The sequence below is a fragment of the Cardiocondyla obscurior genome, linkage group LG14, assembly GCF_019399895.1.
Source record: "Cardiocondyla obscurior isolate alpha-2009 linkage group LG14, Cobs3.1, whole genome shotgun sequence".
NCBI lineage: Eukaryota > Metazoa > Arthropoda > Insecta > Hymenoptera > Formicidae > Cardiocondyla > Cardiocondyla obscurior.
In genome coordinates, this window is record NC_091877.1 from 4,678,173 (window position 1) to 4,750,261 (window position 72,089).

Sequence of the window (72,089 nt, forward strand, 5' to 3'; positions counted from 1 at the left end):
CACCGTTCTTCTTCCGTCACTTCTATACAGGTTAAATTTGCCGATGAAAGCAAATTTAACCTGTATAGAAGTGACGGAAGAAGAACGGTGTGGCGCAAGAAAAATGAACAATTCAATCCGAAAAATTTAAAACCAACTATCAAACACGGTGGCGGCAGTGTAATGGTTTGGGGCTGTATAACAAGTTCTGGCGTCGGTGAGCTTGTTTTTATCGGTGATATTTTAGATAAAAACATATATTTAAACATTTTAAAAAGTAATTTGTTAAAATCCGCAGAAAATTTAAATATTAGAAGGACTTTTAAGTTTTATCAAGATAACGACCCTAAACATAAATCAAGAATTGTACAAGAATATTTGTTATATAACTGTCCCAAAGTGTTACATCCGCCACCACAATGTCCGGACTTAAATTCAATTGAAAATTTATGGGAAGAATTCGATCGTAACATCCGTAGAACACCAATTTTAAATAAAAAAGAATTAAAAGAGCGATTAATAGAAAAATGGCGTACAATTAGCGTTAATTATTTACAAATAATAATTAAAAATATGCCCAAACGATTAAGAGAAGTGTTAAAACAAAAAGGCTATGCCACCAAATATTAATGTTAACTTTAGTTTATAAAAAAATATTTTTAAATTGTCCGAATACTTTAAGGTACCAAATAAACTTATTTTTATTTATATTATTATTAAACATTAAATACAAAAATTTATTAGACTAGAAATGTAAAACATTGAAGAGAAATATATAATGTTTTGTAAAAAAAATGATTCAGTCTATTTCTTTTGTACGTTATCCGGATACATCACTATATAGCAAAATTTTATTAGTGTCCGAATACTTTTGGGAGTAACTGTAGGTAGCTGGATTAATTTGCTGCACCTTAACGATCGTGAAAACCTCGGTGGTCCAATTCGGAGTGTATCCCTTTTCAAAAATCATTTTAAACTTGCTCACGCGTACTTTATCACCGACCCTGAATTTGGCCGGAGCGGCTATCTTTATAGCGCTGTACCCGGTGTCGAGGAGTTTTTTGGCGATATCAGGTGTCACGTCAACGGGCCGCATGCCGATCGTTCGATGCTTGCGCCTATTGTACTTGTCTACGAGACGCGGTAGCGCGTCGAACCACTCATAATTACCGTTGAGTGTAAACATCTTCCACATGGCGTTTTTGAGCGTGCGATTGAATCGTTCGACTATCGACGCCTTCATTACCGAGTATGTCGAGTAATGATTGACGCCGCGGTTTCGCGAAAAGTCGTTGCACGTCGGCGTTGTAAAACTTCTTTCCCATGTCGGTTTGCAGATTTTTCGGGCATCGCCCGCTCTTTCGCATCAACTCCGCTAAAGCGTCAACCGTCTCGCTGCCGCCTTTGTTCTTGAGCGGTATCGCCCACGCGTACTTGCCGAGTACGTCGATGACGGTAAGAATATAGCGGTAGCTTCGATTGAAACGCGCGTACGGTTGCATCTCGACGATATCAGCCTGCCACAGATCGTCATATCCCTTGACCACGACGCGTCTTTGCGGAAAGTTTCTTCTCGCCGGGGCGTGCAACTCGTTAACGAGTCGCCTCCTCTCGGGACCTGCGTCGCTCGACTTGCGCGATCTAGACATGATCGATTCTGTCGCTCGATTCCTCCCGGTCGATCAATTTATAATCAAACCCGCCTTGCGCAGTTCCTCGACGATCGACAGAATTTCGTTGTCGTGAGCGTTGTGACCGGCTCGACGCGAAGCATCCAGCAATCGAAGACGATCCACGAGCTCGTTAGGATCGTCCCAGTGCACGTAGTCGATCGTGTGATCGTTTAACGTCATGAGGCGAGGTAATCCTTTACCGGAGCTTTTTCTTCTCGATTTCCTGGCCGAATCGCCTGACAGCAGCGGTGCGATCACCTTCACGTACTTTGAGCCTCTGTTACCCATGACGCGACCGCTGTCGCTGAAATCTTTCTTATGCGCGTTCGTCGCTTCGAGTATGCTCTTGTAGTGACGTTTATCCGCCTCGGTGTAAGCGGTTTCATCGGGTACCTTCTTGAAAATCAACTCGTACAGACCTTCCGTACCGGAATATCTCTTACCAGCGACGATTATATCATCGTTTTTATGGTCGAATTCGACATGCTTGTTCCCGAGCATTACTTTGTTCGTGTCAAAGTATATACCGAAAACGTAATCGATATTTATTCTTCTGTCACCGCTCGCCGCTTCCAGATACATCGTTGCCATCGATACGCTGGGCCGCAGCGTCGATACGCCAGATCGCGGCGTCGATACGCCGAACCGCGGCGTCGATGTGCGGGGCCGTGGCGTCGACGGAAGTTCGACGTTTTCGGTCGTAACGTACGAATCGACGGTCGTATCACTCAATGACGGATTAGCTACGATCGTATCGCCTAACGTTGCCGACGACAACGAATCGTCAAACGTGACGTTTAAACGCCGTTCGGGTTTTGGTGTCGACCATAATCGTCGCTCCAGTTTCGGTGTCAAACGCTCCGATTTCGACTCCAACTTCGGTACCGCGATACCGGATTCCTCGACGGTCTCGACCATCCGCTTTAGAGGTTCGACGATGGGCTTGAGGCGCTTCTCCGACGCGATGTCGGCGTCGATCGTGTCGGTCTTTATAGCTCGATGCTTCCTGCGAATCGCCTCGCTCGTCTTCTCGATCTCCCGCGTAATCTTTTCATGCTCGCGCGCGTCATGGTTGTCGTTTCTCCCCGTCATATCGATCGTATCGCGCGATCCGTTCTCGACGAAGCGTCTTCGACGACTGATTGTCACGCGATATCATCAATCTGTTAAAAAATCAACTCGACGGTACCGCAAACACGTCGAATCCTCGCCTGTATCGCCCGTTGTCGAGCGGACTGTCCTTGTCGATTACCGCGAAACCGTGATCATGTTGCCAGCATTCGCGACACAACGCACTGAACTCGTCGTACGACATGTCGGTGTTGACGTGATCGTTGTACACGTGTTTCAGATTGGTTCCGTCCTGTTTGAACAGGATCAGCAGATTCGCGTTGTCGCGTATCAGATGCTTCGGTATCCTCGCGTACGACTGACACAGATAGAAGCAGTCTACGTTTGAGTGACGACCCATCGCGAAGTATTCTCTCACGGCGTCTTGCTTGTCGCACGCGATATCATCAAAGACGAAGATCGAATGCGGAAGCGCCTCGCTTGGCGGAACGACGTCGCTGTTGTTGGAGAACGTGAAATAGCCGATCTCGTCGATCGGCGTCAGCAGACTTTCCAAGTACTGATACTTGGGCTGCTGCAGCGACTTCGAGTACACGTACACGTTCTCGAAACGCAAACCGTGCGGACTCTCCAACAGACTAATCAGAACGTTCGTTTTGCCGCAGTTCGATGGGCCGCACACGATCGCGCGCACGGTGTTTGGCAGCATCTCACCATGTCTGCGTTTTTTCTCCCTCTCGAGACTGTCCATCAGTCGTAATCTGTCGTCGCAATTCGCGACGCGTATCGTCTGCGGTTGTCGCACGAAACGCATCTCGTACCCGCTGTACGGAGACGATCACTCGCGCGCCTATTTATAGTCGCGCGACCCCGCGAATAGCTCATTAATCGACATGTATCTCGCGCTGAAACATCCCTTTGACGTGTTGAATTTGACCGCGGAACAGTTGAGCATCGTACCAAAAGCCGTTTTGCTGCACGTCTGCGGCGATTACGTTCATCACGTGTGGGACAAACTTCCCGTGCACTTGACGGAAGATCCGGAGGTTCGAACCTACCGCAGGTGCCTCGAGCATTACAATCAACCCTGGCAAGAAACGCACATCGACGGACCTGCTCCGTTAATCCGAGAGTGCGGCGAGTGTCAACGTCGTCTACCGCTTCATCGGAAGTAAAGTGCTGCGGCAAAGGTTTGTTGAATCGCGCGATAAACGCCCTCCCCTTCGAACTGCACATCCCCGGTTATCAATTTTGCGGGCCGGGAACTCGACTGAAGGAACGCATAGCGAGAGGCGATCGAGGCGTTAATCCGTTGGACGAAGCGTGTCGCGAGCACGACTTGGCATACGCGCGAAGCAACGATCTCACAGATAGACACGCAGCGGACAAAGAACTCGCCAAGAGAGCGGGAAAACGCGTTATAGCGAAAGATTCAGGCTTACGCGAGAGAGCCGCCGCAGCAGCCGTGTGGGCTGCGATAAAAGCTAAAACGAAAATTGGGATGGGTATGTCGACTAGAAAGAACAGGTTGAGGACTGTGAGAAACAGAACGATTACGAAGAGGAAAAGAAGAAGTACGATTCGCAAAAAACGCATGCTTCCAACAGCAAAGCGCGGTGGCATGCAGCCAATCATTCCGATTCTCGGAGCAGTCGGATCACGGAGCCGCGAGTATAGCGAGAGCCGTAAACGAGAGAAAAGCTGCTCGCGCGGCAGCCGGTGGATCCGGCGTACATCTGGTCCCGTACAACGGTGGACGGGGTCTCTCTCTCAAGCCGTACAGGTACGGCAGAGGTACGACTGTTGCGAAGAGAGGAAGAAAAAAAAAAACGTCGAGCAGACGTTAAAAATGCCTTTGGGTGCGACTACAAACGTGCAGTTGAATCATCTGGCCAGACGTATGCGCGTTCCTTATTTCAGAGGCGTCTTTATGCGCGACACCCTACCTATAAGTGGTGCGCGTACAAACGAGAGCGGTATCGTCAACCTGGACAACGTGACGGGTCCGGGAACTCACTGGGTAGCGTACGCCAAAAAAGGAGATCGCGTCGCGTACTTTGACGGCTTCGGTAATCTCCGACCGCCCATAGAATTGGTGAGATATCTCGGAGTCGACGTCTCGTCAATAGAATACAATCGACGATGCTATCAAACGTATGATCAGAGTATCTGTGGACAGCTGTGTCTGCGATTTTTAAGTACGATCGACGCGATTACGTTTAAAAACTGACGTCGCGACATACTTCGCCTCAGTATCGCTTCGAACATGTCGATCACACTCACGTTAACCGGTAGGAGCAGCGTTTTCCATTCAAGCTACTCACCGGCGTTGGATTTTAGCGACGGTGATTACGAGCTCGGTCTCACGGACTTTGCGACTTACAACACCATACCGAACGTCGATTCTACAAACAATAAATTCTACTACGGCACGGACGGCAAGGAAATTACGATTCCCGAGGGATCGTATAAGATACAGGCAATAGACAAATTTTTGAAACATGCGATGCCGCGACAACGCGACACCGTCGATGGTAATCGTAATGAGAAGAGCGAGAAGAACGATGATTTCTCGATAACGATTCGCGCAAACTTCAACACTATGAGAAGCGAGATCAAATCAGCGTACACGGTAAACTTTTCGAAACCAAACTCGTTGGGACCGCTTCTCGGATTCTCGCCACACCGCGTACTGCAGCCGCGAAAATGGCACGAGTCCGACTTACCGATCAATATAATCAACCTGAATATTATCCGCATCGAATGTAACGTAACCGCGGGAGCGTACTGCAACGGCGAACGCGTGCACACGATTCACGAGTTTTCACCGAAAGTGCCACCAGGATATAAGATCACGGAAACGCCCACGCAAGTCATTTACCTGCCGATCATCGTGCGATACGTTACGGATCTCACGATACGCGTCACCAACCAGAACGGTCGACCGCTCGACTTTCGCGGAGAGGAGATCACCGTCAGATTGCACGTGCGACAACAACAACGACGACCACAACGATAACGTGGTATGTTAATACCGAACAAAACGAGTCGCGTTACAACGATCAGTTTCGGTGCTGGGACGATCCAACAGCCTGAACCGCAACAACAACATTTCGCTGTAAATAGCGTCGAAAGGATAGGAAGAAGAAAAAAAAGATTAACCGAAACAAACGTTGAATTTCTGAGATCGCTCGGATTCGCTGTGCGAAATAACTTTATCTGAACGATGTCCGACATTTTGAATATCCGAGACAAACCGATCTTCGACGATCGAATCGTCAAGATCGAGACTCACGCTTACAATCCGTTCGCCAATACGACGTTCGAACACAGCGATGAGATAAGAATACCGATACAACAGCAAGATCTGTACACGCTACCGCACGAAAGTTTTCTCTACGTCGAGGGAAAATTAACGAAGGGCAAGGTGGTTGCGGGAGCTGACGTGACTCTCGGAGACAACTGCATCGCCTTCATGTTCGACGAGATACGATACGAGCTCGACGGTGTGGAGATCGATCGTAACCGAAATGTCGGCATAACCAGCACGCTGAAAAATTACGCGACTGTTTCGTCCAACAGGAGCGTGATTCTGCGGAACGCGGGATGGCTCAGTCCCACGATCAATGCAAACGGTTACTTCAATTTCTGCGTACCGCTCAACATGCTGCTGGGATTTTGCGAGGACTATAGACGCGTCGTGATCAACGCTCGTCACGAATTGATTCTCATACGAGCGCGCAACGACAACAATTGTCTGGTGGGCAGTTCCGCGGTCGAGCCTAAGGTTGACTTGCTGAAAATACAATGGCGTATGCCTCACGTACTTTTAAACGAGGTAAAGAAATTGGCGATGTTGCGCACCTTGGAGAGCGGTCGATTCGTCAGTATGGGATTTCGCTCATGGGATCTGTATGAGTTTCCGCTACTGCAACTCACGACCAAGCACTCGTGGGCCATCAAAACCGCCACGCAACTCGAGAAACCTCGATACGTCATCTTCGCTCTGCAGACGGGTCGAAAGAACATCATGTCCGAAGACAACAGTCGTTTCGATGACTGCAAACTGACCAACGTGAAGCTCTATCTCAACTCCGAGTGCTACCCGTACGACGATATGAATCTCGACTTTAGCAAACGTAGATACGCGATTCTCTACGACGCGTACGCGCGTTTCTGCAAAGAATATTACGGCTACGAGTATCTCGAACCGAATCTCACCGTCACGTCGTTTCTGCTCAACGGTCCGTTCGTCATCATCGACTGCTCGCGTCAAAACGAGTCGGTTAAAACCGCTACCGTGGACGTGACATTAGAGTTTGAATGCAAGGACAATGTAGCGCCAAATACCACGGCTCACTGTCTCATCATACACGATCGTTTGGTTCAATACAATCCGTTGACCAACGTTGTACGTAAGATCACGTAGAAATGATCTTCGACGTGTGTATGTAAAGCGGTGAATCGACGAACGTTGCGTATTCACTTCCATTCCGTCGTATACGTAACGTCGATAGAGAGAGAGAGATTGTCATCGTCGTCATGAAACCATCAAAGTATCAACCGTCTTGTTGGTGCGAGAATGCGAGTCGCATGAAGGAAGATAAAGCTACGCAAACGGATCCTAGATCGACGGATCACTTATTGAACAGAGGAATGACGTATCAAGTGACACCTTCGGGAAACACAGTGGTTGATGCATTCACGCAAACGGATAAAAAGTCGCGAACCGAACGACTTCAGGAACGCGTGACGGATTTTGTCTCGAAGCATTTAAAAAAGTAATGCGATTTGGAAAGGAGGGGGAAATTAACAAGACCAATGAATTTGCTCGCGCGTATTCAGTATTGTAACTTCTTTCGATTGAGTCGCATCGTCAAACGTCATCATCATCATCATCATGTCCACACCAACGTTCGTCGATCTGCAAGGTTATCCCATTGGACGACGTTTCGTCGTGAAGGAAGCGGCGGTGCTGCGAGGTGGTGCCGTTCTCGCGCATTACGTCTTTACGACTCCTATGTCGTGGGGTGCAGTATCGCGAGATGACAGACGTCTCGTTACCTGGCTGGTACGAAATCATCACGGTATAGCGTGGGAAGATGGGGACGTTCCATACAGTCGGGCTAAACGCCTGATCATCAGAGCCCTACAGAATGAGGAGGACTGCTACGATCACGCCATCGTATACGTTAAAGGACTAGAAAAACGCGATTGGCTGCAAGATATGCTCGAAGAGGATTACTACGGCGACGACTATGATGATATCAAATTCTACACAGACAATCTGATCGTCAGGAACATCGAAGAGGATTTTGAAAACATTGAATTGCTCAACGATTTGGACGATTCGAATACTTTCCGCTGTAGAAGACATTGCAAAAATTGCGCCGTACAAAATGTATTTAAATTGTACAATTGGTGGCGTAACCATCAAAATGATGACGTATAATTTTGAATAAAACTTTTTTTTGTATCACATACCTATACATGTACGTCTTTCGATTATTTTACCCTCTCCCCAATCACCCCCTCTCTTAATTACCCTCTCCAAAAATTTTTCTAACTGCGTTTTATATTTCCCTACTCTATGCAAATTTTAATTAATGAAAGAGGGGATTTTTCGCAACCGTCCTCGACTCGAAGTACCCTCAGATCGTGCGATCAGTACATTCTTCGCTTTGGTCGCAGCAACGACTACACACAACGCACAACGACTTCCTCTACGACTACGACTGCGAATACAACGATGTATTACAACGAGAGAAACTGTTACGAAGTGCGTCAAAATGATTGCGGTGCTGAAGCCTCATCTAGCGAGAAAAAATTTAACGAGTAAGTTTTTTTCATTCTTATAAAATTAATTACTTCCAATTAATATATTTATATTCATAATTGCGTTTATTTGATTTCCAGCATCTTGCCAAAACGATACGTGACGCGTTTACTCTGCCGGCGATACCCACTGACTCAAACGGGATACAAATATCTAGAGATCGGCGTGAACGTTGGCACGCGTTGTTTTGCGGAAATCATCATAGGTGATAATCGAGGAGATGAATTAACCATGTCGCTCGACACCTGGAAAGAACTGTGCGAGCATCGATGGACAATTCTGAATATGCTTCACGATCGACCGAAGCAACCGTACGACGTTGCGAACATAGGTTCGCTCACAGTACGAATTTGCCGCATGAACGAAATGAAACTTGTACGACTCGAATCGATCGACACACGTATGGCCATGACCGAAACTACGTTCACGCAAATGCTGGATTTCGATGATTGCGTCTCTTTGACGTTCAACGTACTTAACAAAGTCCTACCGAAGATCGACGACAAATACGAGCGATTTTGCAAAATCGCTTCCGCATCGAGGAATCGCACCGAAGCAGTGAGCGCTATACGCAGCAGCGATTCCTTCGACGAACAACAAATTGTAGATTGCGAACTACTTGCGCTTGTAATAAATGTATAAAAATGTGTAAAATATTGTAACGCATATTCATAAAATAAATATATACTTTTGTAATCGGCACGTATCATTTTTAATCGCTTCTATTCCATCCTTCATTTTATTATAATTGTGAGTCCGCCTCGTTCGTATGCAACATACGTATCTGAGTGAGAGAGAAATCAGATAATAAGGAGGAGCGATTAGCCGGGGGTGTACACTGACCGGCAATAATGGCCTGACGCTCTGCGGCGACGGCAGCTAACGTGCGTGAGCTAGCGTGGTGTGCGTCAGGCCACACCGCGGAGCGCGTACGTGAGCCGTGAAGCGCCGAGAGAAGCGAGAGGACGGGGGAAAATTTGGTGGGAGGCGTTCTCATGCTCTATCCCGCTCGCGACCCGTGCGTTTGAGAGAGAACGCATGAGTGGTCGCTAAGAAAAGTTATAGGCGCCCCTCGCTTGCACGCGTTCGTGTTTATACGGGCGCGCAAGGATAGAAATAGATCGCAAGAGTACGCTATTAATTCTAGCATATACTTCAAGACATTTCGCGATAATCACAACCGAAATTGAAGACCCGTGTTACTAATGTTATTAAATATATAATTCTACGTTGCGTATAATTTATTTTCGCGATAATTTTTCGACAAATATATAAATAATATCTCGAGAAAGAACGCATGGGAGGACGGTGCGAAACTGTTAGAGGTGCACCTCCGATCTCTCGCTTGCACGCGTTCTTGTTTATATGGGCGCGTAGAGATAAAGATAGATCGTAAAAGTACGAATTATAGCTTTAAGATTTTCGCGACTAATGATAATCGAAATTAAATACTCGTGCTACTGATATTATAAATATATAATTTTACGTTGCGTGTAATTAATTTTCGTAATCATTTTTGACAAATAAATAATGCCTTGAAAAACAATTTAAAATTCTGTTTTCTGTCTTGAGAAAGACAATTTAAAATTCTGTTTTCTGTCTTGAAAAAGACAATTTAAAATTCTGTTTTCTGTCTTGAAAAGACAATTTAAAATTATGTTTTCTGTCTTGAAAAAGACAATTTGAAATACCGTTTTCTGTCTTTAAAAATAAGAAGTTGCATTATGCACACAAAGCCGTCTAATTGTGTTACGTTCCTGTCGCGATTTTCACTTGTTATCGTCGCGAGTATGTTGCTTTTTCTTCGAGCATCACTTTTCGTGGTGTCGTAGCAGTGCGCGGATATATCATTGAATAGTTTTTTGCGAATAATGGCTCCAATCTTATGCTCTGAGATACGAGGTCGCATCATCGGACAGTGGCAGGCCGGAAAATCAGTAGCAGAAATTGCTGCTGATATTCCGTGTTCTGTTCAAGCTGTTCGACGATGGATACGACGATACAATGAGGGCGGAGATCATGCTTTGCATGATCATCGCACTCATAATCGTCGTCCTCGTAACACCAGAGTAGAAGAGGACGAGGCACTCGTCGCTGCTGTTGTGGATCGTCCTTTTGGCACCGTCCAAGAGGCGATCAACAGAGCGGACGTCGCGGTATCAGACAGGACCGCCCGGCGACGTTTAAACGAAGCCGGATATCATTGTCATCGTCCAGCCCATAAAATCCCGTTGACTCCCGATCATCGGGATCAACGGGTCGCGTTTGCTTTAGAAAATCTGGTGACGAGCCGTGCGGAGTGGGAAGCGACGATATGGACCGATGAAAAGGTTTTCGTATCGTGCGCTGATCACAGGCCGCACGTATGGCGTCCAAGAGATCAACGGTTGGATCCAAACCATGTTGTGCCTCTTCACCGAAGTGGGAGGATTTCATGTGCTATGTGGAGGTGGATATCTGGCACTGCAATCGGAGAATTGGTGCACATTCCAACGCGAATGAACTCGACAGAGTATATTCACATACTGGAAGAAGTTCTTCTTCCTTCAGTACGCGCAATATATTCTGAAGAGGATATGCCAATTATCCGATTGGTGCAAGATAATTCCGCTGTGCACACATCACATGAAACGCAAGCGTGGTTTCGGAATCATCCGGAGATCCGCTTGATTGACTGGCCAGCTCGTTCACCAGACCTGAATGTAATAGAAAATGTCTGGGCGCAGATGGTTCTGCAATGGGAACCACGAAGGGAAAGGACGACGGCAGCGTTAGTTGATCACGCGATAAAAGTTTGGGAGGGTCTTCGGGCTCGACCAGATTTTTTCGCGAACTTGATGAGTTCGATACCTAATCGACTCAATCAAGTGATCGAGCGGTCCGGTTACTGGACCGATTACTAATTCGATGATCCGCAGAGCTTCGCCCACAAAATGGCCCTTTTCAGGGCCAACAAAACTCTCATACGACGAACATTCTTTAAGATTTATTAAATTGTCTTTTTCAAGACAGAAAACAGAATTTTAAATTGTCTTTTTCAAGACAGAAAACAGAATTTTAAATTGTCTTTTTCAAGACAGAAAACAGAATTTTAAATTGTCTTTCTCAAGACAGAAAACAGAATTTTAAATTGTCTTTCTCAAGGCATTATTTATTTGTCAAAAAATGATTACGAAAATTAATTACACGCAACGTAAAATTATATATTTATAATATCAGTAGCACGAGTATTTAATTTCGATTATCATTAGTCGCGAAAATCTTAAAGCTATAATTCGTACTTTTACGATCTATCTTTATCTCTACGCGCCCATATAAACAAGAACGCATGCAAGCGAGAGATCGGAGGTGCACCTCTAACAGTTTCGCACCGTCCTCCCATGCGTTCTTTCTCGAGATATTATTTATATATTTGTCGAAAAATTATCGCGAAAATAAATTATACGCAACGTAGAATTATATATTTAATAACATTAGTAACACGGGTCTTCAATTTCGGTTGTGATTATCGCGAAATGTCTTGAAGTATATGCTAGAATTAATAGCGTACTCTTGCGATCTATTTCTATCCTTGCGCGCCCGTATAAACACGAACGCGTGCAAGCGAGAGAACGAAGGTGCGCCTATAACTTTTTCTTAGCGACCACTCATGCGTTCTCTCTCAAACGCACGGGTTGCGAGCGGGAGAGAGCATGAGAACGCCTCCCACCAAATTTTCCCCCGTCCTCTCGCTTCTCTCGGCGCTTCACGGCTCACGTACGCGCTCCGCGGTGTGGCCTGACGCACACCACGCTAGCTCACGCACGTTAGCTGCCGTCGCCGCAGAGCGTCAGGCCATTATTGCCGGTCAGTGTACGTGCAGCGTCACCCGCATTCGAATCGTATAAGCGTGTACTAAACTGTTGATAAACAATAGGCGGCGCGAACGGGTGCGAGCGAGTCGTAGTCGATGGTGACGAACGCGTGAACGAGAGCGAGCGAGAGGGAACGATAGGCGGCGCGAACGGGTGCGAGCGAGTCGTAGTCGATGGTGACGAACGCGTGAACGAGAGCGAGCGAGAGGGAACGATAGGCGGCGCGAACGGGTGCGAGCGAGACGGAACGATGGGCGCGCGATCTTTTGCGATCCGCCGCCGCCCCGCCGCTCGCCGGCGCCGACGCCATGACTAAGACTCGCGTGATCACCCCCAACACCCCCCCCCTTTACCCCTTTTGAAAAAATTCCAATCCTTTGAAATTCGCGATGCCGCAGGAAAATACCGTGGCGCGATAACGCACTTATCTATTTTAAAAAATATCAAATTACGTAATTAAAATATCAAATTTCATAACTTTTATATTATTGTTATATTTATAAACAATCGATTCCGAGAATCGCAGACAAAGGAGCGATTCCTGGAAAAACACCCCTCCCCGCGTGACGTCATTACCCCTCGCCCTAGGTCACACGGACACACTAATACAAATTGGTCCAGAACCGGCCTATATACATCTACTATATCTCTTTTGAATCAATGCGACTTAACATAGCTGTATTGAGAGCGTCACACATATGACGTGCAGGTAGTAGACAAACAGCGTCCGATGAACAATTATTAATAAAATCGCATAATTCCTTTAATCTGGATTCCAAAGAATCACCTTTAAAAATTATTTTTCTATTTTCAAGTACGACACGATCAGTCGTTGTCAATGTACCAATACGAATTCTCGACAACAATTGCCTATATGTATCGTCTTCTCGCTGACGCATATTAATCGTCAATTCATCGTAATGAAATAACGTAAACCACAAATTAATAGTAGTTAAAGAACCAATGCATTTGTTAATTTTATCATTTGATAATTGCGCAAAAATACAATCTTCACGTACAGGAGGCAATTGAAGTAAATCGCCAAATAAAAGAATGTGTTTTTTACCGAACCAACCATCTTTAACGTCATTTGTATCAAATATTTCTGTCAATCGAAAATGTATATACATTAAAACCAAATTTGATATCATTGACACTTCATCAATTACAAAGAGAACAACTTCTTTAAGTTCAGTTCGTAAAACTTTTAATACATGATTAGACAATGTTTTATACTTTGAAGTCAGACCATGTTCAACAGGTAATTGAAGTAATCTGTAAACAGTCAAACCATCAATTTTAAACGCTGCTATACCAGTAGGTGCTGCTAAAGCGGTATCTTTGTTGAGATTATGTTTAATCCAACATTTAATCGTTTTAATTAAAAAACTTTTTCCAGTTCCACCTTCTCCACTAACATATAAACGTAATATCGAATCTTTCGACCTTACCGTATCAATAACTCTATCAAATACTCTTAGTTGATCCGCATTTAATTTTGCTATCAATTCTGAAACATCGATATTATCTATTTTCTCACCAAGATCTCTAAAATCTTGCATCGCTTCACCAGCTTCTATATTTTGAATACCAATTAAATTATCAGGATCATCCTGAGACACATTCTTTTGTTGTAATTCTTCATCAATTTGCTGAACCAACTGTTTTGCATTTTCAAATACTTTTTGCAATTCTTGTACTTTTTCATGATATTGCAATGCCTCTGTAAGATGTAATTTTGCTTTTTCAAATGCTTCTGCATAAGTGTCACAATTATTTTTAGAATCGTCTAAATTTCGCCATGGTTTAAACATAAGCAGTAAAGAAAAGAAGTAATTTTCGGGCTGTGTTTCAACTATGTATTTATAGTGGTTAATAAGACATGCACATTGTCGTCGTTTAAGAAAATGACTACTGTCTATTTTATAATATTCAATTAAATTATTCTTTGGCTCAGTTGTCGTGACATCATACCACTTTGCGAACTCGTAAAGAGACACTGATTCCAATTTTTCCACTCTATTTGGATAATAATCATCTACTAAAGCCGGACAAAATAAATTGTGGATTCTTCACCTAGAGCTTCAATCTCTTTACGACTATTTAATTTTTTCTGTCGTATACCATTAACGTTCAACCACTTAATAGTTGTATTACGATCAGTTCCATATAAAGGAATACTTATTAATGTATCTGCAGCTTCAAAAGCTCCACATTCCCTAATAGTTATAGATCGTAAACCATAATTCCAGAGAACACTGGCCAATGATTTATTTTTATTATTTTTAAAACCTCAAGATCGAAGTTAGATAACTCACTTTTACCCGCTTTATTTACATACTTAGTAACATACCATGTAAGCAAGGTCGACTTTTCACCAATAAATTGTATATCCATATTCCCTTCCCATGCAGTAAGAAGCACGGGATTATAATCATTAATATCAACTTCATCTTTTGTTCTAGGAAGATCATACAATCTACTTTTATGTTTCAATTGCTTTCTATAACAGGTCGTGGAAATCCAAAACGACACCTACGAATAACTTTTCGTCCTACTTTTTCCGATCGTAAACAATAATCATTATGTCTGTGTCGTTGATGTTTATCAACACGACCGTACAATAATGGTGCAACATTTTTATCTGGCTTTTTGCAGCTAATGTATTGCAAAATAAATTTTAAAACTTCTTCTACAGAAGATTCTTCAAAAATTGGTGGATTTTTTATCCAAATTAATAAATAAAAATGTTGTATGCCTCTACTGTGATATTCTCGTCGCCAAAAATAGTGCGTTACTTCTCCGATCGGAAAATCTTTCGAACAAATAAAATCTATCATCGCTCGAAATTTATTATCAAGAAATCTCGACGTTGATACAAGATCTTTAGCAACAAGTACACTAGTACTCAACGAAGAATCTTGCCATCCATTAACTTCACGAATATATTCACCTAAATCGTCCCATAACCATTCACTAGGACTTAACGTTAAGAACCATGTTGCAGGTCCGTAATGTCGAGCCATACAATCTAAATCGCTTCTTGGTCGACGCCAATATTGCTCTGTATTTCGAAGTACGGAAAATATAGTATTTAAATTGGACTCCAACAGTTCTTTCGACATAGCTTCTAAATATTCCGCAGCCGTATAACGGCTTCGTGGATCAATTATATTCATTTTATGATAAATTCCACGACTTAACTGACGAATATTTGCTCTATTTAACAAATAAAATAAGTATTGTTGATTCAGTCTAAATTGTGGATGCTTAGACATCAAACGACATTTAATAAATTCATGTTCTTCAAGTTTGTTTGGTCTTTTTTCATCATATTGTCCATTTTTACCGAATGGATATAAATCTGGAAAACACATCAAATCCAAATTCTTTTCACGATTATCCAAAGGTACATCTTGAATTTTTAACATTTGATACAAAGCAGTTGCAGTTTTATTTTCTTTTTTTTCATATAATGGATATATAGTATATTGCTCGTAGTAACTCTCATTGTCATCTTTTTGAGTCAACATAGCCTTGCGCTGGTGTAATTGAACTTCATCATCTGTCATCTTTTGCGTTTGCAAATTGGAATTATTTAAATCATTTTCTTCATTAAATGGAGCTTCTGCATCATTTTTTGTTTCTTGTGCCTGAAATTCTACGTTATTTAGACTTCCTAAATTTAATTGAACATGTGTTTGGGCAGTACAATGCCAGAATATAAAAAGTTATGAATTTTCAACCATTTTAAAGCTTGATATATTTTTTTTAAATCCACTAAATCTTCCAAATAATTTTTGATTTAGTTGGAATATTTCTAACTAAGATACGTAATTCGTGATTTAAATTTATTGGATCAATTTTTGAACATAATTTATTAAAAGTTTCTTCTAAAGAAATTGGTAAATGAAAAGTTGAACCTTTAACTTTTTGTATTTTTTGTCTTTCTGGAATTACCTTATGAAAAACTGTTCCCATTTTAACCACAGTCTGAAAAGCTTTAGCTCTCTGTATAAGTATTTTCTCAAATTCGTTCAGAGAAGATATACACTCCGGTACATCATTTGCGAATAAATTATTTAGAATACAATAAGCAGGCAACAGTCCGCTACGAAATTTTTTATCACAATAATGACATATGTATTCAGGATTAATTTTTTGTTGATCTACATATGCCATTAAATCGTTCCAAATTGAATTACATCTACGTGTTTGAACTTTATTAATAACTTTAGAAATATTTTTCTTGTAACAAAGTCTTTCACACGATATACAAATATATCGTGGTGTATCAAGAGAACGTTTTTTCAAAGCTTTAAACGCATTTTGATATTTTGAAATAATATCATCATCGCTCATAATTGTATCACTTTGCTGATGCTTATGTATATCCGCTATTTCTTGTGCTGAACGTATAATTTCCTGTAGTTTATCAACATCACCACAAGTTAATGCTTCGTCCAACTGTAACATTTTTTGATAAGAGCTATAAAGTTGGTAAAGCAAACGTCTAATATATCTCACTTTTGGGAAATGCGGTGATAATAATTGAACTGGAATAAACATAGCTTTACAAAGATTTAAATTAATGTAACAGCTACGTGCGTGACTCTTTTTAGCATTTTCTAAATTTTTGTCAAAAATTGTTACAGTACAATCGTGAATTCTTTGCATTAGTTCCGGAATTTTCCTTAAAGTACATTCACTTATAGCTTCTAACAATTTTTGATATCGTTCGATTAGAAGCGGATCATTAACTTTACATAAAGTACCGCGTAATCACGATTTTTTTGCTCGAGCTTCTACCAAAGGTAACGTATTAACAATTTGTCCTCTCGTATTTAACATTAAAGGTTCTGTTACATTAACTTTGGATGAATTAATATCACAATACGTCGAATCAACGAAATAATTTTCAGACGAAGCTGTATGTCTAGATATACCCCAAAATGCACTTATTTTGTCATCAATTGTAATACATTCTGCAGCAACAGACAAACATGTTTCAGATCTATTTTTGAGTTTAGCTAATATTTTATACATATTACGAACAAAAGTATCTCTAATATTGAAACACCACCGAACAATTTGTTCTGCTTTCAATCTTTTATCAATATAAGATTTATTACTATTAGTAATACCTTGTTTGTATAAAATATGTATCACATATGTCTCAAAAGAATTATGAGTTCTTAAATAATTTGTGCATCTAAATTTTGCATATTTTTTAAATATATTTTTGACAAGATTACTATTTTCCACTGCAACTGTGGACTCTAATTTTTGTTTCTGGTAGTATTGCTTATTATAAAGCCACTTACGCTCTGAGTGCAACCTGTAGAACGTTTTTTGTCTTTTTTGCACATGCTCTGAATTGAAAAAATAAAATATTCGTTTTCGTAAATGTTCTTTTTCTTCATTTTTTATGTATACACAATGTTTTTTATGCGATAAATTTTTTTTTCCCGTACATAATTTTCTCTCCGTTTAGCAAGCTTATATTCGTTACTATTTTTACAGTCTTCTTTCTGTTTAGCACGTTTATTTTTTCTCTTATTATGTTCACATGGTTTTCTCTGTTTAACAATATTATTTACCTAATCTTCTTTATATTTACGCCGCTTTTCAGCACCTTTATTTTTTTCATCTTCATAATTTTGACAGCGTTTTATAGCACATCTCTTTAAATTTTGTGCATAATTCACTTGGTCATTATCATGTACATTGTCTTCTTGCTGACATTGTTTATTTTTATTAATATTATTTAATTTTTGTAATTGCTTCTTATCATATTGTCGTTTTATACGTTTTTTTGTTGCGTCTAACTCTTTTGCTCTTACTACAGCTAATGGTAACACTTTCTGTATTACGCCACATTGCAAATCTTGTGGAAAATGCTCTATCATATTAGATTCAAAAATTTTTAATAAATGCGAACGCATTTTACTCCAATCATACTTTACTTTCTCGGGTTTTATATTGAATAATAACGACACGGCGAAAGCTATGGCAAAAACACCGCAATCGTCACTATTTGGTTGTTTCTGAACAGAAGGAAATATAATTGAATTCTTTTTTTGAAAATTATATGTTGGAAACAACCTTGATAACATTATTAAATGATCTTTATGTACATTGTTTGAATTTAATGAATCATAAATAAATATACATTTTGTATTGTAATAACTACATACCCAATGTTGTTGACTATATAATTTTTGTATATGTTTTTTGTTCGGAAAGACAGGATTTATTGTTTGTGGTAATTGTATCCGCCACGTTGAAACAGGTTTGTAATCTGAATGGTTTTCTAACAGATTGTTAAAATGATCCATATGGACATCACTTAACCAATCTCTCCGAGTAATTTCATCTTTTTCTTTAAGTTGTAAAATGACTTTTTTTGTTTTGAAAACATGTTTTTAAGTTACTAATTTGTATTTATAATCAACAAAGCAATCGTTTTGTGCAGGCACAAAACGATCTGTATTTTTTGGCACAAAAGCAGACTATGATCTTTGGTGCAGATACAACGTATAATCTTTGGTACGGAAATACCCTATGTTTTGGCACAACAGTAGCCTATATTCTTTGGCGCAAATAAAGTATATATTCTTGGGTACAATTGCAGCCTATATTCTTTGGCGCAAATGCAGCCTATATTCTTAGGCGCAATTGCAGCCTATATTCTTTAGCGCAAATGCGGCCTATACTCTTTGACGCAAATGCAGTCTATATTTTTTGGCGCACAGCAGCCTACGTATGTAAGCGCACAGCAGCCTACGTATGTAAGCGCAAAGCAGCCTACGATTGTAAGCGCACAACCGCTTTTTTTTTTAATCCTCAAAATCGACGCAAAAAAAATCCTCCAAATCGACGTATAAAAAAAAAGCACACAACCGCTTTTATTAAAAAAAAAAAATCCTCCAAATCGACCTGAAAAAAGAAAAAGAAATTGCATTCATTAAAAAAACAAATAGCGCGAAAAGAACGGAGCGTGCGTAGAAAACGGATAGCGCGGAAAGAACAGAGCTTACGGATAGAACGATAGCGCGTAGAAAACGAAGCATACGGACAGAACGAATAACGCAAAAAAAACAGAGCGTGCGGAGAGAAAGGATAACTCGGCGCATTTTTTGGTTAATTCAGCCAATCAGAAAAAATTCAGCCAATCAGAAGCGGAAAGAGTACAAGAAAACAATGCAAAAATTTACAATCGAAGTACTACAAGCACATTTTTGGCTGTTCAACCAATCAGAAGCGAGAAAAATAACAATCATTAATTGTTAAAATTTACAATAAAAATGCTTTAAGCGTAATTTTTAGTTAATTCAGCTAATTAGAAGCGATTTAGCTGATCAGAAGCGAGAAATACAAAAAAGCGAAAGAAATTTGCAATCGAAATGATACAAACGTATTTTTGGCTGATTCAGCCAATCAGAAACGAGATAAGTATAAGAAAGCAAAAAAGAATAATTAACAGTCATTAATTACAACCGAAATGCTACAATCGCGTTTTTGGCTAATTCAGCCAATCTGAAAAAAATTAACAATCATTAATTGCAAAAATTTACAATCGAAATACTACAAGCACATTTTTGGCTGATTCAACCAATCAGAAGCGAGAAAAGTACAAGAACGCAAAAGAGAATAAAAAGTTCAAGAAAGCGAAAGAAAATAATTAACAATCATTAATTCCATAAAATTAATTGTGAAAATTTACAACCAAAATGCTATAAGCGCGTTTTTGGCTAATTCAGCCAATCAGAAAAGATTCAGCCAATCAGAAGCGGAAAGAGTACAAGAAAAAACGGATAGCGCGGAGAGAAGAAAGAATACTAGACAATTATTGTAAACTCGCACAAAAATCGCGATCGGCTTTTATCTTTCCCTCTAAACTGCTATCAATCCACGGCAATATGGCGCATCTCAGCGGAATGCAGTTAGAAGAAGATATTAATATATTTGATAATATTCAGAGGTAAGTAAATCATAATTTATTTAATAACACACACACACACACACACACACACACACACACACACACACACACACACACACACACACACACACACACACACACACACGCACGCACGCACGCACGCACGCACGCACGCACGCACGCACGCACGCACGCTCGCACGCACACGCACGCACACGCTCAAATATTTTTTTCTATTTCAGCAACATGGAAATCGATAACAAGCGGCAGTCGTCTCCTTGCGACAAGGAGACGGCTGCCCGACAGCGGCCGCCTCCTCGTCCCAAGGAGACGACGCAGCCAAAATTGGTGTTAAATATTCGGAGAGACGAAACGGGTCACCATCGTACATTGGAAGAAGAGCCCCCCCCAACCGACAATGAATGATTTAATCAATAAAATTAAAGAATTGGAAGAAAAATTAAAAAAACGTGAGTATTTATTTACAAATATAGGTAATATTTCATTAATTTATAATTAATAATTTTTTTTATTATTTTCAGCACCACGCTGGCAAAAAGGAGGACGCAACAGAGGCCGGGGCCGTGGTCGCGGACGAGGCCGCAGACGTGGCCACGGTGCCGGCCCAACCACTTATAATCAAACATTATATTTTTATTGATAAATGCGATAATTATAATACTTAGTTTTTCTCTGTTGTTAAATACTTTATTGTAATACTTATTATACTTTATAATATTAAATATTTTATTTTTATCGAGCTCGTGCATTATATTATACTTTATAATATTAATTATTTTATTTTTATCGAGCTCGTGCATTACTTATGCATACTAAAAAGAAAATATTTTTTTTTTTTTTAATGTAATCACAAAATAAACCTTTTTTAAGTTATTTAATATCAATTCCAAATTGTATTTAATGTTGATACATAAAAATATTATTAAAAACGATTAATTATTATTATATGGTAGTATTATAGATTTGTAAAATATATCTGATCTGAGTACAATGTATGTGTAGAAACAAAAAATAGAATAAGAAACATGATAAATATTTTTTATTAAATTTATTAAACTTTTGTAACAGATAGCATAAGAAGATTAAACTGTACATTGTTATATAATGATTTTTCTGGTAGATTTAATTCATTTACATACACATGGCTGTATATATGAAACAAAGTGAAAGTTGTATGAAACAATAAACCTTTTTTAAGTTATTTAATATCAATGTACAAATGTCATTTGTGGTTTTTATATTCCAAAATGTATGTAATGTTGATACATGAAAATGATTGTTTTTATTGAAATGCCCCACTTATTATTAAAAACGATTAATTATTATTATATGGTAGTATTATAGAAAGATTTTTAAATATCTGATCTGAGTACAATGTATGTGTAGGATCAGAAAATGGAATAAGAAACACGATAAATATTTTTTATTAAATTTATTAAACTTTTGTAACAGATAGCATAAGAAGATTAAACTGTACATTGTTATATAACGATTTTTCTGGTAGATTTAATTCATTTACATACACATGGCTGTATATATGAAAGAAAGTAAAAGTTATTATCCTCAGACATACGTTCGACGAGCATCTAGCCCACTTAAGAACGGTTTTCAAGCGCCTGCGTGACGCAAGGCTGCGTCTAAACCCTGAGAAGTGTTACTTCTGCCAACCACAGTTAAAATACCTGGGGCACATAATTGACCGCGGAGGCATACGTACCGACCCGGAGAAAACGTCAGCCGTAACAAACTGGCCACCGCCAACAACCCTCCGTCAGGTACGACAGTTTTAGGGCATGGCCTCATGGTACCGCCGGTTTATCGAGAATTTCTCCAGCATCGCTGCGCTGTTATCACGACTTACCAGGAAACATGCACGTTGGAGTTGGGGGCCCGACGAGGAAGAAGCATTCGCTAACCTGAAGACCGCACTAACAACCGCGCCAGTACTGGCCTGTCCGGATTTTACCCGCCGCTTTGTGCTTCAAACGGACGCCAGCACCAGCGGCCTGGGAGCAGTGTTGACGCAACACTTGGCGGAAGGAGAACGGGTTGTCGCGTACGCCAGCCGCACACTCAACAAAGCTGAAAAGAATTACAGTGCCACGGAATTAGAGTGTTTGGCGGTTGTCTGGGGCATACGAAAGATGAGAGGATACCTAGAGGGCTATTCTTTCACCGTGATCACCGACCACCAAGCATTAAGATGGCTGCAGCGCCTAGAGGAGCCCATCGGACGACTGGGGCGATGGCTGTTCGAGCTCCAACAGTTTGACTTCGACGTTCGCTACCGAAGAGGGGCGGCAAACCAAGTGGCCGACGCGCTCTCCCGACAGCCGGTCGTGGCCAGCACCGAAGCACCAGTTCCGGACAATTGGTACCGACGCATTCTCAACGGAGTCCGAGAAAACCCAGCGGAATTCCCCGACTACAAAGAACATCAGGGATGCTTATTCCGACACATCTTGCACGAATTAGACTTTAAGGAAGTCGACCCAGCCACGCAATGGAAACGATGTGTACCAGAATCAGAGCGGCAACAGACAATCGCCCGGCATCATGAGGATGTTAACGCCGGACACTTCGGCACAGCCAAAACCATTGCCCGCATGGCCAGACTATTCTATTGGCCGGGTATGTTCCGCGATATTAAGCGATTCGTGAGACGTTGTAAGAATTGCCTCGCCTACAAAATCTCGCCCACCAAGCCGGCCGGGAAATTGCACACGACGCCCGTTACAGCACCATGGAAGCAAGTGACTATGGACCTGGTAGGGCCCCTACCTCGGTCACGAAAGGGCAACACGTGGCTTCTGGTCATGCAGGACCGTTTCTCCAAGTGGATAGAGCTCCAACCTCTGCACAGAGCAACAGCAGGAGCCGTTACAGCCGCGGTCATCGAAAAGATACTGTACCGGCACGGATGCCCTGACCAAGTAATCACTGACAACGGCACTCAATTTCGTTCACGTCAACTAGGACGATTACTGCAAGCCTGGCATATACAGCACCGGACCATGCCCATTTACACGCCACAGTGTAACCCGGTCGAGCGAACTAACCGCACCATAAAAACAATGATTGCGCAATATACGAAGACAAACCATCGACGCTGGGACGAACAGCTAGGTCCCATCCAGTTTGCTTTTAATACCGCGCAGCATGATGCCACCGGCTACACACCCGCCTTTCTAAATCATTGACGGGAACTAGCACTTACACATCCTGACGACCGACGCCATGCCACTCCTAGCACACCTCATCGCACACAGCAAGCGCTAAACGAGGCTTTTCAATTGGTATGAATCAAGCTGGCACGCGCCTTCCAGCGGCAGGAAGCAGCATACAATTTGCGACGATGGGAGTGGAAACCGCAATTGGGCGAGTCCGTATGGAAGAAAGAGCATCCATTATCGCAAAAGGCCGAAGGATTTAATGCGAAATTAGCACCAAAGTATTCGGGCCCGTTCTCAGTAAAAAGGTTCATATCACCAGTAATAGTTGACCTCCGCGACAGCCGAGGGCGTTGGCATCGCCGCATACATATACAGGATCTGAAACCAGACCCCCTTCCAGCAGAGACCGACCAATCCCGAGCCAATCAACCTCTCCTCATGGGGTATATAAGGCACGCTCGACTGACCCAGATACCATTCGAGCAATCGACCATGGAGAAGAAGGAGCGTTTGCGAGAATTGTTCGGAAGTATGAGCGAGGAGAGTGAATCGCCGCCGGCCAGCCCACCGCCAGGGGTCTGGCCATCACCGATAGACCCCAGCCGACGCTACCCGGCGCCCCGGGTCGGGACCTGGGTACAACGGGGAGACGGCAGCCAGCGAGCACATACACGCTGGCTGGAGGAGCTTCCACCCGCTCCACCAAAGACAACGCGCAACCGGCAAAACCAGCCCACGGGGACTACGACTACCCGAAAGCCGCCACGGAAAGGCACCGCCGTGGCCTCAAAAGCTGCGGCAAGCAGCACTGTAGCCAGTGCACCACCAACAGTGACCGCAAGTGGGCCAGGCGGTTCAAGGGAGCAGGAACGGCAACCTCCCGGAAAAGGAGCCACAACCGCGGGCCGGATCAACGCTGCCACTCGGGACAAAAGCACGGCCAGAGGAACGACCATGCCCAGTATCCCGGGCAACTCGGGGCAAAGACAAGGTGGTCTGTCAACAGCACCACAGCCCCCCAAAACGACGAGGTACGGCTCGCAGGAACCACCGAAGCCGATCTTTCGGTCGATGAAAGTGGTACGTCCACCACGACCAGAGGTACCCACAGTGGCTGGAATAGAAAGGCAGCCGACAACCAGCGAGCATCCCGTCCAGGCCTTCGCACAGAAGCACACTAGGGCCACGGAGACGCCTTCGACCACCAGGGCAGTGGCAGCCAGGGGATCCATGCCACCACCAGCCACGGCACGGAACCCAGCAGCCGCCCCAGGCAACGCGCCAGCTGAAGTACGAGCGACAGCAGAAGTTGCAGCCATCTCAGACGCCCGGCAAACGTCGGCAACTCCACTCGTGCTGCCTCTACCGCCTTTCGCCGCCGCCATGTCATCAAGACCACCAGTCACGCCTCCACCAGCTCCACCCGCTTATGTAGTCAACAAGGGCTGGACCGCGAGAGCCGGAGTACCACTTCAGGTGCCTATCCAACTACCAGATGAGGAGATAGTCCAGGTGCCTATGTCGGCCATACAACAGAACCGGAAATACCGGGCCCGGTCAGCAACCGGCAGATGGGTGCTGCGGTTCGCGGCCGATGGACGACTAACACTGTGCCGAAAGGTTCAGAAACCAGCACCCTAAACAGGGGGGTGATGTGGCCTGTGGCCACGAAGAATATTTAGACCCCGCGCCGCGACTACCACTGTTCGCCCCAGACTTTGCGCGGTCCCGTCCACTAGTTTGATTTACGCGGGCCGATCAACCGCCCGTAGCGCGGATTACCGTAGCGGGTAACATGGGCCGCCCAACCGCCCATACCGCGCGCCGCCACAGACCGCTCGGGAGTGGGGTGTCCCCCACTCCCGGGCCCACGGGTATATAAACCGCCTCGAACGCAAACGAGGCACCTTTTTCCGCGCTGGAGAGCACCCCAGCATCCAATCCTCCAGGACTTGGGCGCTCCCAAGTCTTCCTCGACCGGGCTCACCCGGCCTTCGAAACCGACTTCGCTCTACACGACTCGGGCGCTCCCGAGCCTTCCTTCGTCCGGGCGCTCCCGGCCGTCCTCGACACCGACATCTCCGAGACTCGGGCGCTCCCGAGCCTTCCTTCGTCCGGGCGCTCCCGGCCGTCCTCGACACCGACATCTCCGAGACTCGGGCGCTCCCGAGCCTTCCTTCGTCCGGGCGCTCCCGGCTGTCCTCGACACCGACATATCCGAGACTCAGGCGCTCCCGAGCCTTCCTTCGTCCGGGCGCTCCCGGCCGTCCTCGACACCGACATCTCCGAGACTCGGGCGCTCCCGACTCTCTCTCTCTCTTGCGCCGACACGGCCCTAGCATTCCGTCTCATAGGCAATTTAAGTCGCCGCGCCGCCGACTCGCGAACGCGAAGCCTGTACGACCGATACGGTCCGAACGGCCTGGCTTGTAACCCGCGCCCCGACTCGCGAACGCGAAGCCTGTACGACCGATACAGCCCGAACGGCCTGGCTTGTAACCCGCGCCGCCGACTCGCGAACGCGAAGCCTGTACGACCGATACGGCCCGAACGGCCTGGCTTGTAATCCGCGCCGCCGACTCGCGACCGCGGAGCCTGTACGACCGACACGGCCCGAGTGACCCATTCTGTAACCCGCGTCGCCGACTCGCAACCGCGGAGCCTGTACGACCGGCACGGCCCGCTACATAAGATACGTCCCAAAGCGATTCGAACTAGCGTTCACATTGAATCCAGCTCACGGTGGATGGCCGTTTTTGTTCAATTCATCTTTAGCTTATTACATTGTTTATTCCTTTGTTTCATTCACTCTTAGACTAAGTGTATTATTTTGACTCTATATTATTTCTTTTCAAAATAAATCTTTTATTTTACGATTAACCAAGTCTCGGTTCTTTACACTCGCACTCTGGCTTCCGACGAGCTCTCCGAACGCGAAACTACCGTGTTACATTTTTATAAATTGTTATACCTTAAGAAAGCTTTACTTGGAATCAGCATTTGTATCATTTCTTGTGTACTCTTTTCTCAGTGTGTAAATCCTTTTCACTTATTTTCTGTAAAAATACATTAACTAAATTATCATGTCTATCGTGTCTGTCACTCTTTCTGGAGCTAAACAAACGAATTTCAATTAAACACTTATAAATATTAAAATATACTAGAACTATAATCGTCACGATAACGTTCATCTCCTCTTTCTTTGTCTTCCTCAGCCGCTTCTCTTTCTAAATCTGACCAATCTTTTCCCGATTCTTCGGAAATGCCTAACTCTTCTGTTAAAATAATATAAAGAAATATAGAGATAATACAATATAAATTATAACATAAAAATAAGTTGTTGGCGATAAAGTACCTTCACTGTCAAAAGCTTCAGAATATTCAGAATAATCGTCAGATTCTTCTTCAGTTTCAAACTCGGATGGCTATTAACAAATAAAATATATGTTTATAAATTTTACATTTTTTAACTGTTTTATTTGGTTAAATATCAAACCTCATATGCATCATCTGCTCAATCGCATTCCTCATCTGATTTTTTTCCGTTTTCTTCCTTATCAAAAGTGGTTATATTTTTCTTATACTCCTCATGAAGTTTACGTTTTTCTTCCTTCTTCTCAAGTTTTTTCTTTTTCTTTCTCTCTCGTCTTCGCGAAGCAGCCGCCTTTTTCAATTTTTAATTTTTTTATTTGAGAATTTGCCTATAAAAATGATGCCATATATGTTACCAATGCACAAAACGTAATAAATACTCACTTAATGGTAATGACTTTTTCCAATTGACATTTACTTTGCTTTTCTACTTCGATGTGCGCACCCGTAGCACCACGAATAGCATTTATATGACTGCCACCTCTGCCTATTACTCGGCTGATAGCATTTGTGGAAACGGACACTTTTTTAGAACGAAACGGTGAATTCAAAAATCTTCCCGAATCATCAGACTGTCCTCTGTAAACCACAATTACATTAGATAGCCGTAAATAATATTAACCAAAATACATAAAGAAAAGAATTTTGGAAAACTTTTTTCAAGAACATGTATCTTACTTTCGTACAACTTCTTTCCATCCTTCTTCACGCTTTCCACTTTGTTTGGGGCTGGTATTACTCGCTTTCGATGACGTGTTTAAAGTATCTCCATCGTATTGATTATTATAAGACTTTTTTCCTTTGCCAGGAACATAAGTTTCATTACCAGTCGCTTCAAAATCTTCTCTATCAGCAGGATGCCTCAAGGACCTGTAAAAATTATTGATATTCAAAAATAGGTAGAGATAACAAAGAAAAATGCGTTTACTTACTTTTCCAAAGTATTATTCTGAGATTTGGTCGATGTTGCCGTATTTTGAGATAAATTCGTGTTTTGTGAAAAAAGGGTCTTGGACGAACGCTGTGGGGACGTATCCTTATCGTTGTTACTAGGACTATTATTATAATTTTTTTTTTCTTTTTTCCTTCTTTTTTTCTCTTGCTTTTACATCATTGCTACTGCAACTTCCCTGACTGTTTGTATCTATTCCACTATCACCCTCTTCTCTATCAGGATCCTCCGGGTTTCTGTTCACAGGAGATGGTACACTCTCCATTCTTTCATCGCCGCCCTCATGTTCGCTGTCATCTGCTCGATCGCATTCCTCATTTGATTTTTTTCTGTTTTCTTCCTTATTTTATTTTTCTTATACTCCTCATGAAGTTTACGTTTTTCTTCCTTCTTCTCAAGTTTTTTCTTTTTCTTTCTCTCTCGTCTTCGCGCAGCAGCCGCCTTTTTCGACTCTCTTGTCTTTTCCATATCAAGTTCTTCTAATAGTATTGTGGCATTTTTATTCGCTTTAACAGCCTGTGTTTCTTTGGCAGCTCTTATTACTTTCACACACTCCTGACATTTTTCTAAGAGCTTTTTGTCGCTAACTGTCGTTATATATCTTGTCATCTCTTGATGATTCAGCCATCTCTGAAATATAAGATTATTAATAATAACGTTTAAATTATATCTGATATAATATATACATTTAAATAATATTAGTCACACTTACCTTAATTAATTGATCACTGCGGATCACTAACCTCACACGTCAATCAACAGAGTCGATAATATCGATAAATCAACCCGCACCATCTAGCGACGCGAAAACGAAAGGGACATTTTTTGAGACGTAAAAATGACGACGGAGTATCTTAATAATTTTATACTTGTAACCAAAATTAACATCGCGATATCTTTATTTATAGACCACGCAGCGAAATAATAAAAAGACTTTTATTATATAAGTCGACCCTAATCTATACAATATGCCTATTAAGAAAGCGATTGGTTGAGCCGTTATTCAGATCCGGTAATCTACGGATTTCTCAAAACGTCGTCTCGCGTAATAGAGGCACGACAGTGCCTCGCTGCGCCTATACTTGGCGCGAGGCACTGCCGTGCCTCTTGATATCGATGGCCTCCCTATATTTAAAAGTTCAAGTAGTCAAGTATATCCTATTTTATGTAATTTAGTTGAAAATTACAATGAAGTTAATATTGTTGAAATTTATTACGGAAATGAAAAGCCTACAAATGTAAACATTTTTTTGAAAGATTTTACAGAAGAAGCAATTATTTTGACAACACACGGTATAATAATTAATAATCATACTTATCCATTTAAAATTAATGTTTTTATATGCGATGTACCTGCTAAATCTTTTATTAAATTAATAAAAGGCTATACCGGTTATTACTCATGCCCAAAATGTACAATAAAAGGAGAATATTATCATGATCGCGTATGTTTTCCAGATTTAAATAGTTTTCCTTTAAGAACGAATAATGATTTTAAATTAAAATTACAAAAAAATCATCATACAGATACATCTATTTTAGAATCAATTCCTAATATCGATATGATAAAAGATTTTCCGTCGGATCCAATGCATTTAATTTTTCTCCGAGTTGTTCGAAAATTAGTTGTTAATTTATGGTGCTTCGGAAAACCTCGGTCTAAACTATCATTTAATGAAATGTATGAAATATCGAAATCGTTAGAAAATCTTAAGTTCATATTCCATGTGAAATTAACAGAAAAACGCGATCATTACTTGAATGTAAAAGATGGAAAGCAACAGAATTAAGAACATTTTTGTTATACACGGGACCTGTTGTTTTGAAATCTGTTTTGAAATATGACAAATATTTAAATTTTTTAACTTTACACGTAGCAATTACAATTTTATCAAATTCTAAACACATCCGTTGTTATTTAGATTTTGCCAAATCTTTATTAGAGTACTTTGTAAAAACATTTATTATTTTATATGGCAAAGAAAATGCATCGAGTAATATTTACAATTTATTACATATTTATGATGACGTATTAAAATTTGGAACTCTGTCAAATTTTAGTGCTTTTCCATTCGAAAATTATTTACAATCAATTTTAAAAATGATTAGAAAAAATGATAAAGTATTGGAACAAATTGTTTGTCGAATAAGCAAATATAATTTTTTTTCTAATAATCAAAAAGTAAAGAAAGTTAATACTAAACTTCACAATCTACATTTCAACGGTCCACTTATTAGCAATTTAAATTTACACTGCGATTTTCATTCATGGAAACAATTTCATAAAGTTACATTTGAAAACTATACATTAAAAACAAGTGAGCCTGATAATTGCTGTTATTTAATTAATGGAAGTATTATAATTATTAAGAATTTTGTTTCAAATATTAAAAATATTTTTGTAATTGGACAAAAATTTAAGTCACTTATGGATTTTTATACTGAACCCGGCAAATCATCTCAATTAGGCATTTATTTAAGTAGGGAATAAACACGGGTTCTAATCCATGGGACAATAAGCGGGGCGCGGGGACGGGGGAAAGATTTACAGCAAGAGAAGCGCAGGGAGGGGAAATCTCACAGGCGTAGAGACGAACGAGTCACCCCACTCTTTTTCTCTTATGTCTCTACGCCAGTGAGATTCCACCTCCCTGCGCTCCTCTTGCTGTAGATCCTTCCCCCCGTCCCCGCGCCCCGCTCATTGCCCCAAGAATTGTAGATCCTTCCCCCGTCCCCGCGCCCCGCTCATTGTCCCAAGAATTAAAACTCCTCCCTGCGCTCTTCTTGCTGTAGATCCTTCCCCCCACCCCCGCGCCCCGCTCATTGCCACAAGAATTAAAACTCGCATGTCAGCGAAAATCTTACACAACGCCCATTTTCGCACCGACCATTTTTTTATTACGCACCGACCATCTTTACGCATCCGAGAATCCACGCATTTTCACCGAAAATTGGATAAAAAAATTTAAAAAATATAAAATTTTGCTCACCAATTAGTTGGGCCGCTTTCTTTTCACTGACGGCAGGTCGTCGTTGATAAAGGCGAAGCGCCTCGTATGGCCACACAAATGTAGACGTTTGTCTACAATGTGCGCCCCGTCGTCGCCAACTCTCGGTGTTCTGTCGACGACAACCTCGTCGACTTTTCGCGTTCGGACGTAGTCACGCAGCCGGTCGCCCTGATAGACGTATAGCAACGCGACGTTATTTTTTTTGTGCGTGTTGCACCACAAACCACCGGAACTAAAAACGTTTTTCGCACCTATCTCGCGGTTAAAAATGTGATGGATAATCGAGTTGCAATTATCCATCTCGCGATACGTTTCGTTCACGACAGGCAGCTACGAGCTCGTCGCATAATCGCGATGCATAAAAATGCTTATGCGAAAAGAATGCATTTTTTTTCAATGCGCATTTGATGGCGAGACTACACTCAGGTGACGAGACCATAATACCGAGAAATTAAAATGCAAACGTAGCAAGATCAGGAGACGGTAGAAATTTTATTTCATTAAGAACAGCGGCGCATACATTAATAAAATAAAAAATTTTTTTAATATTACTTTATTACATATTTTATATTTACATTTAAACGCTATTTTATAGTAAAGATAAAGTATTATTTTTTACTATTTACAATTACAATTACAAGTAATATTTATAATTATAATCTAAAAATTATTTTAACCTTAACCTAGTCCTAGCTTTCGGGCTCGAAGAATTTATCATAATCCATATTAAATAATGTTCGTAAACCGAAGTCTTCTCCAGTGTGTTGATTCATCCATACATAATTATTATATTCCCGATCGTTTTGTCGCGCTCTTCGCTGCTCCAGTATTTGCTGAATATTAATAAACCTCCTGATTTTGATATCATAGGGGTCGATCCAATTCTGAAAAATACATAAAATACATAAAATACATGGCTTTTATTAAAATACATTGGATATTATTTACGTGAATAAAAAATAACTTACAGGTTGCGTATGAGGTATTAGCAACCTGACTAAATTTTTAATTTTCACATTGTGCATGGGCTCACCATCCACATATATGCGCTGTAGAATTAAAAAATTATATTTTTCTATTGTTACTTTTACAATTTAAATAATTTTTTTAATTTTATGCAATATTACTTACCCCAATGGCTGGATATTCAACAAAAATATGATTTTCTATGCGATCTTTTTGTCGCATGACAAATGCATCACCTAACACGGATGACATTTTTACGAGTTGTTGCACCGGGGCCGGTGCACGGGGTCCGTCCTTCGGGATCCGTGAGAGAGAGGGCGAAATAATTGATTTTATCGGAATAAAAGATTAGGCTTTTTATTTGATTACACTGTTGCACCTTTCTATTTCCCTAAGTTTTCCTTCTGTCGGCTCGGCACACGTCCTCGCGTTGTCACGCGTCCTCGTCTCCGCGAGGTCTCTTCTTACTTGGCACGCGACCGAACTTTCGTTATCACCGTTCTCAGTTTACGGCACGGACTTTGATGCGACTGCCCGTCCGTGACGGGCCGCGGTTATTTAATAGTGACGCAGGGCCTTGGCCTCCTCGAGTTGCAATGCCGAACTTCGGTAGTTCGGCGAATGCAACCTCAGCGATTTCGGCAATAAGTTCTCGCACGTGTTTCTTTTATTATTTAATTTCTTAAGGAGGTTTGCTGATCTTGCATCCTCCGAGGTTATTTAATTACGAGATACTTATTCCGAAATGCCCTGCGTCATGTTTCGTGTTGTAACGGGGTTTGGGTTACAACAGAGTAAAATAAATTTGCTTCAAACGTTGCTTGGAAAAATCGTTGCTTCACTGAATATATTCAGATTTCAAATCCTCTCTTTTATATATTCATTATCGCATAATTTGCATTGTCTCATTTTTAATTCTTAGAAAACGTGGTTCCACCTTATTGATGATCTAACATGTTTCCGGTCAAGAACCTCTTAAGTTATATCAATTGTATAATGTGAATGACATCTATGGATTCAATTTACACTTTAATCTTACTGGGATTGTGAATGTTTCATTTTTAAATTCTTTTCCACCTCATTGAAGATCTTATTACAATTGTCGGTGTTATATTTTTTCAGCGAATGCATAATTGGCCTTTCTTTGTATGCTTCAATGTGGATAACATCAGATTTCACATTTTTTTATACATTATCACATAATTTGCATTGTTTTTATTATAATTTTTAGAAAACGTGGTTCCACTTTATTAAATGATTTATTATAAGTATTAAATGTAATTGTAATTTTAATTGTATTAATTAATATTCAACAAATATGAGAGCAGCAGAGAGCACTGTAAAAACGATCGGGATTATAATAATTATATGGATGAATATACATGCGATGACTTCGGTTTAAGAAAATTTTATTTAATATGGAGCATGATCCATTTTTCGAGCCTGAAAGTTAGGACTAGGTTAAAATAATTTTTACATTATAATTATAAATAGATTTTTTTATTTCATTATTGTTTGTAATTTTAATTACAATTTAATTGTATTAAAACATAATTTTTCATCGATAAAATTGTTTATTTTATAAGAATATTTTGTTGACATTGCAACTTTATAAAACTTTCCGCACAACATTGGACAATGGGCTGTATTCGACTATACGGTCATGTAAAATGAGGCAGTATGCCGTAGTATTGTGAGGCACATTTTCTTTACAATCAAATTCTATTCGCACATCCACACTGGCGCTTTTAATTGACTCGTTCTGTCGAGAACAATCGATGACGACCATGGACGTAAGAATATATGGATGGAGTCTAAAATTCGGAACCTGCCTAATTCGCGGTAAGGGGGGTGTAGTACTCTCTCTTTCTACAATAGGACACCGTCGTGTGTTTCCGCCGCATATTCGACGGTTCCCGAAAGGCTGGAAATATACTCTATGTTTGCTAACCCAAAAATTTCATCTCCACGTATGAAGACTGAAAAGAGATTTTTAGTCAGTATTTGATAGTAAATGTAAATTTATATCTGCGACGAATATACAAATTTATTTATCTTTTCTCTAATATTTTTTTTAATTTACTCTTTACAGGATTGTAAGAGAGCGTTGTACATATAAAAAATGATACTAAGTATGACAAAATATGAAATAAAGTTTATGTTTTTAAATACAAAATATTATAAAACCTAAAATTAATTATTACAATTAATACAATTACAGTCAATAAAAATTGAACTAATTATTACAAATTATTTAAATTTATTGTCCCTTAAATAGTATCAACTTATTATAAAATTGTCTGTTTGTTGTTCTTAAATTCGGTTCTTTAAGAAAATGACAAATACGAATTTTTATATACGTTTCTACTATTAATTTAATTAAATTAATGCGATGGTTTTTTAAGGGTTCTTGATTTTTTATGTGATCATTTAATTGCTTAAAAATATTTCTGCCTATAAATTCTTGAACAATTTCATTTTTTAATAATTTAGTTTCATATACATTTTTAGGTAATGTATTATTATTTGTAAACCTAGTTCTAATGGCTTTTTCAGCACATCTACATATAAATGTTACGTCCGCAGATGGGTTTAACAAATACCCACGTGATTTAACTCGTATTAAGGCATGATATGTTATTTCTTCGTCTGAAGTTAATAGTGCTTTTAAACACTCTGCACATTTTATAATTTTTTGGCACTTACGTACAATAAACCCAGCTATATAAACAATAACATTAATACTAAAATCTGTTGTGTATGGAATATTTTCTGTATAATCGTGAGTTTCGTCTGTCTGAAGTAAGTCAGTCCATTTAAATAACGAGGAAAACAAACTTTGATTAATAATATCAACGGTTTTTTTTGCGGAGGAAACATTTAAAATTAATATTTCTTCTAACGGTATACAGTTTCCCGTCGATGGTGCCGATACTTCGTTATGCGTTATTATTTTCTTTAGCGCAGATTTAAATTGTTTAACAGTGGGGTTATTGTTAAAACCACCATGCGACCGGATAACACTGAAAAGTGTTTCAAGATGATCTTGACTTAATTTGTACGTTGGTATGTACATTACAATTTTTTCTTTTTTACATATTTCTTCAAATAATGCAAGTAAACTTTTAATGTTAATTAAAAAGCTAATAAAACCAGTTCTTTTCTTTGAATTTATAATTGTAACGGATGTATTTAAAGAATTTCGTATTTTTAAACCTTTTATATAATTAACTGTTTCTTCCAGTTTTTGTTTTAATTGCTCAAAATTGTTAAAATTAATAGGTTTTGAAAGTCCATGTTGTTGTAAAGATTTTGAATTAAATATGTCAAATAAATCATTAAATATTTTAATAAATTTAGATGTGGCAGCAGAACCCTGAAATTGTTTTAATTTTAAAATATCCGTGCAAAATATAAGAGCATCAGCAACTGATTTGCTCAAGAGTTGTGCTGCTAAATTAACTTTCATCTTTTGTTTCGCGTATTCAATGTGTCTTAAACTTAACTTATTTCCTAAATGAAATCCTTCGACTGTTTGAAGCTCATGAAGTTTTTCCAAATACTGCCATTGAATTTCTTCATTGCCATCCGTTATAATTTTACATGATCCTAAAGTATTTCTTACCAATTTTATCATGTGGCAAGCGTCCAGAAAAACAAAAATTTTATTTTCCGTTGATGGATGCTGAAAGTATGTTTTTAAATTATTATCAAAATTACAACCTAATGTTTTTAATGCACTTAAATTAGTTATCGTGCCATCAAACGTAACTGATATAATTCTTAATCCAACTTCATGCAAACACATTAAGCATTGAATTAATAAATTCGCTTTTTTTTCAGCATTCATACCATTAATTAAATAATAAGCGATAGGCACCTTCCAATTTTCATTTAAGCAAACCACACAAAAAACCAAAGCCTCTTTAGCCAATAATAAATTATCATTTTCAATATTTTCGCCATAATCTATAAATCCACAAACTGCACCTGAGTTGTAATCCACATGCTGACGTATAGCCATTTCGTCAAACATTAACGCACCAAGTAATTTATAAGATGAATTTTGAATACGACATTTTATTAATTTAAGTGCCTCAGAATTTATTCCTGGTTCACCATGCACCGACATATACCACTTGGAAAGTGTTTTTGAATGTGGTAAGCAATTGTTCATTTTTTTTCGAACGTAATTATATGCTCAAGGAGAGTAATGGTGAAGTGTGAGAGCAAAACAACGCAATTCAGGACTATATATACGAGGAACTTTGAGTTTATTAAGTTTACGTATTTGTCGATTTAATAAACTCTTATTCCACTCACCAAAGTTTGTAATAATCTCCATTTCGTCTGTTGATAACAAGTTCTTTTGTTTTACTGACCGTAATGTTTCTTCGAGAGTTTGAATTTGCTTCTTGTACCGCTTTTGTTGTCGTTCAGAATGATACAATTGTTGGCGAATTAATTTTAGTTGCCGTTTATACGTTTCTCGAAGCCGCTTCTTATTTGGAGAATTAAATATTCTTTTTGGTGTCATGCAAGTTAAAGAATCTACTTTTGTCCCAATCTAAAATACAAAAATAGCAAGTACATTTGTGCATGTAATTTTGGCATATTTTAACTGGCATAATTTATTATCACTTACTGTCGATGCTGAAGATGCAGATATTTCATGCTCTTCTGATACATTCATACATACAGATACATTAATCTAAATAAAAAATTAATATTACTTCATATAATAAATGCTGCTATTACTAAATTGCTGGTTTCAAGAATATACATATTTGTACACATACCTTGATAAAAGTAAAAATCGTAGCTTAAGTTGAATATAAAAAAAAAGTGACTATAATAAATAAAACTTCTAGAAAGTATACATTGAAACTAAATGTAAGAATGTAATGTTCTTTTACATATTATTGTCTTAATGTACGCTTCTTAGAAGTTTCATTTAGGCTTCAATCATTTTCTCTTTATACTCAATTTATTCTTCGATTTTGATTTTTACTAAAGTATTGACTAACCATATGTTGCTTTAGAATAAGCAGAAAGTAAATAAAGTTTGTATTTCATTATTCATTAAAAGTACTTTCTGATAATCTAAAATAAACTTATGATTAATCACCAACAGTATTTATATTACACAAATTTGCAAGTTTTTGGGGAAAACCAATTAGATTAAATTATTACATGCGTAATACAAATATTCCATACAAATATATACCGAAGGAACTGCTGTATTTTTTAACATTCGTTTACTAGTGCACCAATTCAAAAAATCATTTTCTGTAAAATGCTCAGAACAAATGGTAGCTGTTTTTGAAGGATTCCAATTATGTAGCTTTAAAGCAGCTAACCACATTTGGCATTTGTGTGGCTTTTGAGGAAATCTAAAATATATAAAGAATTTAATAATGTGTAACAATTTCATAACGTAGAAAATATATTAGCCTTAAATGTACTACTAATACATATTTTATAATATTGATAAATATACTAATACATGTATATCATTTTTACAAAAAACAAAGTAAAAAAATACTATTATGTTATACATACTTGTGATACGAAATTCTTCTAAAATTTTCCACATTAATCTGCACGTCGCGTTTTCTTTTCGGATCAGTCCGATTAGTGCACCCCGGAATTATACAGGATGACATTTTTTATAATTAATAAAAAATACTTGACACAATCCTCGAAAATTGGCACTGAAATTTCTAACCTGAATATTACGCGATCTTTTGTATTATACAGATTATACTCTCTTCGAAAAAACTACGCAACTTTGGCTAAGTTCGTTACAAAGCCGACGGTGTCCACTTCTAAAAAGAGACACTAAGATGATAGGGAAGAATAGCACTCTCATTCCCCTTACGGCAAATTTGCCAAACCCCTTGCTCATCCACATGCTTTAGACTCCGTCCATATATTCTTACGTCCATGATGACGACGAATGGTCCATTTGAAAGAAATGTGGTTATGTTGCAAAAAACTTCACCGTAATGGCAACCATAATAAGATTTACGAAAACGCGCAAACATATCATAAAGAATGGCGTATCTGTTTTTGCTAAAATCTAAGTTCAAATCATCATATGGATAACATTCAGAATTAAGATAAAATTTTACATTGGTTAGTTCACAAGCATCGAAAACAGCTGATGATCTAGACATAATATTTTTACGACCAGTTTGTAAAGCAAAAATAACATATCGAGGTTTCTCAAGCTGTGTTGCAGCCTTGACGGCCCATGAATGTTTTGTCGTACTTTGTAAAAGTGGATATTCATATAAATCCCACGAACGAAAAGTCATGCTTAAATATCGTCCGCTGTCTAAAGTTCGCAGCAGCGATAATTTATTGACTTCGTTTAACATAACATGTGGCATTCGCCACTGCACTTTATGTAATTCAATCTCAGGCTCAGTCGTAGAATCTCCCATAATGGAATTATTATCATTGCGGGCGCGTATTAAAATTAATTCATGACGAGCATTGACAACCACACGCTTATAATCTTCGCAGAAGCCCAATAATATACGAAGTGGTATGCAAAAATTAAAGTATCCTCCAGCAGTGGACGTCGACCCATTCCATCCAGCATTTTGCAGTATTAAAGCATTATCAGATGTTAATGATATATAATTCTTGAGAGAACTCGTTATTCCAACGTTTCTGTTGCGATCAATTTCAACGCCATTAAGCTCATAATGAATTTCATCGAACATAAATGCAACACAATTATTTCCGAGCACAATTGTTGACTTATCATTAGGTTTTTTTACTGACAATTTTCCTTCAACATACAGAAAACTATCACATGGCAATGTATATAAATCTTGTTGCTGTATCGGTATTCTTATTTCATCACTATGTCCAAATGTTGTGTTAGCATATGGATTGTATGTGTGAGTTTCGATTTTAACAATACTATCGTCGAAGATCGGCTCACTTTCTACGGCTAATATTCCAGCCATTTTTTTAAATATTGCGTACACGAAAACCCAACGATTTTAAGAATTCAATGTTCAACGCTGAGAGTTTTTTTTTATAATTAAGTTTTTTCTGTTAGAAACTATGTACTTAGACTGTTTCACTTGCGATGTTTCATTCAAAACGAGCATTCCTTACTATAGTCGTCTCCGCACGTGTAATCTCACAGTAATTTCTTCACCACGAAAATCAAGCAATTGACCGTTTTGATCCACAATGCGAATCGACAAATCCGTAATGCTTCGTACGGTGACTGGGAGATAAATGATCTGCGTTGGAGTTTCAGATATCTTATAACCCGGTGGAACGCTGGGTGAAAATTCATGTATTGTGTGTACACGTTTACCGTTACTGTATGCGCCACCTGTTATGTTACATTCAATTCGAATAATGTTTACACCATTAATTTGTATTGGCGCATCCGATTCATGCCAAAGTAGTGGTTCGAGCATGCGATTTGGTGAAAATCTTAACAATGATCCTATGTTGTTTGGTTTAGTGAAATTTATTTGATAATCACATCTAATTTCACTTTTCATTGTATTATTATTAGCTCGAATAACCAAAGGGTAATCACTCACACTGGCATGCGCGATCGTTTTCTTTTTTGCAGCATCGTTGATATGATGCTGTTCTAGTGCATTTTTCAAGTACATTGCGATATCACGTAGCTCATATGACCCATCGGGAATTACAATCTCTTTATCATTATCGAAATAAAACTTATTATTTGATAAGTTTACATTTGAAATTGTATAATACGTTTCAAAATCTGCCAGCCCAAGTTTATATTCACCATTATTTAAATCAACAGCTGGAAAGTAGCTCACCGCGAGGCTACTACTTTTACCTGATAACGTGAACGTCAACGACATGTTTGATACTGAGTTTACATGGTATGATGTTTATCTTTAAATTGTATTTCTACCGTTAGCAGAAATTGTATACATAATTGTCCACAGTTTTTCTGATTATAGCGTTGATATGACGAATGATTGTATTCAATTTGTGTTGCATTATTTCCCAGATACCGCTCGAGTTCTCGCGGTGGTCGAAGATTACCGAAGCTATCAAAATATATTGCGCGATCTCCTCTCTTTGCATATGCTACCCAGTGGGTGCCAAGTCCTTCAACGTTATCTAAATTCACAATACCGCTTTCGTTTCGATATACTCCCCCAACTGGTAAGGCGTTACGCATAAAAACACCTCTAAAATATGGAATGCGCATATGTTTCGCTATCTGCTTTAACTGTAAATTGGTGGTGGCGCCTTTGGGAATTTTTAATTCCGCATCGGCGTTTTTTTTTCCTTTTTCATTTTTCTTTTTAACTCCACCACCGCGTTTGTATGGACTGAGAAAAACTCCACGGCCCTTCATAGCATGATTGTGGCGTTTTATTTCTTCAAGTTGACGTTGCACAGCTTTGTTATCATTTACAGCCTTTGTGATTCCTGCGGCACCACCAGCTAGCGAACTAATAACACCCAGTAATGGCAAAAGCGGTAAAACACCGCCACGTTTCGCTACTGGAAGTATTCGTTTCTTCGTCGTTTTTTTCGATGATTTCTTTCTTTTCGAGTGTAAGCCCATACCAAGTTTCGTTTTTGTATTCATGGCTGCCTATACGGTTGTGGCTGCAACTTTTTCCCCGAAACTTGAATCTTTTGCTTTAATACGTTGCAGTGCTTTATTGGCAAGAATATTATCGGCCACGTGCCGCTCAGCAAGATCGCTGCTACGCGAATATGCTATATCGTGATCACGACAAGCTGCATCTAATAGATTAATACCGTGATCTCCCCTGGCAAGTCGTTCGTTCAATCGAGTTCCCGGACCACAAAAATGGTAGCCAGGTATGTGTAATTCAAAAGAAAGTGCGTTGATCGCTCTGTTTAATAGACTTTGTTTAGTTGTTTTAGACATTAAACAGTTTTATAAACGGTGTGGGGTTATTAATATACGTTTTCAATGATATCATTGAATCGATTTTTAAGTATTTGGAAGCTTATTCTACAAAATAGTCTATATGTCGGTAAAAATCATCCGACATGAACAGAAAAACCTTCAATACTAAACATTTAATTGGCATACACAGCTTTAAATATACCTGTCATAGTGATATCGTTCTCATTTAAAAAGTAAAATGCGGTTCATACAGCAAGCGCCACCAATTAAGGTGGTGAATTTCGACGATAAGTTAATAAGTGAGCGTGAGATACGCAGGCATGGAAACATGCTACCGAGCTCTATTCGAGCTATCATTTGCGGTCCATCGAATTGTGGTAAAACTAACGTACTGATAAGCCTGTTAAAAAGTCCACATGGGCTACGATTTGAAAATGTTTATGTATACTCAAAATCGCTACAACAGCCGAAATATCTGTATTTAAAAGAGATATTGACGCCGATAGAAGAAATTGGTTATTTCACATGTTCAAATAACAGTGATGTTGTTCCGCCGAGTGAAGCACTTCCGAATTCCATCTTTATCTTTGATGACATAGCATGCGATAAGCAAGATGTTGTAAAAGAATACTTTGCAATGGGGCGACAAGCGAGCGTTGACAGCTTTTATCTTTGTCAAACGTATGCGAAAATACCGAAGCATCTCATACGTGATAATACGAATTTATTGGTCCTGTTCAAACAGGATGGTACAAATATGAAATATGTATATAACGATCACGTAAACAATGATATGTCTTTTGAAGATTTTAATAAATTGTGCCAACTATGTTGGGAAAAAAAGTATGAATTTGTGGTGATTGACAAGGACAGCGCCATTTCAAATGGTCGATATAGAAACGGGATTTAACGACTTTGCTGTATCTTAATGTAATCAGTCGTTGTTTATACGCCGATTAGACATCCATTGCGCTCGATATGAATACCACTAATGAACTTAAAAATCATGAAACAATTGTAAAGAAAATCGCTCAAACGAGTGATTTAATTCGCAAAAAATATCATGCTATGAAAACGGGAAAAATGGATGAGAATATCGCACTGGAGCGGCATTTTAAACCCATCGTCGAACCTTTGAAACAAATTGTGGAAAACACCGTTGTAAACAACAAAGCCGAATCAGTTATACCGAAGAATGAACTGTATTACTCTGGAGAAGAAGTGTCAACACCAAAACATACGCGGTCAATCTCTGCATCGCCGATATCATTATCTGAAGAAAAAGAATATAACAGATCGGCACTAAAACGGAAACGTGTAAACGCAACATCTTCAATAACGACATCAACTCCAAAACGTGTAAACGTAACATCTTCAATAATGGTATCGACTCCAATTAAATCAATGTTGAAACGATCAAACACCGATCTACATACATTAAACGAGACATCTAAAACTGTGGGTCAGCGAAACTTATCACGTGAATTTTTGCACGCTAGTTCCATCGATGAAATTTTTAATTCCACGGATACTGAACAGCTGGTAACATCTATTCGACAACAGTTACAAACAGCTGATGGTTGGAAAATTCTTCAGACTCATTATGAACCATTAGGACAGAAATATCTAGGTGCTGTACTAAGTGGCAAAAAATCCGTTAACATCGATAGCGTTTATGGAGTATATTTCAACGATAGTGGAACCATGATTGATAGCAAACGTATTGAGTTGAATAAAAACGATGATATATTCATAGATGGTAAAAAGTATCCTGGGACGGTAGGACTTTACGAATTAATTTTTATGAAATTTCTCAATAAAAGCAGTTACACGGATATTGATAAACAGTATTATAAAAGTATACTTTTGTCAACAAACACTCATAAACGTGATTACAGTAAGCAAAATCAAGTAAAGAGTAACAAAGGTCACAAGTACAAAAGTATAATCGCTCCATTATTGGATAAAAAAGTTGGACAAGGCATGCCAAGCACTGTGATATTAAATGATAACAAAACTGATTACATTCATTGGAACGATCCAAACAAGCTTGTGGATCGACTTCGATTACTCGAAGCTTCACGTCATGCAGGCCATAACGCTCACGATAATGAGATTTTATCAATTATTGAAGAACTTCGCGAGGCTGGACTTATCATAAATTGAAGTATGCATATGTAATTCACTCATTTAACATTAAAATGCCGATCAACAAGTTTGGAGCATTGCTTGGTGGAGAAGAAGAAGGAAGTGGTGTCGATTATTATCAATATAATGCATTAGTTAGAAATTTTGTTCGTGATAACGCTCTTTGTACAATATTCGCCGATTATGATGCGAGATCACGTAAAATTATACGTGTGGCGGAACCTACGGATGATACCGATGCGGCCAATAAGCGATATGTTCAACAAAATGTTAGCATTTTAAAAGATCAACTAAATGAGCTGAATAAGAAAATAGAAATACTACAGAGTAGTCTGCAGGTTGTGGTAAACACGCTTCGTAATAAATTTATTCGCGGTGAACAGAATTAAACAGCTGCCGTTGCCGTTGCCGTTGCCATTATCATTATCGCAAAATTAATAGTGCAGTGAATCTCAAAGCTCTAACATGTCTGAAAAAATAAGCTCTGAGAAGCGGCAGTTAATAAACAAATTACATACTCCAGCGAGAAGAAATTTTCCTCGGAGGCATGTCATAGTGCGTGGATATGATGACTTATGGCAAGCTGATTTGGTTGAGATGCGTCCATATACATATGCCAACAAAGGCTACCACTACATACTAACAATTATTGATGTGCTGAGTAAGCACGCATGGGCAATGCCATTGAAGACGAAGAGCGGTATTGAAGTCGCCATGGTGATTGCAAAGATACTTCAAGATAATGCAAGATGCCCAAATAATCTTCAAACTGACAAGGGTAAAGAATTTTACAATGGAAATGTGCAGAATTTGTTGAAGAAATATGGTATTAATCACTATTCCACATACTCCATAATGAAAGCGTCAGTTGTCGAGCGGTTTAACCGAACGCTTAAAAATGATATGTGGAAAATGTTTACGCTCAATGGAAATTATAAATGGATCGATTCACTGCAACAGCTTGTTTTGGATTATAACATGCGAAGACATCGAACTATCGGCATGCGACCTATCGACGTTACTCCAGAAAACGCGAAAGAACTCTTGGCAACGGTGTACAGCCGTATAAAGATCGCAGCTCCAGCGCGATTTAAAGTGGATGATTTGGTACGCATAAGCAAGTTCAAAACATTATTTGAAAAAGGTTATACACCAAATTGGACTACCGAAGTGTTTAAAATCATCAAAGTGCAGAAAACTAATCCCACAACGTACTTGTTGGACGATTCTTATGGAAAACACGTCGCTGGAGGATTCTATGAATATGAATTACTCAAAGTAAAAAATCGCGACGTATACCTCGTTGAAAAAGTGCTGCAAAAACGTGGAAATGAAGTTTATGTAAAATGGTTAGGATTTGATAATTCACACAATTCATGGATACACAAAAACAATGTTTTATAAAAAATTTTTTATTTAAATAAAAAATTAATGGAAACATGAAGTATTTATTTATATATTTTACAATGGTATTTTATAATGTCCCCATGGTAAAGTTTCTATGAAACCGGAAACAATATATCGCTTATCATCATATGGACTTAGAGCAGTTTTTTCCTCACGTATAATATACACTTCATGCAGCTTGGATCGTATACACGTCTGCTGACGAGTCATTTCTATTTCCTCATGTAAGCATCGCGTGTAATCGTCAAACGTTATCATCTTCGCGACAACATTACTCTTAACACCTTTAACCTTTTTTATATCTTTTTTACCATTAACTCGCAATGCATACATTTTTGCTCTAAGTCCAACAAATTCCATCATAATCACACCATTGTTTTCATCTTTCATTAAACCTGGTACTTTTTTATTGACAAGTGGAAGACCATAAACATTGTTGGATATATAATCACTCGTATCAAATTTATTAATGTTGCGTTTCATATTATCGTAAACGTCTTCACACTCAATGTGATATATGAGACTATCTGTATCAGTGTACATAATTTTACATTGGTCGTGATATAACGGTCGCATATACTCATGATGAAATTCATATAAACATGTTTTAGATATGTCGAGAATACACATTCCGACGTAAATTGGTTTGTTAAATTTTACCTCAAGTTTGCGCATTTCAATCGCAACCAGATTCTCAGCAAAGACACTGCGACTGTGAAAATTTGGTTTTGAAATCATTGCCTCGGCACCAAATCTACCTTCCCAATGTGTTATAAGCCTAACGTCAACATGATTACGAACATTTTCCATGATTTTGCCAAATACAGCATTGTTCATTAATTTGTATAAATTTTTTTCAAAGTCATTTTTAGCAATCGTTCTAAATTTTGTATTTAGTTCTATATACACCTTAAGCCACGGAGATTGCTTGAATTGTAATACGCGATGTATTTTTGTAATGCGAAGACCATGACGAGCACATTGCTGCAAGTTGCGATAATGAATGATGTAACGTTTCTTTTCGCACAAGGTTGCTAGGAGCTTGTCCTGACGCTTGCCAGGCGGCTTATCATGCGTTGGGCAGAACGGTAAGTCAATGTGCGCATCATGCAAATGTTGCGGATACTCTAAATCAACCTCGAGAATGTAACCATCTGACGAATCTAATGGAACGTCCATCACATTGAAAGTGGAAGCGTTGTCAACCCATTGAAATTCGGCATATGGTAGTGGTTGACACATCGCCCACCCATATAAATTGTTAATATCATAATACATCAAATACGTTGATGGTTTCGTTGAATCATATGATTGCATATATTTATTATTGGCGCAAGCATATCTACTAGAGCATTGGCTTAAGCCCCCACGTATACCACGCTCAATGAACATAACCATGTCAACATCAGTAAGAAGTTCGAATTTAATATCTGTATGTTTTAACATCGCATCCCACGTAAAACCTGGTAGAGTGTAATAATACGCTGGATCAAGTTTATAACTCGATATACAGCTGTCCCTAAAATTCTCAAATATATCAACCAACAACAAAACATCGGTTTTTAAATATAAATCACTATACTCGCCAAGCGTTTTAATTGAGAACCGCTGCCAGATATCAACAGCGTGTGCATAATCACTCTTAGATACTATTTCATCTGTCAATGAACTATAAAACGATTCTCGCGGTGGTAAATATGAATCTTCCAACTTTTTAACGGAATCAATGTATTCATTGGGGAAGATACCTTTACGTGTAAGCAAATCAAAATTTTCATTAATTAAATTAGAAAATTCACGCCGCGACACTCGTAATTTATCTTTACCTAGAAAAGAAGCTAATTTTTCTAAACTGGTATTTAAAAACTTGAATGAGTCAATAAATCGTAATTTTATGCAATCATTTCTATCATCATTAGTGTTTTTAACATTTTTTGTAAACGATATATATTTTTCTTTTGTGATAGGAAGTAACTCTACACTTCCCTCATAAGCTGTAGCTATTTCTTTAATAATAAAATGTGCATTATAACCTGATAAATTGTGGAAAACTATGGGAATACAATTTGAATCCATATAATTTATATTACAATCTTGATGTGCAGGTCCTCTATATCGACCGGTTAAATGACAGTGATCACGCACTCGCGTATCATCGATTGCAAACGGTTTTTCACATATGTGACAATGTTTAGCTTTTTTAAATTCTTCTCACTTGTCCTGCGTAAAACCTATCATTGGTTTAGGATTAGATAAAATCATCTTTACATTGTGGGCTAAATTTCTAAGTTCTTCAGCAAACCATGTGACACAGTTATTATCACGATGAAATCGATACATTGATAAAGAGTCGTCATATGAACAGCATACATACACACAAAAAAATGAATCTTTGATTCACGTATATTTTTATTCTTGAATGCTATTTGCCTTAATTTAAATATAAAATACTTACTTTAGGTCACAATTTACGTTTGCTATAATAACGCATAAGTTTATGTGAAGTATATTTTATTCTTAAGGAACTATTTCTTGAGTGAAACTTGTTATGTGGTTATGACAAACGCGACACATTTATTCCAAAGCTATTTATTCTTGTATCAAGAATAATATACTTTTGAGAGCACGCCATCTACAACTTGTTTTTCCGTTAATGTGTTACTATTCTATCAGTCACATGTGTATCCTCGTGTCTCGTGCCTCGTGCTATGGTGCCCGTATAATCGTGTAGTCGTGCAGTGTCTCGTATCACACAAAAATGGAAAATGCTGAAGGTGATGATGTTTTAATTGAGATATTATTACAATCGTGGAATGTTCCACAACTTATGCAGACTTTCAAAGATAAGTAAAATATTTGCATTGAATATGAATATAACCTATGCATAGAATTGCTCAGTGAGATTGTGCCATATATCATTAAAATATTTTTGTTTGTTATACTATGATTTTAGATAAAGCAATAGATGTTGACCTATTTTTAAACTTAAATGAACAAGATACAAAAGAAATATTAAAAGATTTTCCTCTTGGAATGCAATTAAAATTTTGGAAAAAATACAGTGAATGGAAAAAAAACAATATTGAAACTGATATAGAGGTGAGATATTTTTTATGAATTTAATAACTATAAAATATAAACTTATTAATTATTAGACATTGTAATTGATATAATCTCACAATAAATCTGTTTGTTATAGCTGCATTAGTTCTTTTCGGTTTATTTTCGAAATAAAAAAATAATTTTTAGATTACTAGCCAGTTTAGCTACACAGAACAGATATCTTGTCGAGTTGACATCAATTGTAGTGTTTAATATAGTGATTCAATAGTAATTAATGTTTTAAAATTTTGAGTAAATGAGACACAAATGTTTTTTTGATTTCTTTTTAGAAAAATATTTTTTTTGGCAAAGATGAAACAATGTCTCACATTTTACATGCACTAGATACTCTTAGTAACACAAACAAATTACATGAACAACCTTCAACGTCAAAAGACTTTGTTTTTAATACTTGTGATTCAAATAATATTGTAAGTATTGGATATCATGTTCATTAATTTTGCGAAAGTATAACTGTCAATTAAAATGTCATTAAAAATTTTATTTTTATTGAGTGTTAATTTTTTTATTTTAGAATTTGAACTCACTATCAGATTTAGAAAACGAAGAACAAAATCAACAAACAAGAAAAAGATACATTGAACAACAAGAATTTAGAAAACGAATAACAAAATCGAAAAACAAAAGAAAGACATATTGAACAAAAAGTAGATGATTCAACTTCTTTTGAAAGCAAAAAAATGGTAAATCCAAATATGCTGGCAAAGGAAAATTGGCTGAAAATTATGACAAATTTATTCATCTTTTACCCGATAAATTTATCAATGAAATTTATGTTTTAAAATGGGCTGATATGTTAGGTACTCATTATAAGATAGGAATGGTATTATTATCTCATTTTACTGAAGAATATCCTGTATTTGGTCAAATTAAGTTTATTTTATTTGAAAATGATACAAAAAGTATTTCTTTTATTTTGAAAAATTTTGAAACTTTATTATACTCTACTTTATTTCAAGCGTACAAAGTTACACCTTCTGAGCAATGGGTTTATATTAAACAAAACTCTCTACAGAGTCACTTACCAACTCATATGCGAACAGGTCCAAATGGTAAATGTTACATAAATTTTCGGCATAAATTATAAACATGTATGTATATACATTGCAATATTGTAAAAAAGGGAACATATCTTCTATATAGATTCTATATAAAATATATGTATCTTTTTATATGTATAGAAACAAATTTTTTATAGAGAGAATTATTTTATGTAGATACAAAGCTATTTTATATAGAATACATATAGAATATATATATTATATGGAGTTATTTCTATGCAACTTTGTTCTTAAATAAAATAAAATTTGATTTTGAGTTAAAAATATTTTTTCTTAAATAAAATAAAAATAGTTTTGAATGAAGAATATATTTTTAATTGTTCCTAAGGATAATTTATTCTTCATTTAAACATATTTATACTCGGCGCTATTTTAAGGATAAAAAACATTTGGATCAATGCATATTTACATTGTTTCAAAAATTCATTTTTTTGTGTGAAGTCTCCTATACTAAATACCTTATGATGATTCTGCGCATATGTAGATGTTGTGGGATTAACATTCATCTTTTCCAGAGTACATTCGAGATCGGCGTATACAACAAATGGCATCCGTTCCTTCCTGTTATAATTACTAAAACTTAGCCATTTATCATCTTCACTTGGTAGTTTAATTGCACAATTATTAATTTTTCCACAGTCCACGCTGTGGGTTTCCAATCTTTCATTGGTACCAAAATAGTGCAGACATCTAAAATAATAAAAGTATATTAATATACCATTAAATAATGTAAAATGTTATAACATAAAATTATGATGATATTTACCGGTCGCAAATGTATTTTTTGTTGTTCGTCTTGCTTAGCTGTGAACTGATAAAGCGAGAAAAATTTTTTATCAGAGAAAAATGTCCAATAGCATTGCATTCTTGTGTATATAACAAATGTATATGCCTCTCCCTCTTTTTATCAGCGAGTTGTAATGGTAAAATTTGCTTATTTTCAATACCATATACATTAATTGAAATATTATTTAAGTTCTCAAATTTTTTTATTTGTTTTAAAGTTACTGGAAATTCAATACCTTAAAGATTTAATACTGTTGTATAATGCGGATACGATGTTAATCGTTCAGTATGCGCGTTAGCTGGATATAGAGCGGCCAAAACTGCCCATGCAAAACAAGCATTATCTGTAGATTTCACATTGATTATTGCTCGTTTCTTTTCAATTTCTCGAGGTAATTTAATAACCAGAAAAAGACTCCTCCAAAACTAAGATTCCCTCAAACAAAAATTTCCCAAAAACCCCCACCCCCCTAAAAAAAACTCCGAAAACCAAAACTCCTCTCAAAAAAAAACTTCTCCAAAAAAAATAATTCTCAAAAAAAACTCCTACAAAAAAACTACAAAAAAAAAACTCCTCCAAAATAGAACATAAAATGTGTACATTAATATCAAATACTCTCTATAAAAATAATGAGATCAAATAATTGCGCCAAGAACCTAAAAAAACTAGAAAATTATATTTAAGCAAAATCAAGACTCCCCCAAAAAAAGACTTTCATCAATCAATATCAAATATTCTTTATAAAAATAATGAGATCAAATAATAGCGCCAAAAACCTAAAAGAGCTAAAAAATTTTAAACGTTAAAAATTCATGTAGAACCGTACACACGTAGACCTAGGTTCGCCCCGATAATAAAACGTTAACATTACAAACCCATGTGGAACAGTACAAACGTAGATCTAGGTTCGCCCCGATATGATATAACATGGTAATGTAAAGAATTATATTTAAGCAAAACAAAGACTCCCCCAAAAAAAGACTTTCATCAATCAATATCAAATATTCTTTATAAAAATAATGAGATCAAATAATAGCGCCAAGAACCTGAAGGAGCTAGAAAATTTTAAACATTACAGACCCATGTGAAACCGTAAAACGTAGACCTAGATTCGCCCCGATGATAAAATGTAATTAACATTATAAACCCATGTGGAACCGTAGAACGTTAACCTAGGTTCGCCCCGATATGATATTACATGGTAAAATGTAAAGAAAAAAAAAACTTGACGCTGCGAAACCAAATCTTTAAAATCGAACTCAAATTATAATTTTTTGCTTTTTACGATGTGCTATGCATCAGATTTTTGTAACCACACCGGATGTATATTAAGATTTATAATACATCCGACAGTTCGCAGTCTGTAAAAGTGGGACGGCAAAAAATTTGCTGCATTGCGCATTTTCAATATATTTTTATTTTATATTAAACATATTTTTATGTCATCACCCTTCTTGTTTTTTCTCCCTCACCCTCTTTCCATCTTTTTTTTAAGGACGGGAAAAATTTGTTGCATTGCTTAGTTTTAATATTTTTTATTAGAATTCTTTACTTTTATTATTTTTTTTTTTACATTTTCTATTCAATATTATTTTTTTTGATTTTAAAGATTTGGTTTCATAGAGCCAAATTTTTTTTTTTTTTTGTTTTTTTCGATTTTAAAGATTTGGTTTCGCAGCGCCAAGTTTTTATTTTCATTACATTTTACCATGTTATATCATATCAGGGCGAACCTAGGTTTACGTTTTACGGTACCACATAAGTTTATAATGTTAATTACGTTTTATCATCGGGGCAAACCTAGGTCTACGTCTTACGGTTTCACATGGGTTTGTAATGTTTCTAAAAAATTTTCTAGCTCCGTCAGGTTCTTGGCCCTATTATTTGATCTCATTATTTTTATAAAGAATATTTGATATTGATTGATGAAAGTCTTTTTTTGGGGGAGTCTTGGTTTTGCATAAATATAATTCTTTACATTACCAAGTTATAACATATCGGGGCGAACCTAGATCTACGTTTGTACTGTTCCACATGGGTTTGTAATGTTAACGTTTTATTATCGGGGCGAATTTAAGTCTACGTGTGTACGGTTCTACATGGGTTTATAACGTTTAAAATTTTTAAGCTTCTTTAGGTTCTTGGCGCTATTATTTGATCTCATTATTTTTATAAAGAATATTTGATATTGATTGATAAAAGTCTTTTTTTGGGAGAGTGTTGATTTTGCTTAAATATAATTTCCTAGTTTCTTTAGGTTCTTGGCGCAATTATTTGATCTCATTATTTTTATAGAGAGTATTTGATATTAATGTACACATTTTATGTTCGATTTTGGAGGAGTCTTTTTTTTGTAGTCTTTTTGTAGGAGTTTTTTTTGAGAATTATTTTTTTGGAGAAGTCTTTTTTTGAAAGGAGTTTTGGTTTTCGGAGTTTTTTTTAGGGCGGGGGGGGTACTTTTTTTGGGAAATCTTTGTTTGAGGGAATCTTGGTTTTGGAGGAGTCTTTTTTTGGAAGAGTCGTGATTTTACTAAAAAAGTTTGTCGAGAATGCTTTTCGCGCGCTTATACTTGGCGCTTTTTTATACTTTTTTTTTAAAAAGGGTAATTTTAGGGAGATTTCATTTGTTACGTCAGGAGGATTAATTTCTATTTAATTAATCAATTGGAAGGAATTCCTCGGAATGGTCTGTGCTGGTAGGGTAGGGAGGTGACGTACCACCGAATTTATGTGAGATTCGAAATTCGAATCTACACGTTTTACGCGCAGAATACTTTTCGGATTTCAAATGAGCGCGTAAGTGGTTCTTTTTAGAGAAAGGAAATGAATCCTTATTCTCTGGGATAGAACCGGGCGTGATTGATCGCTTAGGCAGGATAGTTTAGGGTAATAATTAAATAATTAGTCCACGATTTTAATAACACTAATTAACAATTTAATTAAAAATAAATGACTCTAATTACAAAAATCGAAAATAATCTATAGATGGCGAATAGGCAATTCAAAAACTCATACAGTGCATTTAAAATATAAAAATAGCGTAAAAGTTTTTATTTTACAAATCAAATAATACGAGAATGGTAATGTACGAATGAGTAAATATAATTTTAACATTGCGGTGTTGAGAACTTTACAATATTTAAATGAGTGTAAGGGTGTGCATGTGTGTGTGTATGTGTGTGTGTTAATCTATTGTGACCTCTTCGATTTCCACCACCCTCGCGGTGGATCTCGGGAAAACGAGGTCAATTAATCGCATCGGAGCCAGGAACGGAAATTCCACCCCGGGATAATAAATAAAGAAATGAGAATCAGGATCAGACCGAGCTGCCTGAATCCTGATCTCTTCTGGCTCGAAGTGGTCAGGGCCGATGGAGAAGGCCCTTTCCGGGACAGGATTTGTCCACGGAGTACAGGCCCTGCGGAGGAGCTCCAGGAGAGGATCTATAACCTCTCTCGGTTCTGGATGCTCCTCGAGGATCTCTATACTCGGGACCGGAGATGGAGGTTGATCGGGGAAGTCTACTCCTGGGAGAGAGATTGAGTCATCTTCACCCAGAGAGTCGGCTTCCTCAGGTTCGAAGGGAAAAGGAGGTGGTGAAAGAGGAGTGGAACAGACTCTTGGCTCATCTCCGGGAAACCGTGGCTCGAAGATGAGGGAAGAATTCGGAGTATAAGAAGGAGTCGTGGGGCGGAATAATTCCGTTTCAGGCTCCGTGGACTGAGACGAAAGATTTTGGTCGTCGGTAGGATTCGTAACTGACTCCTCTTCTTCTGGGAAATAGCCGTATAACGGCTCCGGATCGCCGCGGATAGGAGATGGTGGCGGTGGGCCTGGACGAGGAGACCAAGGTCTCTCCTCGTTGCGCGCGGGAGACACAAATACTTCCTCACTCGGTGCCGCCGCGAGCAGGTATTGCACGAAGAAGCGGCGGACTAATTCTCTCAGATTTTTGATCTGTTTATTCCGCCGCGCTCGACTCTTCCTCAACGTTTTCTTATTTTGAGATTCCACTAAAATTATTAATTGATTTTAATTAAATCTGAATTGAATTTTTGGAATGTTTAATAACAATGGAGGGAAGGAGATTCGTCATCGACGAATTCCGAAGGTCTCGATCCGGCCATGAAAGATTCCGCATAATCTATCTTTGGCGAGAACCGCTTCCCGATTCTTTAGCTGAGAACAGTCGCCAAAGTTCCAGCGATATTTCGCGGAGTTGACCACAGAAAATCGCTAGGTTTTCGACAGCATGTCTCAACCGGTGTTCGGGAGCAGATATTCTCACACATTTAACAGATCACGGGATCAATCAGCACAAAATCAAAACCGCGGATCTTCAACTCGGACATTTCTTTCTCTCAGACAACATTTGAAAACAATTAATCAAGATGACTACATTTAGTGGAATCGTGTTTTTCGCCCAAGTACATATTAAATCGTAGGGACTTACTTTTAGGAGATCTTCAACTGCTTCCTCGATAGGTTTGGATTGACTTGCACACTCAAAGCACTCACGATAGATTTAAGTAAACTGATTCGGCTTGTGGCTGAGATACAAGAGAGCGTGCTCAGCCTGAGCACAAAATTTTATAAGCTCGGAAAAGGGGAGGACTCTTCCCGAATTTTCATTTTTCTGAGATTCTAATCTCTCATTTGCAGAGCTTATTCCTCCACTTTTCCTATCTTAAAATTATTGGGCACTCGCACTTCGTCCCTTCTCTATTTTAAGTTTTCGCCCTTAGTTTCTAGATTTTGGTGAGGAGTTCCCGAAGTCCATTGGTTTTAAGGAAGTAATGTGCCTACGAAGCACCCCCGCTTCAACGAGTTACCCCTTCCGAGCCTTCCAGAATTTTTCTATCATTTCCATCGAGAGATGGTTAGGTAACTCTTACATTCCATATGACGTATGGGTACCCGGCTTTATTGCCTTTGCCTGCGTCACATACTCCGGTAATTTCGGGTCTCTCGCGCCCTTGGTTTTTCTAAAGCTCGGGATCGGTACGCAATTACAATTTTTAAAAGAAAGTTATTTTTCCTTTCCTATGACAGACAGGTTATCAAAGTTGAAATATTTATGAGCTCTTAAATTCTGATTTTTTTGTGTTATGTCTAGACAAATTCTTTGTCTGACATCCTGTTGGCGCCCGTTTGCAATTTGTTACATGTTTTTTATGCTTCCACGCAACAAATTGTCCCGGAATATGTGAACGTCTATTGAATTTATTTTCTGAAGGACTCTGAAATTCCTTTTTTTTATATTACAATGGACTACGGTCTACCTTCCCCTTAACTAAAATTTTAATATACGTCGAAAAAAAGAGACGCGGAGTCGGAGACGTAACACCCCCCGACTTAGACAAATGTTGGGGCTTTAATTCACAACATTTGCATAGAATAAAAAGTTCTCTTTTTTTTCGTAGTTTCATACTTAGTTCTAAGAACTTACACATTTTTATTTTCCTTTTAGGCTATCATTTTATATTTGTATATTCTAGAAAGATTTTTTCTCAATTTGTTCAATTCTCTGTACATATATATATATATATTCACTTATAAAAATTTTAAAAACGAAATTCTAATAGTATTTCCTATGTCGACTATAAGTGATTGCAGGCTAAGGTTTATTTTTCCTTCGTTTCTAGAACGAATAGATTTTGACGCTACACGGGAGACTTCTTTTAGAGATTAAATCTCCATTAGTCAGGTTTGATTTTAATAGCTTAGGATTGTTCTTGACCTTGTCAAATTTGAAACAGAACAATGTGGCGTTTTTTCCGCTCACCATTATGTGTGTGTTTCTTTCAACACTACACTCAAATTTGGGGTCTATTGAACATTTTAATGAATGGTCTCCTGACCGCTCATTCTTGGTTTGGCTACACGCTTTTCCGACTGACGCGTGGCCTTCTCCCCTCCACTCCTCCTTGAGTGGAACTACTGTGTCCTCCTTTCCTTTTTCTGCAATCTCTTATTTTTGTCTTACGTTACTAAGGTTTTTTTTCTTATTTTTTTCTTTTTTTTTTTTTTTTTTAATATATATATATGTGCAATTTTTGACTTAAATAATTAGTTTCATGAGGAAGAAAAAAAAATAATAGCCTAATATTTTACTTATCAACTAATACATCCTTAGGAGTATCAATATTACTAATACGCAATTTAAAATTATAAAAATGTTTTATTATGGTTTACTACAGAGATCCTGGGGACCTTATCTTCCTAAATTCTGGCCGTTCTATTACATTATTAGGCCCTATTATATGATTTATAATTACGTTGGAGCTTCTTAATGCCGCTCCTGCCTGCTCCAACGCATGGGCGAGGTCATGCCTCCGGAAGTCGTCCGGCCGGTGGGTTGAGAAGTCCACCTCGGCGAACTCTCCCCCCGAGGCCCGCCGGATCCTTATTTCTCCCCACTCTTTTTCTATCAGGGCCTTAGTAAGAATGATGTCCCTCTCTGTCCAGCCGGTGGGAGACACTGGCCGGATCCCATGCGCCCCGCATGGAATGGCCTGCCATGGCTGCTCCCTAAATCGGTTCTCGAGGTGGCAACAGTCGAACTTGCGGCGATGTATTTTCCGCCCCCAGTCCTTTAGATGGATGGTGACGTCAGTGTGAGACGTCACCTCCGTGATGATCCCTCGCTGCCACCGTCTCCCCTCCTTTACGGCAACCAGAGTCCCGACATGAACACGATCGGGCGCCATTGTGAGCTTCGTCCCGATCCTCTTCATTCTCATAGTTAGGTAGTCCAGGAGCTCGTTCAACTCTTCCTGCCCGTTTTTTAATTTCACCCAGAACAGCGTGGGCGACTCCACCTCCAACACCCTGGCCTCCAGGAACGATCGAGTTAAATGGTAGGTGTTAATTGTTGGAATTGTAGCCTCCATTTTTCGATTAAATCTTCTTTCTTCTTGTTCTAAAAACAAGTAGGCTTTAGTAAAAGGGTAAAATAATAAGAGAAATACTTGATGTCAAATTGTTGCAAGTAAAAAAAAAACGTTGCATGTACGGAAATACATGAGGAGAAAAATATAATGGCTGAAATTTTAATGTTTTAACCCCAGAGAATAAGTTGCATTTTCTCGGGCAGGTAAAAGTGGATAGTGTCGTTCCGTGTCTGCTTCATGATTTGTTCCAGATTCTTCAACTGGATATAAATCGTTTTGTATTTGTTTCAAATTCTCTTGTTCCGGCATTACGGGTGCACTAGGTTTCTCATATCTTGGTCTCTTTTCTCCCAGATGTAGTAAGAGTTGAGTTAATGAATCCCAGATGGCTCCGATTAAATATAATGACCATCCGTATACTGTATGTAGTGCATAGCCATGAACAAGAGTATCGAGTATTAATTTAATTCCGCGAATACATAGGAATATTCCCAGCATTCCGGCACTGACATTTCCAAAAATCAAAAATTTACTCCACATTTTATTCCATGCGGAGGTGGCTACTTTTTCTATTGATGCCTCGTCCATGAGGTTAGAAATTAATCCTCCATGGATCGACGTAGCTTCTCCCATTACTCCCCTTGCTACTGTGTTAAGTAACGCGGGTCGTTCAGCAGGGAACATTATATGATCTCTCAGATGTTCGAGATCTTTTTCACTGTAAATTCCGCTGGCTGCTAAGGATCCTGGATTTGTATAATGCCATGTAGGTTTAGTCATTGGCTTGATTGTTATTGGAGGCAATGTTCGTTCTGGCGTAGGTATCATTCGATACCATCCGTCATTCAAGAAATACATCGGAGGAATTACTCGGTTACATGAAATTTGAGTTCCAGTTTTCGTTAGTATGTGCGTTCGTGGTGATAAGAAGTATGTGTCATTACTTCTTAATACCGGTAGCTCGGAATAACACTCTCTTACATGCTGAATTTTAACATCTACTGGCGTGCATTTAATTATATGTACAACTTCGCCTGATATTACGGCCATATAGCCAGGTCCTTTCATTATTTGATATGCAAATTCATCGGGTGAATTAACGGCAATACTCAATGCATTTTTTAATACTTGCTGTTCTAAATTACAGCGTTGTTTTAACACATCTCGATACAGAGAATTCATCTGAGATCGGATATGTTTTTCCACGTATACAAATTTTGAATTCACATAAGTAAATATATCTAAATTCTCAACGGGTAATGGTCGTTTGCGTGCGAATGATTCTCCTTTTGTGGTTTCTAAAATAAGCAGTTTAGGATGTTCTGTTTTTATTAATGTATATCCGCATAAAGGTTCTTCTCCTGTTTTAGTTAAAGCAAAAGTTACGTCGTTAGTTGATAATGAATATACAATTTGTGGTTTTTCATAGAGTGTATCGAGCATTCGGTTAGCGTATCCTTCGTATAAAATGTCATAATTATTGAATTTACAATAATCAGTCGGTAATGTTTGCCAAAATGTGTAACCTCCGTCGATATCTATGCAGTTATTATCTGCATAAGTACAGGCGGTTCCGGATCGTAATCGAATCTGATTTGTTTCTAAATTAACAGTTGCTTGGTGAGTGGTTAAAGTAATGGTAATTATGGCTTGCACTACGACATTGTGCCAGCTGCCATACGGATCAGAGTAATAACTGCCTGAGCATTGTCCGTCCATACTTGTTGTTCCTGCGAGTGTAACTGGTCGCATTATTGTTTGATTCACTTTTAATCCATAAACATGTGTATAAGTAGAGAAAGAAAATGATCCGGTTGCATGCATCTTTTTGCATTGATCTGCTGTGGTTTCGAAAACGTATTCAGCTTGTCCGTTAGTCACAATTGAAGTATGTGAATGCATTCCACAGTAATATACGTGTCGATTAATTGATACTTTGCATTGTATCACTTGCAATCCTTCGAATTTTGATATTTGAAGCAGCTGTATATAAGTTCGGTCTACTTGAGGTTGAGTTAATGGTATATTGCAATTTTCAACGTCTAATAATGATAGAGTCGTAATATTCAAATTCGCAGATCCACAATCGTAGCCAATTATTCCGTTTATTTCAGAAACGTGCATGAAGACAATCGCGCCGATAATCCATTTAAATCTCGAATCCATCTGAAAATACAATTTTATTTTCATTCATTCGGTTTTATGTATGATACTCGTAGCCTATTCGGGTGCACAACTTTTGTATTTTTCTTAATTCTTATCCTCACGTTATTTTTATTCAAAATTTCTAAAACTTCATGAGGCCCAGTGTATTGATTACCGAATTTACCGGGCTTCGGTCCTTTCAATAAAAATACGTAGTCTCCGGGCTTAAAAGTTTTCGGATTTATTTTCCTGTCGTAAAGTTTCTTAGATTTTTCTTTTGCTTCTGTTACATTCTTGAAGGCGTTTGTTTGTAAATTATGGAGCTGTGTAACGAGGCCTATTAAATAATCGTCGTAGCTAGCTAACTTTTCCTCCGGGCCGAGAGGTTCGTCCGTCGGTACTCTAGCTATTTTTCCGAATACTAATTCATACGGTGTATGTCTTGTTGCCTCATGTACGCAAGTATTATAGTTGAACATGGCGAGTCCGACCCATTTGTCCCATTCCTTTTGTTCATTGGCGTATTGCTTTAAATATTCGCCAAGAGCGTGGTGAGACCTCTCTAACGAGCCGTTTGATTGCGGGTGGAATGCTGTGGTTCGGAATTTTCGTATCCTAAATATTTTCGCTACCTTTTTAATTAAATCGCTTATAAAATTTCTACCTTGATCGGTCAATATTGCTTTCGGAGCTCCCAATACACAAACAAATCTGTCTACGAATACTTCGGCTATTGTTTCGGATGTCTGATTTTGTAATGGTACGCCCATGCAGAATTTCGTTAATTGATCTTGCATGGTCAAGATATATTCATTTCCTCTGTCAGTTTTTGGTAGAGGCCCCACAATATCCATAGCAATTTTATCAAAGGAAGTTCCCGGTGTGTCAGTTATTAGCATGGGCTGCTTTGTTTTTACCCTGACTAATTTTTTTAACTGACACTGTAAACATTGTTGAATATACAGTTGAACTTCCTGTTTTAAATTCTCCCAATAATACTTGTGTTTAATTCTATTATATGTTTTATTTACTCCGCGGTGTCCCCCCGTTGGTGAACAATGCATTTCTCCGATTATCGACGACCGGAGATCTCTGGGAGGATATTTTATTGATCCGTTGCAAATTATTAATTTTGTAGGTGAATTTAAGAAGATTATGTGTAATAGGTTTTTGATTTCGCTCCATGGTACGTTGTTTACTAAATCAGTTTTCGCGATACTAATTGTTTGTAAATTTAATTCTTCGGAGATAGCTCGCAGATTTTTAATAGCTGTGGATACGTGTTGCAGAGTTAAAGTTGGTCCTTCACGGACTCCTTCGCTGATTGGTAAAATAATGTGATAATATTTCTTGTATTTTATCGGTTGCGCTTCCCCTAAGGCAAGCGTTTTAATTTTCGGTAATTCATTCCTCTCAAATAATTTTTGTGAACCAGAATCCAAAGGATTTCCTTCAATGTCAGTGAAGTATGTGATATTATCTTTTCGCAGAAATAACAAATCACGTGTTTCGATTATATTATTAGGTATATCTTGTATGTCGGTGATAACAGGTAAATTTTTACTTTCGTCCGTTTCACTTTCGCTTTCACTTCCATCGTCACTTTTTCCTTCGTCGGGGTCCTCCTTTTGAATTTCAGGTTCTTCTATTTGTTCGTTTTCCTTTTCAATTATATTTTCTTTTAATTTTTCCATTCTTTCCTTCTTTGCCGTTTGGCTTCGTGTCTGGATCCTACGTTCCGTTGGTGGATCATGAATTAATGCTTTTTCCACAATCTCCTGTGATGGTTCATTTAATTCCTGTTCCGTAAATGGTATTGAATCATTTTTACTTATTTCATTTTTATTAATTTCCTTTTCTATTTCTTCCTCATCAGATAAATATAATTTGTAATCGTCGTCTTCTTCGCTATCGTTATCTGATTCTTCCAGCATCTGTGCAATTAATTCGGCGTCCTTAGGGTTATTTGGATTTAATTTCTTTGCAGGATTAATTATATTACACGGTATTTCTTCTACTGGATTCCTAGACAATGCGTCCGCGTTTACATTGGTTTTCCCAGCTTTATATACTACATCATAATCATACTCTGCTAATTTTAATCGCCACCGAAGTATGCGCATATTAGCATCTTGAGCATGTTTAAACCAGAGCAACGGTTTGTGATCCGTAACTAAGGTAAATTTCCGACCGTATAGGTATGGTCGAAAATGTTTCACGCAGTATACAATAGCTAACGCCTCTTTTTCATATGTATCGTACTTTACTTCATTGTCTGTCAGTGTACGAGATGCATATGCCACCGGTTGATCTTTGTTAATTTTTCCTTGAGATAAAATTCCTCCTACTGCAAGTCCTGAGGCGTCCGTAGTTAATATAAATGGTTGTGAGAAATCCGGATATTGTAGTACTGGTTCCTCGCATAATTTTTGTTTTAATAATTCGAATGCTTCCTCTTGATTTGAAGTCCATTCGAATGCTGTGTCATTTTTTAATAATACAGTCAGGGGTTTAGCTAATTTCGAGAAGCTTGGTATGAACCGTCGGTAGTATCCCGCCAAGCCTAAAAATTGTTTAATATTTTTAGGCGTTTTAGGTCGTGGAAATAATTTAACAGCTTCCAGCTTTTTCGGATCTGGAGTTACGCCGTCTTTGCTAATTACATGACCAAGATAAGTTACTTTTGGTTTTAAAAATTCACACTTATCTGGTTGTAATTTTAGGTTCGCTTCTCGCAATCGCTGTATTAATAGATTATATTTCCTCTCATGTTCCTCTAGCGTTTTTGCATATATGACTATATCATCCATATATACAAATAATTCACGGCCCTGCAATCCTGTTAATACGAGATCCATTAATCTCTGGAAAGTTGCAGGCGCGTTTTTTAATCCGAAGGGCATTCTTTCGAATTCATAATGCCCGAACGGAGTTGTGAAAGCCGTTTTATGGCTATCCTTCGGATCCATTTTTATTTGATGAAATCCGGACGCTAGATCGCAGACGGAGAAGTATCGTGCTCCGCCTAATTGATCCAGTATATCGACGATATTCGGCAGTGGGTAGGCGTCTCCGATTGTTTTTTCGTTGAGGCTCCTAAAGTCCAGTACCATTCTCCATCGCTTATTTCCTTGTGAGTCGTCCTTCTTTGGCACGATCCATATTGGCGTGTTGTATGGCGACTGTGAAGGTTTAATAATTTTTCCTTTCAACAGCTCGTCTACCTGCTTATTTATTTCTTCCTTATGCTTCTGCGGAAATCGATACTGCCTGGTGTTAATCGGTTGATCATCTGTTGTGGGTATTTGATGCTGCAGTACCTGAGTGAAGGTCAGCATTTCTCCGGGTATGTGGAATCTATCCTGGCTGCTTTTGACGAGATTCGTTACATTCTCTCTTTCAGAAGCGCTCACATGATCCAAACGAAGTAATTCCATTATTTCGGAAAGGCGCTTATTTCCCTGTTCGTTAATTATGGCTAAGCATTGCGCACTTATTTTATCTTTTCTTTCCCTTTTATTTGGACGGATAATCGTGGATTCTTTTATTATTTGCTGAGATTGTTTTTCCATGCAGTCTGATATTCTTGAAGACGGTTTATTAATCATTAATTGATTTTTATTATTATTAATTTTACATTTATCGTATAAATGTAACTTCTTCGCTAATTCTTCGAAGGTAATATGAGAGGAAGTATCTCTATTATTTCCGGGTTCTTTGACTCGCGGAAATTTTAATTCTTTTATTATTTTTAAAGGATCCTTTTTGGATTTGGAGGAAGTCGTATCGCGCAGTGAGGTTTGGAAATTTCCCTCCTCACGATCGACAGGATTAGAATCTCTGGAAATTTTAGATTCTTTTAATGAGGTTTGGAGATTTACCTCTTTATTTATTTTACTTCCCGGCGATGTCTTGGCATCCTTCTCCTGGGTAAGTGAATTTTTATATTTTTCATTTTTGGACGGGGTTTGGAAATTTCCCCCTTTCCTAGATTTATCGTGGTCCCCACCAGGCGATGTCTTTGCATCCTTCTCCTGCGTGGTTAATTTTCTACCAGGCGATGTCTTTGCATCCTTCTCCTGCGTAGTTTTTATTTTACTTTTTCTTTGGATATTGTCTTCAAGAATTTTTTCATCGAAGAAATCCTGATGACAGAGATCGTTGCTATCGTGATTTACTCCGTCATGGGTTTGTTTAACCTCGGGGTCTCGTGACATTTCAACGGTCTGCCATTCTTCATTGTTTCCCTCGATGCTTTCCGCCTGTATTTTACTTAATGGTTGTAACTGTATTGTAGGTACCTGAACTTCAATGGGTTCGTTCAGTGTACTTATTATATGCAGATAGGCCTTTCCGTCTTTATTCCTGGCGACGGTATCTCCCAGATAAATACCGTGGATGACTTTCATTCGCGGTATATATCCGATTTCAATTTCCGGATTAGAAATGCGTACAAAGAATAGAGATTCGGTTTGCGGTGGGACGGTTATTGTTTCAGGGGTCGAAAATGAAATTCTTTCTCCCGATATTTCTAAATGTCCTTCGGCATAGTCAATCCGCGAATTTGTTTGTTTAAAGAAATCGTTTCCTAATATTCCGGCTTGCGAAATGGGAAAATCTTTGGAGACTATATGAAATATTACCAGTTTTTTAAATAGCGGCATTATTACTCTACCGAGAGTATATACTGGATAATCGTTTATACCGTTTAATCTTAAAATATTCCCGTAATCAATTTTTAAATTATCAGAGATTAAATTTTCTTTTATTATATTCGGACCCGATCCTGTATCTAACATAAAAGTCGCGTTTCGATTCTGATTGTTTAATTTTACTTGAATCGTGGGTACATGACTATGTCTATCTAAATTTACGGTAACCGGCCGAATTTCAGGCTCTATTCTTTGACTCATTTCCGGACCGATACTACAGGGTGTGAGATCCGTCCGGACCCCTGCTGCACACCCGTCTTGGAGGGGCCACCGGCGTTTCCCGCATTCATTGCTTCACGCCTTTTATTGTTAGTGATTCTAAGTTCGCAGTTTTCTAACACGTGGCCATCTTTCTTACAATAACGACAATTCTCTGCTTCTTTAGAGTTATTCTGCCTCGCATTATTTCGGCATTCTTTTGCTGAATGGCCGAATCCATCGCAAATTTGACACACTGTTCGCGGTTTTTGCCCAGTAATTCTGGATTCTTGCTGTTTTTTCCAGCAATTATTCGCGGTATGTCCCGATTTTTCGCACCATTGGCAAATTAACACTGTCCTATTCTGGTTGCTATTATTAAATCGGCAATTCTTCGCGTTATGCCCCGATTTATTGCATAGTTGGCAATTCGATTTATTTTCCTGAATAATATTTATAAATCGACGATTATTTGTTTCGCGTTGACGACATTTATCCGCACTATGTCCGCGTTTTTTACAGATTTGACAAATTAAAATCTCGTTTGAGGCATTTAGATAGTTTCCTGTCTGTATCGCTAATTTCCTACAGTTCGAGGCAACATGCCCTTCTTTGAGGCATAACTGGCAAATTTCTCGGGAACGATCTATATTCGATGACTTAGGGGTGGTTGGGACTTTACCGTGTCGTATTTCGGTAATTTCACGTAGCTCTCTTTCTATATTTAGAGCATCATTGACGGTTTCATGCACATCTAAATCCCTTTTTACTCTTTGTTCTATTTCTGCTTTTAATCCTCGTATAAAACATTTACATACATCTTTTTCTAAAGTGTTTCTAATTTCAGCCAATTGCTCGTAATCGTCAATCATCCTTTTGTGCACGTCCATTATTCTATTTCCCAGAAGTCTCACTCTGTTAGCATACGTGATTACATCTTCTTCATTTTTTTGATATACCCTGCCCAATTCCCCCTGTAGTTGGTAAACATTTTTATCTTGGCCAAAAATGTTCTCCAAAAATCTGGTCAATTGAGCTACGGTATCAAATTCCCTTCCCTGGATCGTTCGTCGAGCTTCGCCTATTATCCGCGTTCGAATTACTTTCGCGAATTGTTCCTCGGCCTCGGGAGGCAACATATTCTTTGCCTCCTCACATCCTTCCACAAAATAATTTATGGAGATGTTTTTGCCATCAAAGAAGGGAACCGCCTCTACCGCGTATTTTAATGTGGCGAACGGATTTGGATTCGCCATTTTCTTAGATTCTACTGCGGGTTCAACTTTGCTATAATACGTTTGTAGTCGCTTTGGCACCAAGGGTATTCGTGTCTCGTCTAATTTAATCGTAGATCCCTCCGTTACCTCGGATATATCAGGCAAAGGAGTAGATACACTTTCAGTAATGGTTTGTAAAGGAGTAGGTTGTTTAGGTTGTGGATTTTTGGACACTGTAGGTGTCGAAGTATGTATCTGAGTTTGTGTCTGTTTTGGTTTAGACGATTGTTCTACCGCAGCTTTATAGTTTTTATCTACTTCTGCCTTGTCAGACGTTGCCCTAGTATCCATTTGCGAAAAATCACGCTCAAACAATCCCGGACGAGCCCCCAAAAATCAGTGGTATGTTACGTCAGGAGGATTAATTTCTATTTAATTAATCAATTGGAAGGAATTCCTCGGAATGGTCTGTGCTGGTAGGGTAGGGAGGTGACGTACCACCGAATTTATGTGAGATTCGAAATTCGAATCTACACGTTTTACGCGCAGAATACTTTTCGGATTTCAAATGAGCGCGTAAGTGGTTCTTTTTAGAGAAAGGAAATGAATCCTTATTCTCTGGGATAGAACCGGGCGTGATTGATCGCTTAGGCAGGATAGTTTAGGGTAATAATTAAATAATTAGTCCACGATTTTAATAACACTAATTAACAATTTAATTAAAAATAAATGACTCTAATTACAAAAATCGAAAATAATCTATAGATGGCGAATAGGCAATTCAAAAACTCATACAGTGCATTTAAAATATAAAAATAGCGTAAAAGTTTTTATTTTACAAATCAAATAATACGAGAATGGTAATGTACGAATGAGTAAATATAATTTTAACATTGCGGTGTTGAGAACTTTACAATATTTAAATGAGTGTAAGGGTGTGCATGTGTGTGTGTATGTGTGTGTGTTAATCTATTGTGACCTCTTCGATTTCCACCACCCTCGCGGTGGATCTCGGGAAAACGAGGTCAATTAATCGCATCGGAGCCAGGAACGGAAATTCCACCCCGGGATAATAAATAAAGAAATGAGAATCAGGATCAGACCGAGCTGCCTGAATCCTGATCTCTTCTGGCTCGAAGTGGTCAGGGCCGATGGAGAAGGCCCTTTCCGGGACAGGATCTGTCCACGGAGTACAGGCCCTGCGGAGGAGCTCCAGGAGAGGATCTATAACCTCTCTCGGTTCTGGATGCTCCTCGAGGATCTCTATACTCGGGACCGGAGATGGAGGTTGATCGGGGAAGTCTACTCCTGGGAGAGAGATTGAGTCATCTTCACCCAGAGAGTCGGCTTCCTCAGGTTCGAAGGGAAAAGGAGGTGGTGAAAGAGGAGTGGAACAGACTCTTGGCTCATCTCCGGGAAACCGTGGCTCGAAGATGAGGGAAGAATTCGGAGTATAAGAAGGAGTCGTGGGGCGGAATAATTCCGTTTCAGGCTCCGTGGACTGAGACGAAAGATTTTGGTCGTCGGTAGGATTCGTAACTGACTCCTCTTCTTCTGGGAAATAGCCGTATAACGGCTCCGGATCGCCGCGGATAGGAGATGGTGGCGGTGGGCCTGGACGAGGAGACCAAGGTCTCTCCTCGTTGCGCGCGGGAGACACAAATACTTCCTCACTCGGTGCCGCCGCGAGCAGGTATTGCACGAAGAAGCGGCGGACTAATTCTCTCAGATTTTTGATCTGTTTATTCCGCCGCGCTCGACTCTTCCTCAACGTTTTCTTATTTTGAGATTCCACTAAAATTATTAATTGATTTTAATTAAATCTGAATTGAATTTTTGGAATGTTTAATAACAATGGAGGGAAGGAGATTCGTCATCGACGAATTCCGAAAGTCTCGATCCGGCCATGAAAGATTCCGCATAATCTATCTTTGGCGAGAGCCGCTTCCCGATTCTTTAGCCGAGAACAGTCGCCAAAGTTCCAGCGATATTTCGCGGAGTTGACCACAGAAAATCGCTAGGTTTTCGACAGCATGTCTCAACCGGTGTTCGGGAGCAGATATTCTCACACATTTAACAGATCACGGGATCAATCAGCACAAAATCAAAACCGCGGATCTTCAACTCGGACATTTCGTTCTCTCAGACAACATTTGAAAACAATTAATCAAGATGACTACATTTAGTGGAATCGTGTTTTTCGCCCAAGTACATATTAAATCGTAGGGACTTACTTTTAGGAGATCTTCAACTGCTTCCTCGATAGGTTTGGATTGACTTGCACACTCAAAGCACTCACGATAGATTTAAGTAAACTGATTCGGCTTGTGGCTGAGATGCAAGAGAGCGTGCTCAGCCTGAGCACAAGATTTTATAAGCTCGGAAAAGGGAAGGACTCTTCCCGAATTTTCATTTTTCTGAGATTCTAATCTCTCATTTGCAGAGCTTATTCCTCCACTTTTCCTATCTTAAAATTATTGGGCACTCGCACTTCGTCCCTTCTCTATTTTAAGTTTTCGCCCTTAGTTTCTAGATTTTGGTGAGGAGTTCCCGAAGTCCATTGGTTTTAAGGAAGTAATGTGCCTACGAAGCACCCCCGCTTCAACGAGTTACCCCTTCCGAGCCTTCCAGAATTTTTCTATCATTTCCATCGAGAGATGGTTAGGTAACTCTTACATTCCATATGACGTATGGGTACCCGGCTTTATTGCCTTTGCCTGCGTCACATACTCCGGTAATTTCGGGTCTCTCGCGCCCTTGGTTTTTCTAAAGCTCGGGATCGGTACGCAATTACAATTTTTAAAAGAAAGTTATTTTTCCTTTCCTATGACAGACAGGTTATCAAAGTTGAAATATTTATGAGCTCTTAAATTCTGATTTTTTTGTGTTATGTCTAGACAAATTCTTTGTCTGACATCCTGTTGGCGCCCGTTTGCAATTTGTTACATGTTTTTTATGCTTCCACGCAACAAATTGTCCCGGAATATGTGAACGTCTATTGAATTTATTTTCTGAAGGACTCTGAAATTCCTTTTTTTTTATATTACAATGGACTACGGTCTACCTTCCCCTTAACTAAAATTTTAATATACGTCGAAAAAAAGAGACGCGGAGTCGGAGACGTAACACATTCATTTTGTAGTTTATAATCAACAATATTAATGTACACATTTTACGTTCTATTTTGATAAAATTTTTTTTTAGTCATTTTGTAGTTTTTTTGTGGATTTTTTTTGGGGACAATTTTTTTTTAAAGAAATTTTTTTTTGGGAGTTTTGTTTTTGGTCAAAATACACACTCTGTTTTATTTTGGAAAGAGTAATGTTGAGGAGTTATATCAATATAGAGACACGTTAGTATTTTGCGTTTTACATATAACATGCAGCAAAACTAACCATGTTATTACACTACATGTCATTTATTCTTAGCTATCTTGAGATTTTCGGATTTTAACAACAATCCAACCAATCGCTTTCTAAATAGGTTCCGTTAAAAGCTTGTATATTATTGATTGATTTTTTTCAAAAAAATTTTTGACATATATAATAAAATGGGCCACATCCAACGCCCATTTTTGTGAGACGCACTAAATTAATACTTTTCGTCTCTTCGTTGCAATGTTACATTTGAGACCTGTAACGTTTTTATAAAAATAATGGTCTCAGGCGCTTAGCAACCTTTTGTCGGCGCACAGCAGCCTTCTATCTGCGTACAGTAACCAATATTTTAATCATTTCGCAAAATTTCCTATTCAAAGATATTAATATTTTCTCATCCCATCATTGATTTAATCATTACGCAAGGTTTCTTATTCAGAGCTATTGAAATTCTTTTTCTTTTAGCAAAATTTTTATAAATGTCTTAACTAACTATCAATTAGATTTTATTTTATTTTTTTAATTAATTAAATTACTTATTGGTCCATGCATGCAATGTTAAATAAATTTATTTTTTATCAATTTTTTGTAAAAAAAAGTATATAAAAATCTTTAGCACCTCTGGGCCATTGTCTTTTTTTAATTCGCTCATTATCTATTTCAATCCAACTATTAGATTGTCTACAAATACTTCTATAATTTCCTTCTTCAATACTTGAACCATAATGAAATATAGCATTCATAATGTTGAAACGACCGTAATTCCTGGCCGCGAATATCTTGCAAGCGAGAGTGCCCGGACGTGCTCGCCGGGCGGACAGGATTCGCGAATTGAATTGAGAGGTCCGAGAATGCACAAGACGTGGGTTTTATGTAACAATTAATTGATGCTTTATTCAATTAATAGAATAGAAGTACATTTAAGCCAATTGTGACGAACGCGTGATTGAGACGTCGCCGGACGAACACGAATTTAACAATAGATTCACGATGACGCGGTAATTGGTGTGAGTATGCGCTTGATCGGTACGGTGGTAATCGATACGCGGATCTACGACGGGCGGGCCGTTACAGGTTTTCGGCAGCCGCCTAGATAACGCCCTAATCGGAGCGCGGGGTTAGCGGCGCGAGTATTTCCCCGAGTCGCGGGCCTGGGCGGGGCCTGATCTATGCACGCGGCGCGAGACGCGGTGATCGACCTAACGCTTAGATCGCGGCGCGAACGCGGTATTCGGACAGCGGGGAGGATGGAGCACCTTTTCGGTGTTGCAGTAGCCGAGAGTACTCGGCCGAGGCGGAGATCTCTCCACCCCGGTTTTGTGCAACGGTGCGAATGAATATTTTTCGCCTAGGCAAGCTGACTGTCGATCCGGGATCGAGATCGCTCGAAGGAGGCGAAGTGCGCTTCACCCCACGAGCCGGTCGTATCAGTCTAAGTCGCTTTCGGCAGGAAGATTCCTCTGTGGTGCAAGCGTCAGGAGTTCCTGACCGAGACGGAGTTCGCTCCACCCCGTTGGTTTGCTTGCTCCAGGAGTCGGTTCGGTTTGGATGTTCGCTGCGAAGCGAACGGCACGAGAACGGTGCGCGACTTCCCCGAGTTCGGCTTTTTATATCGCACAAGGCGATATCCGGGGGTATCCTTGTTCGTGGCGCCGGCCGCGGTATTCCGCGGTACCGTGCGCGTTGCGCTCGCTCGGATGAGTTCGGGGCCGCTCGGATACGCTCGTTCCGCGGGACTTGGCGCGTTCCGCGGTACTCGTTATAATTACGTATTTCGATGATCGGTTTCTTCGGGAGCCCCCCGCGCTCCCTTGCCTGGCCGAGAGGATGGTCGTCTCGTCCGTTCTTCACCGGGAACGATGCTCATTCCGGGGGCATCGTTACAATGTTACGTCCTGTAACTCCACATCTCCTTTTTCCGACATATGGTAGATAAAGTAGATAATAAAAAGTATACCGAATGTATTGGCATCAAAGGAGACGGTTCTAAGTTTCCAGGAAAATAATTCTAACTGACGGAATACCCTGAATCGCCAGATGTATAAAATAAAAGAAGGAACCTAAAACAATTTTACAACAGATGTGGAATATAAAAAAATCGAAACGAAAGGATTTGTCAAAATATTCATAAAACATTAATAGCTCGGAAAGATTTGGAATATCTTAAACTAACAATAAATGTCTGGCGGTACACAAAGGAAATTCTGGAAGAAAAATAATTCAGTAAAATCAAATTTCGCCGCGGATCCTAGGGATTAGAAAAAAGGAGGCAAAAAGCCTGTAATAATAAAAATGGGATACGCGGCCGGAAACTATAAAAATTCAGGCAGCAATTGCACGCTGCCGATAAAAAAAGTTACCTAAGCATTTTCGAATCTGTTATCTGGAAGCTTGGAAGGGCTAAAACCATGTAGAGGGGAGCTCATAAACATTTTCTCCTGGACCAATAGATATCGGGAACTCCTCACCAAAATTAGAAACTAAGGGCGAAAACTTAGAAAATTAAGAAAACTGAGAGAAGGGCGACCAATAATTGCGAAGACGGAAAAGTGGAGGAATAAGCCTAACGAATAGAATTCAAATTTTGGATAAGACTTAGAATCTGGCGCTGGTCCTCCCCTTTTCCGAGCCTATAAAACCGAGCGCTCCGACGACGCTCGCGCTCATTCTGTTCTAAAAATCTATTTTGCTCAATTTGCTCAGTTATTCTAAAATTTTTAAGTGTTTGTGATTATCTTGTGTGGGCGAAATAAAGGAACCATCTCGAGATCTCATCCGAGAGAATTTGAAGACATCAAATAGTAAGTGTCATCATTTATTTATCCCCCTTTTTCCTTTAATTTTGAAACGGTTCCACTAAATAGTTTTATTTAATTTGTATATATATATTTATATATATAAAAATGAAAATTGAGGAAATGGTCAGGGTGCCGTTCACACTTTATTGTTTCGCTATCTCTCTCTCGAATCCTCCCGTTTTTTCGGGTGCCTCAACCTGTCTAGCGGGCTTCCTTTTGTCGGGGGTTGCGATATGCCGCCAGTAAATGGTGACTATCAAAACCTTGACTTGAGTAAAGCCCCATTCGGCTAGAGGAGCCAGAGAAACTTAAGGTGACAACGGAGAGATCCGAAAGGAGCTGTGAGACGTGATGCCCAGCCATATTTTTCTCCATAATTCATTTATTAATTTAATTCATTAAAATGAAATCCTTTTAGTGGAATCATCGAATTTAAGAACCCTTAAGAAAAGCCGGGCTCGCCGAAATCGGCAAATTCGGAATTTGAGGAGCCTTATCCAGTCCTTCTTCGTGCAATATTTATTCGCGGCGGCGCCAGGGGAGATAAGAACCGACCCTCCCCGAAGAAGAGGAGAGAGGTCGTGGTCCCCTCAACCCCCAGCTCCCCCGACTTCGCTGGCTCCCGAAGAAGTTCCCCAGAACGTCGAAGAACCCAGGGAACTTCCCCCTTCTCCGAATCCGCCGAGAACAAGCGTCAATGCGACCGAACCTGAGCCTGATTTGGAGCAGTTCCGCCCTACGACTCCTTCCTATTCTCCGGACATCTCGATTCATTCTCCAGGAGCTGCACCTAGAGCATGCTCCTCTCCTATTCCGTCCCCGATACCTCATCCTGGGGAGCCTGAGGAGGTCGACTCCTTTGCTGATGACGATACTGTCTTTTGGCAAGAGTCTGACGGCCCAGAGCCTTCCCCCTCCCCCGCCCCGAGTGTGGAGTCCCTCGGCGGGCAAGAGGAACCCAGAGCGATCGTAGATCCTCTCCTCGAGCTCCTCCGGAGGACTTGCTCCCCGTGGACGGATCCCGTCCCCGAAAGGGCCTTCACGATAAGCCCTGATTCCTTCGATCCTGAGGAGATCAGGAGAGAGGCCAGTAGGGCATCTCCTGATCAGAACGTCCTCATATTCTATCCCGGGGTGGAACACCCCTTCTTAGCTCCAATCAGGCTGATTGATCGAGTATTTCCGAGATCGTCGGCCAAGATCTCGGAAATAATAGAAATCGATCTGGATTAAGTATTATTATTTTTAGAATTTTTATGTTATTTCCCGCGTACTTTTGTTAAATAAAAAAAAAATGTGTTGTCTTTTAACTTAGTATATTAATTAAAATTTTTTATTAGTTAAAATCTCTTTGTTTACCATTATTATTAATTTTAATTATATTCAATCATCTCTATTTAACATCAATTGAAAGAATAAAAAAATGTTACATTAAATCTCGCTAAAACAGAGTTCTGCAAT

The 72,089-nt window shown here is 38.9% G+C and overlaps 4 protein-coding genes across 4 annotated transcripts; 1 reads left to right on the forward strand and 3 right to left on the reverse strand.

Moving 5' to 3' along the window:
* Positions 1 to 24,044: 24,044 nt before the first annotated feature.
* On the forward strand, positions 24,045 to 25,193 carry LOC139108220 (uncharacterized). Its single transcript, XM_070666309.1, has one exon. It carries the CDS (start codon positions 24,045 to 24,047, stop codon positions 25,191 to 25,193), a length of 1,149 nt encoding a protein of 382 aa, XP_070522410.1.
* Positions 25,194 to 26,625: 1,432 nt separating this feature from the next.
* On the reverse strand, positions 26,626 to 28,671 carry LOC139108221 (ankyrin repeat and KH domain-containing protein mask-like). Its single transcript, XM_070666310.1, has 9 exons — positions 28,663 to 28,671; positions 28,254 to 28,506; positions 28,034 to 28,173; positions 27,857 to 27,945; positions 27,603 to 27,794; positions 27,323 to 27,503; positions 26,908 to 26,977; positions 26,714 to 26,827; positions 26,626 to 26,666 (listed from the first exon to the last, which is right to left on the reverse strand). Exons 1-9 carry the CDS (start codon positions 28,669 to 28,671, stop codon positions 26,626 to 26,628), a joined length of 1,089 nt encoding a protein of 362 aa, XP_070522411.1.
* A 9,010-nt stretch (positions 28,672 to 37,681) lies between these two features.
* Positions 37,682 to 38,836, reverse strand: LOC139108222 (uncharacterized). Its single transcript, XM_070666311.1, has one exon. The coding sequence runs from the start codon at positions 38,834 to 38,836 to the stop codon at positions 37,682 to 37,684; it is 1,155 nt and encodes a 384-aa protein (XP_070522412.1).
* A 5,534-nt stretch (positions 38,837 to 44,370) lies between these two features.
* On the reverse strand, positions 44,371 to 46,656 carry LOC139108223 (uncharacterized). Its single transcript, XM_070666312.1, has 2 exons — positions 46,532 to 46,656; positions 44,371 to 46,426 (listed from the first exon to the last, which is right to left on the reverse strand). Exons 1-2 carry the CDS (start codon positions 46,654 to 46,656, stop codon positions 44,371 to 44,373), a joined length of 2,181 nt encoding a protein of 726 aa, XP_070522413.1.
* Between the last annotated feature and the right edge of the window lie 25,433 nt (positions 46,657 to 72,089).

Excerpts from the sequence above, each read along its gene's own strand:
- LOC139108220 (XM_070666309.1), top strand. The coding sequence starts at position 24,045 with ATGGAGAAGAAGGAGCGTTTGCGAGAATTGTTCGGAAGTATGAGCGAG.
- LOC139108221 (XM_070666310.1), bottom strand. Across the intron at positions 28,174-28,253 it reads TGAGAAGAAGGAAGAAAAAC|ATGACAGCGAACATGAGGGC; the intron begins GTAAACTTCATG and ends GCGATCGAGCAG. Across the intron at positions 26,978-27,322 it reads GTAAATGTCAATTGGAAAAA|CCATCCGAGTTTGAAACTGA; the intron begins GTCATTACCATT and ends ATTTGTTAATAG.
- LOC139108222 (XM_070666311.1), bottom strand. The coding sequence starts at position 38,836 with ATGGCTGGAATATTAGCCGTAGAAAGTGAGCCGATCTTCGACGATAGT.
- LOC139108223 (XM_070666312.1), bottom strand. The coding sequence starts at position 46,656 with ATGTATCGATTTCATCGTGATAATAACTGTGTCACATGGTTTGCTGAA. Across the intron at positions 46,427-46,531 it reads ATAGGTTTTACGCAGGACAA|AGGACCTGCACATCAAGATT; the intron begins GTGAGAAGAATT and ends CGGTCGATATAG.